General features: G+C 42.0%; 1 long non-coding RNA gene across 1 annotated transcript; it reads left to right on the top strand.

Annotated features, from left to right (window-relative positions):
* Nucleotides 1-33,815: 33,815 nt before the first annotated feature.
* Nucleotides 33,816-56,628, top strand: LOC129200337 (uncharacterized). The gene is made up of 3 exons (XR_008574863.1): nucleotides 33,816-33,953; nucleotides 51,233-51,319; nucleotides 56,525-56,628. It is a non-coding gene; the product is annotated as an uncharacterized LOC129200337 (long non-coding RNA).
* Nucleotides 56,629-69,901: the final 13,273 nt, after the last annotated feature.

The raw sequence follows: 69,901 nt of genomic DNA, 5'->3' as shown, positions 1-69,901 counted from the left end.
CAGTGTTGTGAGGGCTGAATGCTGGCAAAAAACATGGGTTTGTAAAACTAATGTATCCATTGCACTAAGCAATTCTTTCTTCCCGATCATGCCTGGCATGGAGCAGGTAATGAGCAGGCTGTGCCTCAGTGAGAATGTGCAGGCAGTCAAACATTTCCTCAGTCCAGGCTCTGATCTTGGATCGATATGAACCAGTTCAGTCCAGAATCTAAATGATTGGGTTGGTGTGGCGCTGTGCCCAAGCAAGTATGTTTTATCTCCCAGCAGCACCATGATACTGCAATCACACAGCTCGCCAGCCAGGGCTGCTCCCACCTACCTGTTTTAGAATTGTCAGCAGAGCAAATGCCCGACCTGTCTGCTCTCCTCGGAGAGCATGTATCTTTTCTGCTAATGTGGGTGCATGGTCACAGGCAGGCTTAGAAACAAAAAGTAGCAAAGTGCACTTACCTGTCCGTCCTTGAGGACATTAAAACAATTGTTTGGCCTCATTTCCAGTCATCTTTGAAATGTCTTTGCTAATACCTGGGCATCTGTGTATGGCTGTAGTGTAAATTCTCTTCCCTCTTCCCTCTTCCCTCTTCCCTCTTCCCTCTTCCCTCTTCCCTCTTCCCTCTTCCCTCTTCCCTCTTCCCTCTTCCCTCTTTCCTCTTCCCTCTTCCCTCTTCCCTCTTCCCTCTTCCCTCTTCCCTCTTCCCTCTTCCCTCTTCCCTCTTCCCTCTTCCCTCTTCCCTCTTCCCTCTTCCCTCTTCCCTCTTCCCTCTTCCTCAGGCATTTAATGCCATTGATTTAAAAAAAAAAAAAAACAACCTGACAAAGCCATTTAAAAGCCCCAGAACACACTGACAAACAGTGGGATTCGGGGTGTGCTACTGTTTTTAACAAGGAGATCTGAGCTCCTTAATCATCAAGTGTATACCCAAACAGGTTCCCACTGAAGGGTGCCCTGAATGTCCTGGCAGAGCTGCACTGAGATGCTCTGAACAGTGGACTCTGCCTAATATGAAACATACCTAGGTTTTTCATGAAAAGTGAAGAACATGAGTAAGCATTAAAACAGCCACAAAAATCAGGGAATGTTGTACCTCACCCCCTTACTCCAACAGTATGTTCCCTGCTGGGTAAAGCACCAGATGAATCCATTATTTGCTGTTAAGGGAGTCAGTTGTCTGAGAAAAATCTCTATCAGGACTGGTTGAAAACTTTCTGTGCCCTGAGCCCTCCCTCCAGCTCTTATTGCTGGCACTGGACTTCAGCAGACACTAGTATTTTGAGGCTAGAAGGGATGCTAGTGTTGTAGTGCCGTTATTTTTGCACACCCATGCAATATATGGCTAGTTGAGTCACAGCCTGCATGGATACACTAACATGAGAGGATCCTCAGGTCTGCAATGGTACGATGCTGCAGAGAGGAGTTAACCAGAATCAGGTTATTTCAGTCTTAAACAGTTTTACTCCTCCCCTTACCCCCCAGTTTTTAATTTTGTTTCTATTGTTTTATGTTTTCTTTCAGCTAAGCTGCTTTGGTTCATACAGCCATGCTAAAGAAGTGTGTGAGTGATGGGGCAATCTTGCTGGGCAGTGGCAAGGCTTGAGTCACACTAGAGTCATCAAATAAAGTGCACAAATAGTGAGATCTCCTCTTCAGCTGTGTGTGCAGTATTAATTCATGACTTGCAGTCCCAGAAAATCAAACAGGTTGCTGTCAGGAAGTTGTCCAGGATCAAGGGTGTCTTAGACAAGTCTTGCACCAAGTAACACTGGAATAAATCCAAGGCCTGAGCCTGGGCCTCCCTTTGCAGAGGGGAGTTTCTTTGTGCTTCAGCTGTATATAGAAAGTGCTTGTGTGAGGGAGGCAATGAGTTCTTATTCCATCCTGAGCTGGGGAAGAGAGGAGAGAGTAATATAACTAGTCTTTGCATCCAGAATAGTGGAAAAAGTCTGTGTTACAGTTGCAAATCATGTTTCTCTGACGATCGCTGAAAGGTAATAAATCATTCACAGACTTATTAGAGCAGCTGCCTGCAGCACCCCATCTCTGTGGATGTAGCTGAGCAAATCTTTATAAAATCAGGTTTTGAAAAGTGGCAATTATTCCTAGCTACCATAGTACTTGGTTTCAATACTGTCACGTCATAGCTGCTATCTGGGGTTTTTAGCCAGTCTTTTAAAGAAGTCCTTTCTTTTCCATTTCAAATGGATGTTTTTCATTAAATGCTTTCATCACTTTTTTTTTTTCTCTCCACAGATCAAAAGACAGATATCTGTTTCTTTGGACACCACATATTCTTCAATTTATATTCAACAGAATACTTTCACACATTTTTAATAGAGTAGGCAGAAAAGTTTTTCTTGGTTTTATGACGTTTTGAGGTGAAAAGTCAGTGCGAGGCATTTTCATAATATGAAAATAAAAAAAAAATCTGACTAGGTTTGAAACACTTTGCCTTAATTCTGTTCTCTCTCTCATTTCTAACGTTTCTTTTTCTTTTAAACAAAAAGAGATTTGAAAGCAGAAAGGAAGCAGAGTTTATCAAAAATATGAAGAGAAACTGTTTCTACAGCTTCATAACTTAAAGCTCAAATGAGAAATTCCTCAAAACTGACTTTTGCTGTGATTAGTTTTGTTAAAAATAAATCAACGTCTTCCAATAAAAACTATTAAAAAGATTCATCCCAGCAAAAGTACCACAGCTTGTGCCTGTGCATGGTCCCCTGTTTTCCAAGGGGACTCATTCCATACATGTTTCAGATGCGGTTTTCTGTGGATAGGAAAAGCTGGGGCACACCCTAACTGGTGAAACACGTGATCTGTTCGTTGCCATCTAATTTAAAAGGCTATTCAGCCCCAATGTATTGGTGGGATTTTTCAAGGGCTGTGGTGTCTACCCGTGTAGCAGTGTGTGCCTGATGCTGGAAGGGCCAGTGTAGCCCTCGGTGAGTGTGAAGAGGCACATAGCAGCATTAAATTAACTGAAGGGAGAAAAGCGCTTATCTTTACCTAGATGTCATTTGAAATTTCTAACGTGTTGCAAAATGTGAATTACTCTTTGCATTTACTGAAAAGTTAAAAATTATTGCTATTACAAAGCCAACACAGGCTAAGAGCCGTGATTGATACAATTATTACTTCTTCTATCTCCCTTCCAGATGTAGGACGTATTCCTATTAAGCTGCAGCAATCCCCATTAATGTGAAACTTCATCTTGCATCAGAAAAATGGGATTTTTCAAAAACATTCAGAGCCTGTCTAAACTGCTTCTGTTGAAGTTCTGCCAATGCCATGTGCATCAGAAAATTAACTTGAGTGTTTTATACTTTGGGCATCTTGGCTGAGTATGAAATGAGAAAAGAAAACAAGAAGCAATGAGCTGCCCACCCAAATGACTTCAGCAGAAACCTTTAGTATATTTGTCAGAGCAATGTCTTTTGGAAACCTGTGACAGATACTAATTTTTTATTTAAACAGGACAGAAGAAACTTTAAGCTCCCAAACCTTATGGCTCTGGGGAAAATGTAATTATTGTTTGTATTACAATTTTGTAAATTGGTCATTCTTAGGGCTTCTGTGAGGAGTTGCCCTCTTGACTTCTCAGGGCTGGTAATTACTGTGTCTGGAGAGAGAGGATGAAGAAGTCAGGTAAGCTCCTGCCTGCAATGAGGTGGAGAGCTGTGGGGCGAGGACTGAGATGCAAAATTAGGAAAATTGAAAATGGATGAAGCTTAGTTAAGTGGAGACGCTTGCATGCTGAAAATCTTAACTATATTTAAAAAAACCAAACCTAAACCAGCCTACAATAAACCTAACAACTGTATGATGGCTCTTGACCAAAGATGGCTTTTTAATGGTAGTCTAGATCGTAAAAGTTTTTTGATTTTTTTTTTTACTTCAAATGAGCGCGAACAGAGATTGCCTCCCTTGCCACACATACAAGGAAATTCAGGCCTTGCTGAATAAGGGAGAGTGCAAGAGCTATGAAACCACAAGTTGGAAGTGCTTCTCTGTATTATCTATCTATTTAATAAAAAAATCACTGTTGTAGAAGATAAGTAAATCTACCTGTGTGGAAACTAAACCAGGTTACAAACATTATTTTGAGGCTGTTTAGGTACAGCTCATGTGGATAGCTGTCCTATTTCAAGTTAGAAAAGTATGAAAGGATCAGCATTTACCTAAACAAGAGCTTAATGTGCAACCCTAATACTGGTTGCATTTCTTGCCTCCAGAAAGTAGTGAACCTCTGGGTGGTTTTACTTCTAAAGGTTCTATGTATGGGTTGACATAAAAGTTTGTATTGTGCAAGTGGAGGTTTATTCAAGAATAGGCTATATGGCTCTGCCATTATACTCCAGCTATCTGTGGGACCAGGAGGACTGGTTTTGTTTGTGTAACAAGGAGATGAATCTCATTGCTGTTTGAGTGTAAGTGCTAGACGCTCTGCCACAAGTAGTGAATGCTCACCTGTCTAGGCAGCTTACGGACCACTAACCACATGAACTAAGTATTCTTTAGAGCCATCTCTCTGCTGACAGCTTATATTCAACACTTAAGAGAGATTAAATCATGGAGCTGTATTTACAGAGAAAAAACCCTCTGCCTCATCTTCTGAAGCTATTTCATTGGGTAAGTCTTTCCTTTTTTCCCGTCAGAATTTTGTTGCAGACACTGTATTTCTGGTTTTGGGCTTTAACGTTCTGAGAGTTAATATGCATCTTAAAGCAACCCTGTTTCTCTCTCTGTTTCTCTCTGTCTTTCTGGTAGTCTCAGATAACAAATGCACAGAGTATCATTCTGTGCCATATCACCACGCTTCTATTGCTGAGAGCTCGTTTTTTGTTTGATTTCTGGTTTCTGTGGTTACCATCTAGTGGGGAAAACCACGGGAGGAACATGAATAACATACAGTGATGTTAGAAAAGCTATTAATAGTGATTATACAGTTTATGCTTTTTGTGCATTGAAAGTACCTGAAGCATCAGTTTCCTCAAATGTCCAACACAAATTTAGATATTTTATTCCCCTAATTTTTTTTTTTTTTTTTATCTTAATGTTTGTCAGCTTTTTCCTCCTATACTCTGGAAGGGGTCCAATGCTGCCTACACCTTTCCTCATTGTCACACTGAGTACTACATCCTGCTGCAGTGTCCCCACCTATAAAATGGGGAGAATGACCCCACCATATATCTTTAAAGTCATAGGAAAAAACCCAACATGTATGAGCTGAGCTGAGAGTTGCATTAAGATGATGATGGACGATACTCAGAAATTAATAAAAAGTAACAGCAGAGATGAAAAAAAGGAAATGATTGGAGGGTGTCTTGCGATAGGAGCTTTTTTAGAGTGCCATGAAATGAGTGGAGGACTTCAGTGTGGTCTGCCTTTATTAATTTTGCGGGTTGGGCAGTGCTGAGGAAAAGTGATTGCATGATAGATATTTGTCATGACATCAGTGGGGAAAGGTTAAGAGCAATTAAGCTGCTCTTAAGAAGGCAATTATGAGAAATAAAGAAATTGAAATTGCTAGAATTAGAGCTTTTTTATTCCAAATAAGAGGGAACTGTACAGTGATTAATCTGTTTTATCTAAATTAGGCAAACTGATAAAAATGCAAGTTAATAAGCTTGTCACATACACGTTGTAGTTTCATCTTTCATGCCAGGTAGGAATGAAAAATGAATCTACATTTAGCATCCTTTTAGGTGAACCTGCTGTAATTTACTGAAATTGTATTTTTCAGTGCCTCAGATATTCATTTGACATGAAGATCCTTCAGCTTTCCTTGCCTGGCTGTTTGGGGTTTTTTTTGTTTTGTTTTGTTTTTTTTCCATAAGTAAGTCTATATTGATTTCCTGTTTGGCTTATTATTAGCGATAAGTTGTTCTAATAAATACTTGGGCCTTATGCATAGCAACGAGCATAGAGTAAACAACAGACTTTGCATCAGTTAAATATCACAAGACTCTGTAAATAGTAAGCAGTGTGATTCCACATGTTGTGCATATCCCTTTTTTACATTGTTTTTTCACTGTGTGGAGATGTGTCCACTTTGGCCACTCAGAGACAAATCAGGGGTGTCATCCAAATTCTGCAAACAATGCAAATGTCCGTTTACTAACTAGATATTTACTGTCTTTGCTACAGTAAGTCCTGTTCATCTGTGTACTCATGAAGAAGTCCAAGGTGATATCCTGGATCTGTGTAAATCAGTTGGACTTTCACAGCTATCTTAAGAAGCGTTTCTAGACAGCAGCAGCGTGGGGAGCTTAAGAAGTCCAACTGCCTTGAAAACACAATTGAAGTTGGCACCTAGACTATACGTTGTTGTAGCTTAGAGCACATCTCAGTCACAGAAGGCCATGTATCTGTCTTTCCTTGGAGAACAGACATGAAAAAAGGCATAGAAAACAGAACAACAATTTTCTGTTATTTTTTTCCCTCAGAGCACTTACATAATTTGTGGTCACGGTCTACAGCAGACAGATCAGATCCACAAAAAACCAATGAAGCTGACTTGTTTGTTTTAGGAAAGTACTGAATGGGAAATGTTGATTTCATTTGTATTAATTACAGTTTTGCCACTGTCTCCAAGGCAGACAGATATCTATCAAGCTTGGTTTGTAGCAACATTTAAGCTGTGTTTAATTCCTTTGTATGTATGTAATCTAGGCACCAGCTGACAGTTTCCATTAGCACCGTTGCGGCCATAAAGTATGTGAGTTACAATAAGTAGAGAGGTAGGGAAGACTAGGAAGAACACTTAGGGGAAAGATCTATGAAACCTGCGTTGGCTGGACGCCCATGTGAAGATCTTTAGGATCAGATTCACTAGTGCTCCAACTCTTTTTGTGTTGTTCCAGCTAGGCAGCTATAAAACCATCAGAAATAACTTTACAGCTACTTTGTATGAATATAGGAGACAAAAATTCTTGACTCTAACCTTTAGCCATTATAGTGGGGGTTTTTTATTTCAATTACAGGAAAATCAGGAGAATGACATTTCCTTATTGCCCAGGGGCTTAGGGAGGCCAAAAGTAATTCTACCAAATGTCGTGTATGTGCTTCAGGTATGAGCAAAACATGGCCACAACTGGGTCCCTCTGTGTCCTCTCTTTGCTGGGAAACAAACAGCTGTGCAAACCTAAAGCGCCGGCAAGTTCGCTGTAGCATGAATAACTAAAATTAAAGAGCTTCTCCTTCTCCAGCTCTGTGCATATGTTGTCCTGGCACCATGTAAGATGAGGCAGGAGGATGTTAGTAGTTTCTTGAGTGAGTCCAGTGAGAGGATTTGCGGAGCCATGGCAGCGCAGTGCAGTAACAGCATGGAATGCAGGAGCTGTAGCTAACTGAGTCCAGGGCCTGTGCAAGTTATATGTGCCTCTTAGCAGGAAATGTTCCCATACCTGAGCAGAACCAACACTATTTAAGGAAACATCCAAAAATTTGATAGGTTTATCTGTGAATGAAGGCATTTCTTCATCTGTTCAGGGTCCCAAGCTCACTGCTGTGCCAGCTGGTCAGTGCCTTGCAAAGTCTGGCCATGTTCTCCTTGTTGCATACCTATGCTAGGATGTTTGCTTCTGCTTGCTCCAACTTTAATGCATAATGCAGCCCGTAGGATGATTACTGTATAAAGCCCTGGTTTTAAATAAAGGGCTTGCACACTATCACATAAACCATAGGAGCCAACAGCATGTGTTTCCTCAACCAAAAGTCCCACTGGTGGAGGCTAGGAGAGTACCACTTGAAAGGTGGTAATTCATATTTGCTTGCCCTGACCACTTCCTCCTCCCAAGGCATCTGATTTAGGCTGCAGTTGGAGGCAGGGAAGTGAGGCAGATGGCCAGTCTTTGGTTCTCGAGGAAGCAGATAGAGTGGTTGCAAGTAGTGCTTGGCTTTTTATTCCTAGAGGGCTTGACTCAGATGACGTTTGCTGAGCACACACAAGGATAGACTCCACAGCTCAGGGAAAGTGTGAGAGTGTGTAACTCCATTGTGTGTCACCCCCTGGAGGTATTGGCCACAAAGCTTGGATTTTCCAAATGACTTTAGTCTGCACAGCTCTGAGCAGCCAGGTTTACATCTTAGCTGGTGTAATCCCATGTAAATATATTGATAGATGTGCCTGGCAGTGAGGTCTTAGTCCATATAAAACCACACAGAGCCACTGATACTATTCACAGCTATGCGCTTTTATACAAGGCCAGGACATGCCCTACTATGGAAGAAGCCTCCAGTGTCTGACATCAGCTTTTGTGTGTTTGTATCACTGCTCGCTGGTGACATGCTGCACTTGGGCTGTCCACCGTATCTGAGATGGCAGGAGGCAGCCAGGAGGTGTGTGTAACTCTGGCCAAGTATTCAGTTTGGCAGGGGTTCTCAACTGACGTCAGATGATGCTTTTGCAATGAGCATGTGTATGGCTTTCATTGCAGCTTGCCTCAGCTGCATGTGCTCTCTTGGTACTCTACAGTGGTCGTTTAACTCTCCACTAATTGTTGAAAAACAGCTGGCCCAAACTGTCTTAGCTAAGGGAAGATTAGGTAGAGGGAAGACTTCATTTAAAAAACAAAACCAAAAAACCAGCCCCCAAAATCTAGAAAAGCAGTTGGGAAAGGGTGGAACCTAAACTTTTCTTTAGCAATCTAAACATTCATTTAAAAGCCTAAAACCTTATGAGCCCACAAGATATGATTAGATTTATTTTTTCAGAAACAGTCTATTTACATATTGCTCTGCAGTATTTTGAGAGGTATCCTTGGTGCATTCTGGCCTTCTAGAAACCAGAACCAGTACAAAATTCCTCCAAAGGAACACCATAGAATAGAATGCCTTACCTCTCATGCAATGAAATACTAAACAAATGCATTTTAGAAAGGTTTGAATGCCAGATTCTTGTTCACTCTGTAGTTACCTTCAGGAGGGAAGGAAAGGGCAAACATCTCTCATGTTCAAGGAGACTTGTGTTTATGCTTAGCTGAAACTTTGCAGTTCCTCCTGTTGGGAAATCTCAATGGCATAATCAAGAATATGCAAACACAATTCAATTTGTTTTTTGTTTTTTTTTTAAAGCAGGGGTATGTAAGCTGAGAATTTAAGGAGTAGATGAGCTCATCATATTACTGCAGAGGAAGCTTGGAGAATAAGAGAAACTGTGTGAATGAAAGGCAAGAAAATAAGCTGCTGTCCATTTTTTTAATGTCTTGCAGCACAGCCCTCTGCTTGATGGGTTGGGTTTCCACTGTCTTCACTCAGTCTTATGCAATGCAAGGAAGTGCACTGTTTTCACCATCTTTACCCAGCTCAAGAAGGATTCAGTGTGTATCAGTCATTATATTATTTACTTATTAGTGTTTTCAGGTTTACTACATGAGGTCAAGGGAAGCAGGAGTAACAGTGCTAATCACCAAGCTCCCAGTCCTGCTATGATAACTTTTGTCATTTGCATGTAATTGACATTTATCATGGTATTTTAAAAGATCATATTAATCAGCAAGGAAGATTTGTGGTGTTTTTCACTATCATTACTATCAACATGTAGAAATAATTATTTTTGATATTTGAGGTAGATCTTTTTCTTGGCAGATCAATAAGGCAAAAGGCAACACTTCATTGATTAATAGTTTTTCTCCCTCTCTCTGCTTCCTTACTAGCTTAGAAACTTACAGAAACACTTTGCTACAGATTGTTGTGTTTACTGTGATTTCTTTTCTTTAGCTTCCTAATTTGATCAGAAAACTGAGCTGAAAAATAACAGTCACTTGATATGTAATACTACAGCTGGGTTCCTAACCCAGGCGGATGTCTGCTACTACTGTTACTTCACCAAATTACTTTATCTCTTACTGTGCTTTAATTCACGAAGTAGTATTCCCTTTTGTACGTGTAGGTTTCTAAGTTCAGGAAATTTCTATCTATCCACATATTTTTATTCTTTGTTGTATAATTCTCTCTTTCACTTCTGCTAGTTGCTCCCTTCTCAGTTTTCATTATTTAATATCTTCAGATGTTAGAGAGGAGAAAGGAAGCATCTGGCCCCACCAGCATGTCACATATGGAACAGTGTTTTGGGGATTCTTTTCCTTGTTGAATCTTTCCATGCTTAAACAACAGTTTTGTCTAGGGGATCTCTCCTACAATGTTGTTGAATTGTAGGCTGCTCATTCAGTTGAAACCATCTAACCAATTAACATTGTTGTGATGTAAATAATGTGTAAATATAATCACATTTTACAAACGGGGAAATAAAGCATCTGCCCACACAGACAAACAGCAACAAATGCAAACCAAGCTCTGCTCAGTAATACTAGAACAGAAGCTGTTAAATTCCTTGAGGTATTGAAAACTTCATAGGAGATGCATCTGCTTTTTTGGATGCTCAGCCCTGCCAATACAAATGTTGGAAACTTAAGGGAAAAGATCTTTACACTTCCGCTAATGAGAAACTGTGAGGGGTTTACCAAGAGGTAAGAGTCTACTATTAAGCAGTAACAAACTCTGTGCTGAGAGGCAGTGATTTATTACATTCAAATGGTGCTACAGCTGGTAAGCCTGAAGAGGCATATCGGTATGTAGTTACCAGTGTCTGAGCCATTCTCTTCCCCCTCTTTGGTACTGGGTGTTAGCGATTGTGTAACTGTTATCTGTTGTTTCACAAATGTGGTATTTCAATGGTGCAGTTCCTGCTCTTGGGTCTGCTTCTGCAAGGCTTTTTTTTGTGACTGAATTTGAAATTTTATTTTTCAGTGCAGAGTGGTCAGACATTTTTCATACATTTATCAAAAGGAAAATGTCTCCAAATTAGCCATGAAAGTCAAGAGGAAAAAATGCTTTCCAGCATAGCAAATGGCTTCTAAGTTCACAAGAAGAAAGAGTTCTCAGCCCTTTCAAGCTTAACAAAACCAGGGCTCAGTGCTGTCTGCAAAATTTGCTCTAAAAGCTGTGTCGCTGTGTTGCTCTGCCAAGTGACATATTACTGTGGCTATACAGCTACCGTGGTGCCATGATAACTTGGGTATGTTTACTTTCACAATGGCACTGTGGACACATCCAATAAGTTTATCGTAGTCGTAACACTCTCTTTTAGACGCTAAATTGATTCAGTTTTCTCTGTTTCACATTATAAAGCGTATTCTCTGGGATCTGGAGACCTTTTCTTATTTCTGAAACTTTCCCAAGGTTGCAGCAGCATGAACGCTAGAGCTATTGCCTATGCACAGGGAATAACTCCCTATTGCAATTTGACAATCGTCTACTTATACAAGGGAATTAATGATGAGAAGAGGTTAATGAGGAGAAAAGGTGGAAAGGCTTTTCATAACTGCTTTTTACATTGTTGCAAAAGTTTAAAAAGGGGGAAAAAGTTTTTAATTCTCCTGACTTAAAAAAAAATGCTATATTTTAAGGAAGATGAGTATTACTGTGAAATTTTTCATTTCTTTGAAAGTTTAATTATTCTTGAATGCCTTGATGGTAAGTCTTCAGTCAGCTCTGACTATTGATCAAATGGCTGAAAGCCAAGAGTTATTTACTACCCAAGTGTTACTTAGGCCATAGCACATAATCAAGGGCATTATCCCAATTATACAGTGATTATTTTGGAAGAAGAATGTGCCATTTGAATCCATAAATAATGCACTTCACCATCTTAACGTTGTGAAGGGGGGCACTGGCTCTGAGTAACTGCAGACTTCTGAGAAATTGCTTTGGGGAGATTTTCAAAGATGCCATCAGGGAGGCGGGCATCTGGCTCCTGGAAGTCAGATGACAAATGGATATCATTTGAACTTAAGCATACCTGATGCCTGTTTACTTCTGGATTGCTGCTTTTTGCTGAGGACCACCGTTGCCACATGGTCTTTCATGTACTCTGCAGCAAAATGGGGACCTGGAGTCCCCTGCTGCTTGGACTTTCTCTATATTCTTGGTGAAGGACACCAACAGCTTGTCTCTTGGCAGATTCATGTCTGTTTGCACATCCGTGCACACTAACGGTGTTGCAGGAAAGGAAGTTTTCCTGGGGCTGCTGTCCTCCTTGCTCAAAGCTCCAGTGTAATGCTGGAGATGCCAGTTAACCCCGTGGATAGTTACACCATGTTCTCACAGACAGACCTAAGAGTTTCGTGTTGCACCTTCCACCTCTGAAGGTGGTTATTCGCCCTGCTCGTACCCCTGGCTTTGTCCTCCAAATGATTCACCAGTATCAGCTCTTGTGTTTGTGCGGGTGTAAAAACGGATGGAATCAGTCCACCAGGCCAGTGGATGATTCACCTGGCAATGCTGAAGGAGAAAAAGCACAGCTTCTTCCAGATGAACTTGTTGATTTTGTGCACCCTGCAGCTGCAACATCAGTAGGCTTAATATAAGCAAAGAGGAGAGAGATGCAGGATCACTTTGATCCATTACATTGGATCAAATGCAAATCTTGAGTGTGCATAATGAAAGTCTAATACAAGACACCTACGGTAAAAAATCTGCAGTAATTCTCAATAATCTTGTTTGTGGTTGGGGCTAGTACATGGGATGTATAAAATACTGTAAAAATGCCACCTAATATCTAAAATCAGACCTTGCTTATCTGATGCAGAGCAATGCTATAGTAATGCACGGAGTGCTCATAGGGAAACTTTTTAGTGTTGTATTCAATTTAGGATCTGCAATGATGCTAAATAATTTAGGCTCTGAGTCTATAGGTGTTTAGTGAGAAAAGTATCCAGTAACGATGGGGTGCAGGATCTTCAATAAAATAGTGTAAGATCATGTTTTAAAAGGCTCTGTCTTAATGCACAGGAATATGAATTACATTGGCATTTCTTGAATTTTTTGCTGAGCTTTAGTACTTGCTGTGTATTACTTTGATTCTATTTGAGTAAGTTCTCTGCTGGAACATTTAGTTGCCTATATCCTAGGTGCACTTTCAGCGTTCCTGAATATAAAAGTAGAGGTAGCGTTCAAGTTGAATACTTCACATATGGACTTCAAGATGCAGATTTTTGACTTATTTATATAAGTAAATGCCTCTTCTTGTCATGGTACTCTGCTGTCTTCCCTCCAGTTGGGATTTCCATAAAGGAAAAAAAAATCCTATCTATTTACCTCTGTTAAGATGTACAAAGCTGACATTTGACCAGTAGCATTAGAACAGACAAAAGCCATCCCTGTAAACACCACCTCACTTCTTTGTCTTGGCTTTTTCAACTTAGGAAGTCAATGGCAAGGTCAAATAGGAGAAATGGGAGAATGCTTCCTAGCAGGAATCTCTGAGCAGGATTTCAATTAGAAAGGTCAGATTCATGTCTTACCCATCTTTCTTGACTGCTCTGGGTCAAGTGACAGGAACATACTGCCATAACCTAGATCCTAACTGTGATCATCCTGTTATCTTTTGTGAAGATACTCTAGTTGTGTATTTGTGTAACTGAGTAAGGGAGACCATGCAAGCTTTGACAAGACAAATGAAAGCCAACAGAAATTACATGTGGAGTATATAGACTGGAAGATTGTTTCTAAGGCTAATGTGCCATATAAAAATATTTTCTATAAGACACTGACAACATAAAGAGGTCAGCTGAAATCCATGAAGACAAGGGACGTATAAAAGTCAGACCTTCATCCCAGATAATTTTTTAGAGATTCTTCTGTATTAGGAACAAGACTTATTCCTTATGTTCCTAGTTTAAGAGGTTTTATTAAATAAAACTTCTTTAGGTCATAAGCTCCTTAGTTGTAGTGTAGTCTTTTCCTGGCATGTCCAAAGTAGCATACACAGTATTTTTTGAATGCAAATACAGGATGCACATTCTGCTTTGTTTCTCAGACAGTGCTTTATAGTGAAGCACTGAAAGCTCAGTGAAGTTTTGTTTTTACTTTTCAATAACTGAAATCACAAAAGACTAGCAAAAACCTCTACCAGTGACACTATATGGGAAATAAATGTTGCACCTGTTGTAATTTTTAGAAACAATGTACATTGTTTGCAAATTCTTGTCTGCATTTGTTTTCTATTTATCAAACAAACTTTGGTTTTGATGAGATCCAAACAAAAACAAGAGAAAGTGTAGTTTGTGTAGATTAAGATAAAGCTTTTCTGTTTATGGACACAGAGAAAAAAAATCAAATGTTAGAGCCCATGCAAGACCTGATTTTCAGAAGTCTCAAACGTCCCCCAACCCCAGTGTGAGCAGGAGCAGAGTCATAACTGCTTTACCAGAGTAAAGACACTTTATTTTCCCATGTATTCAAAAGTTACAAAGAAAGTTTAGGCATTCTTTGGAAAAAGAGAGACAAATGCTGTGTTGACTTACCATACCACACCTGTTCGTTGCTCATGTAACAGGCAACTCTATGTATATTGCATTCGTAGGCTGAGTTATTACCTATTTCTAACTAAAATATTCATAGAGTGTCTCTGAACAGCTTCAGAAGTCATCCATTATAGATTCAGGTCGTGGTTTGCAGTCTGTATTCACACTTGGCTTGCTGCACAGCAGCAAAACCTCTGCTTTACAGCTCAAGAGAGTAAACCCAGATGCTGCAAACACAGGAGGAAGGTGAGGCTGAGAGTCCATCCCCTGCAGAAAAGTCTGAGTCTTTCCTCTTTTCCTGTGCTTTTCCCTCCAGCCTGTACTGGAGGGAAACAATGAAGTCTTCTGGGGCAGGAAAGTGCAAAAAGGAAAAAAGTGGAAAAAACAAGAAGAAAACCAACTGCTATCAGACAATAACAAATAACAATAATAAAGAGGATACAGAACAGCCTACCTCTGTGTTCACAATTAGGCAGAGAATATTGACCTGTGCGGACCTTTGGTTTGATACATTTTACCTGCTTTCAAGTTCTTACCCCTGAGTCTGGAGGTGGGCAGAATGAAACTACATTTATGCAAAAATTTGCCCTCTAAGGAAAGTCTTATGCTAACTTCTGGAGACGAGAGTTCGGTCATGCCTCAAAGTGAGAGAAGTTACATTTCTTTCTAGACAAAATGCATGATTTCACTGATCATTTCCTCTTTTGCAATTATTAACGATTTTTTTAAAAGTGTGTATTTTAAGAGTAAATCGAATAAATAATACAGGAGGTAAATGAGGGCTGTCCCTGTGTTCTCCAGCATGGAAGGACTGGGCAGGAGGAGAGAGTACAGCCATGCTTTACTGCAGATAACCATTGCTGCTTCTCCTTCCTGCAGTGTCACTTGCTCAACCCATCACAGAACTCTTCTTCTTTTTTTTTTTTTTTTCTTTTAAATGACAAAAAATCAAAGCCAACTGCTGTGTTCTGTGGAGCAATTGTTATTTGTGTGCAGCGCTCTGCCTTAGGCGACCTCTCATGACATTTGACGTCAATCAGTTTCAATTGCACTTTCAAATAGGTTTATCATCTAGGGGGACATGAGCTTGTTTTGTGATGAATTATTATTGCAAAAATTCACTCCTGGCTGCCAATCTGCAGAGGGTCCTCTTCAACTGCTCCAAAGCCAGGATCCCTCTGCTCTCTGGGTTATTGTGATGAGGTTTGTGTGTACTGCATCCCTCTGACAGAAAAAACAGGTTTGTGCTCACAAGCCTGGCAGGGAAGGAAAACAGCCTGTGGAAAGAAACTTGAGCCCATGATGCATTGTTTGTATCCATTCTCCAGTGACAAAGTTCTTTTTTTTTCTCATACTACAGTATATCGTAGCAGTATGTTCTCACCCTAAATAGTGCCATAAACAAAACATCAAAACATAACACATTCTGCAAAAGAAATGGATTTTCTGCCAACTGCCTATTTGCAAGCTTAATGGGTGTGCAAAACCTCTACTTAAATTTGGGTGATACTGGGAAGTGAGTTTCTAAATTACGTGTATTTAAGTGTTTTTATTTTTTCTTTAAATTCTTACAGAATGTAACAAAAAGAGTAAATAACGATGAAACACATCAAAACACCATGATGCTAACTCAATATTCATGATGTCAGCATTTTGCCTTGAGATGAATATCAAAGCTGGTCTCCCATGTTCTGATTTAAGCTAAAACCAAACAGCAATATTTCAAACTCATTCACACAGGAAAACTCCTGTCTCCATGTAGCAGCAGATTTCCAACTGTATTGAAACATTAGAATAAGCTAAATGGTTTCCTTTGCTTGAAATGGCTAATAAGGTTCCAGTAAATGTACAGTGGGCACTGCTTTGAATAAAATCATTAGGGGACTACTGCCAATGCAGCTATGCAGATTTTGCTGTACGGTTGAGTAGGACTGAAGACTACCTCCCGAGGGAGCACTTTACAGACCAAGGTATCCTGAGGGTACCTCTGTTTTGGATGAATGCTAATGGGGGACAGGACCTTCCAGCTGGTCCCAGCGCCGCTTCTTCAGATTCTGCTTGTTGGTTACCCGAACTCTGGGGCTTCTCCTTTGCTCACAGTTTGAGAAATGAAAGGCTGAGTGAGTTTTGAGGTTAATGTTCTCTGAAGGTGATGGGAGAGCTGCTGGACATAGGTAGCATGAGTCAAGTTTCTGCTTTTCCAGTATGTTTTGTGCATCTCATGCCTCAGGGCTGATAATCCTGTACTGTTTGAGCGCCCTGAATTCACGGAAAGACTTTTTAAAGTGTGTTTTGCAAGAGGCTTATTGGATAGAAATCGTTAAAGAGAAATGAAGGATGCTTTTTCTGATCCTACACCGAATTTATCACCTTTGCTTTTTGTAACATCAAGTACACTGCCTATCTGTACCCACAAATGCTGGCATCAGGTACCTTTTAAATTGCTTGGTGTATTGATTGAGTCAGTGGGTCAGAGAGAACAAATGAGAGGTGGTTTCTGCCTGACTTTCAGCAGAAGTATTTTGGAGGAATTCTCTATAAAGTTTCCCAATTCCCCAGGTTTGCCTGGTACTATATTTAATTATCTGTTATTTGAAAAAAACATAAAAAATGGATTTTAGACGTCTATTCCTCCAAAGGAAAGCTAATCATTCTCGATTGCTTCTCTTTGGGCACCAGTATTTTCAACTCATAAATAAACAAGAAACAAATAAACTTCAGCTGAGACATCTGAAACACTAATCTTGTAGACAAGTGATCATTCCTGAGACCACAAAGCATCTGTATTGTAGTTATCTGTTATCATTTATCTACAGTAGCAGCTAAAAGCCTCAACTGAGATTAAAAGCAAAGTTCTCGGCTAACACCCTGTGAGAGGCAGCTACTGTCCCAAGAGATTTATTATTTAAACAGAGATGGATAAATAACACAGCAAATGTGCAAGGAGCCTGTGGGGAACATGGAAATATTTCCCATGTAGAAATTTGACCCTCTATAGAGCTGAGTGCTCCTTGGGAAGAGCTTTGATTTCCAGCAAGAGTCAAGAGCAACCATCATATGTCATGATGCTGCTTAGGAGTCACATGGCCCTGATGTTATTCTGCAGAAAACAGGAGTTTGAGTGTTGACTCCATAAATATCTCCCTCCTCTACAAGATAGCCTGCTGCTATCACTTTATTATTTTTTCACTTCTAGTCCCACCGATCTAAAACCTATATAAAGTGCTTTTCTGCTCAGGGACTCTAATTAGCTTTTAAGTGCTAGCACTTGAAAGATGACTAATGTTTTTCACACTCATATGGGATATCAGCTGGGTTCTGTCACACAGCTGCTGGGAACATGTTGCAATTTAGGAGCAGGAGATACTCATTTTGATTTTTATCATACCAGAAAAATCTAAGATTTAATTAATTGGAAGTGAGTGAGAGAAGCATCAGTGAATAATAGTGACTGAGAAAAGTCCAGCATTTGAATCCTACGCATAGGCTATAAATGCTCATTTGCTTTTACCCTATGTTTGTAAGCCGCTTAATACCTGCAAAAGGTTATAGGTCAAGCAAGAAAAAATAGATTCTCCTTGTGCTGGGAATGCACTACAGAAAGCTGTGAGCAAGGGGACGGACTTACAATGCGTGTGAAGAAACATCTTTGAGGTGTGACTTACTTCACAGAGGGTGCAATTCAAGGGGTACCAGTGTTTTCAACAGAATTTCTAATACTGTGAGTCACCCGTTGTACTTGTAGATGGGTCTTGAAAGTACCTGTGCTGTGATAACTTCAGAGGTGAGAGTGGCTTCTTAAATTATAGCTGGAGGAGGGACAGATGTACAAACTGTGCAGTTGCTGCACGTCCCTCATCCATCACCATCTTGCAGCTTGCACAATGTAAGCTTTTGTAGCCCATTTCAATGCAGTCTAGAACAGAATAGCATCATTTATCGCTTCTTAGTCTCAAAGTGGATTATAAGCCCTCATACTGTCACTTACTGCAGCTCAGTAGCTTCTTAACTGCACAATGATCTGATTGCATAGAAAGGCTTCTCCTGTCTGTAAATTGCATGCTAACCTGTCCAGATGTACCTGTAGCATCACAGATGTGATTTTCAAGAGGATCTTAAAAAAACGCATTTGCGAAAGGCAGGAAGTCAGGGCGTGTGGTACCCATGTTGGAGCGAGTGCTGGAGTCAGATGCAGCCAGCTAGGGAGTAGTCTGAATGAAGAGAGTCACTGCAGTGACCTTGAGGTCGATGCCAAGAGCCATTTCCAAGATCCAATGTGACAGGAAGGTCTTGAACATACTTGACCCACACCAGAAAGCAGACCCTAGTAGTAGGAAAGCCCTGTGAGGTCTGTGAACTCTTATGAGGGTAGATTTAGATTAGATATGAGGAAGAAATTCTTTACTGTGAGGGTGGTGAGGCACTGGAACAGGCTGCCCAGAGAAGCTATGGATGCCCCATCCCTGGCAGCGTTCAAGGCCAGGTTGGATGGGGCTTTGGGCAACCTGGTCTAGTGGAGGGTGCCCCTGTGCATGGCAGGGGGGTTGGAACTAGATGACCTTTGAGGTCCCTTCCAACCCAAACCATTCTGTGATTCTATGGTTGCAGTAATCAAAGACTTCATAAAAGATGCTCAGCCTTCTGCAGACCCTACTAGTAGTAGGACCAGACTTTACCCCAACTGTGCAACTCCACCGTGGCTCATACACCGAGTGGGATGGACACAGTGTCACCTCCCGTTTCATATCCCCCATGAAGTCAGATGAGCATCTTATACTCTGCACCTTCTTTCCAGTCCTGGCCTCCAAGCTTGACTTGTGATCCTGTGTTGGGTTGCTGGGTAGGAGAGACGTTACACAAGCTGATGGTTTGAAACCATTGCAACTCCATGGTCAAAGACATCCTCCTGGAAGTTGAAGACCTTGTGAAAGGTACATGTGCTTATATGGCTTTATTGTGAAATTCCTATTCATACTGGTCTTGGTGTTGGCAGTTTCTTTGAAAGTCAGTATTGTGGATTTTAGCAAAAGCTGAAGAAGATGTTTTTCTCTTCCAGCATGAATGGTACTTTTCAAATGGTAATGACCAATGTAAACTGTTGCGTTCACCTACTGCTGGATGGCAAAATCAACATGAAGAAGTAATAAGGCAGCTGGGACCAGATGAGATAATAGTAAAGCTGGAATGAAAGGCATAAATCTAAAAGGTATAGGAGGATAATTTTTTTTTCTCAAAAGAAATATGTGGAAACTGGAGAAGAAAAAATAGATATGGCCAAAGTTTTCATATTGAGTGAGAATTAATGTGAACCACTGACTAGACTTGAAATGACTGTCTTTTACTAGGTTTTATAAATGCTTCAAATTTGGGTTTTTTTCCTGTTATTGCTTTGCCTTTTGTTAGCAAGGACAGTGAACTACAGGACATTGAACTAAAGTCTCTTCACATGAGATAACAAGTTTACTCATTCAGTTTCAAATTTGATATAGTGTGGAAAAATATTTGTGCTCACCTTGTCAGATATAGTTGATATGTATTGCTGAACTCTCTTTTGCTACATACTTTTCTGGCTAGAGCCCGGTCCCTGCTGACCAACACATCCTGTTTTAAAAAGGTCCTGACTATGCATGGCAAATGCCTGAACCTTGTGGATCACTCCTTGACTAGCAGGAACAAAAAGTCCATTTCTGTGTTTTCAAATTCACATCTACAAAAATGTCTAGGTGCAGACAGTGTAATCCATTATATTAATGACTCTACTTGATGGAGAGAAAAGGTTCACCTTCTTAGCACGATGATAGCATGATGATTTTCTGATCTGGCTCTTTGCATAGTTTTGCGTAGCCCTGCTATATCTGCAAGGTTATAAACTGTCACCAGGGTTTAGGTTCACATCTCTGAGTTTGTCTCTCAAACTCGCTTTGATCCTTTTCCTTCAGCAGAATCCAAATAAGTTAATTGATCATCTGGCTTGTTTCTTACGTGAAAAACTGCTTGCCCGTGTGAAGTGATCTATCATTTTGTTACCCCGTGGTGATCTCACAAGAGGATTAGAGCCAGACATTTCTCATCCATTTATATTTAATTAGAAATAGCCATTAGTAAGTTTGGGAGTTTCAATAATTGTGTGTTTCCTGCTTGCATTTATTTTTCCTTATCATTGCTTTCCTGTAACTCTTACATTAACCAGTAATGATGCAGTAATTGATTGTGAGGTTGTAAATAGGTGGTCAACTGGTGAGTGCTTTTGATTCAATATAGGAACAGCAAGGACTCTGATAACTGAGAAACACTGCATAATACCAAATTTTTTTATGTTTACTCATACTGAATTACACACTTTTGTTTAGGTACTTCAAACGACCTTAATAACTATATTGGAATAAAATATGTCTCCTGAATGCCAGTTAGTGTCAGAATCCCAGGCTAGCAGCTTACCCAAGACATTTGCACTTTCTGAAAAGTTCATTAAAACATCAAAATCAATTCTCATAAATTTTAGAATAGTGCATTTTTATTTCAATAAATGCTAAGCACCACAAAAGGGTAAGTTGCTGTTAGTAGTTACTCTAAATCAGATTGGCTTGGATACCCTTCAAAAAACAACTTGCACTCATTTTAAAATAGTGTGATAATGAATTGCATTAATTGTTAATGTTCACTTTCAGTATCATTACAGAACAAACACATCCTAAATCCTTCCCCACAGGACAACCAATTGGCAGTATGTGCTGAGAAGAGAAATGCAAGAAGCCTGAGTATAATTATGTGTTTGTAATGGCTCAAACCCCATTACTTAGGAGAATGTTTTTTCTCATGTGCACAAACTCTTGCAGCTCGGTGACAGAAGTCCCTGGCAGATTTACATGAGCTGCTCACTTTGCATCAGCAGGATTGACTTCAGCAGGATTTGTACAGAGCAAGTGGCAGGGCCAAAATGACTTAAGTATCAGCTGTCATGTTCTGATACCATCCAGATAACCCATTTGCCTTTTTAAAAACTGCATAAAGTTTTTATCAAAAGATTATGACATGAAGCAAAGCAACAATTAAAATATACACCCCAAAACTGCATACCATGGGAAGTTTAAATTGTAAGTGGTGCTTATTTTCATTCATGGCAGGTTTTATACTGCCTGGGGGTTATTCTATGTGTAACGAGTTTATTCTTTCTTCTGTCTCTGTACTGTACTTGGGGGTCCACAGTGTTGGTGGTCTTCATGAGATGAAAATTAACTTCCAGGCTTTAAAGGACCTTTCTTTTCTTGGTGGTTAAGTGTCCATTGATTGTTAAGTGATTGGTTGATTTATTAAGCGTTCATTGTTTATTAGCTCCAACCACATCCATGAGGGCTATCCACACACACAGTCTAAGCACAAACAGTTTAGGAGCAGAAAAGTGTGGTTTGATGATTCAGTTATAGGATCAGGATTCAGGTTCTAGGAGATATTACTGCATCTTCTTATGCTTTAATTTTTCACTTCAAAGGGTCTTAGGAGTCTTTCACTTGATGGTTTATGCTTACAAATAATGTTGATAACTGTTTCCAGGACTAGATGAAGTAGAGCTTTCCATTCTAAATCTGTTTGGAAGTGCTGGAATTCACTTGATCAAAATCAAGAACAGTAAAAACATTTTCTGTTTTTGCAAATTTTAAAATTTCTAAAGGAAAAACTTAAAACAGTTTATACCTGTCAAAATCTTTTGCAGTACCTCAGATAAGATCCTTGTACTGTTTGTACTCCATTTGTACCCTGACTGTTTGAATTTGTACTGGTCATCAAAATAAAAAGCCTGGGGAAAGCAGTGAAATGTGAATGTGAGAGGTTTCTAAAAGCAACTCTTACCATGAAACTTCCAGATACAACTTGCAGAGGAGTTCTCTGTAAATCAAAGGTCGCTTATTTGGGAGGGCAGATAGGTAAGGGAAAAGACTGAGTGACATTTGGAAAAGGCAGGGAAGTTGCAGTAGTGAAACAGAGGATGAAGAAAAACAAAAACAAATGAAAAGGTGAAAAGTTTAAGCTTCTGAGAGAAAGCCAAAGGATTTCAGTCCCTTTGATTAGATGGCAGGGGAGAGCCATACAAAGTAAGTAAATAAGGAGGGAGACAGGCAGAAAGTATTGTAAAGTCTCTTCCTTATGGAGGAAATACAAGGCAAATTCACCTGCTGGTGAGTGCCAGCTGCCCTGATAGGGGAGGACAGGCAAATTAGAAAACTACCATAGCAGACCAGGGCCACAGGCTGCTCTGGAGGGTTAGCCCTCACATTCCCTCAATTTGAAGCTGGTACGTTTTCCAGAATGGAATTAAATATTTGCAAGGCAGGACAATATAATCTTTATTTCATTTGGTTGTTTCTTATAATTTATTGGCTTCTATTAACACATATAAAACCTCTCTTCCCCTGCCTGAAGAGCAAATACCCTGAAACCATAGCAATCAGTGACACAGCAAGACAGGCATGTCTCTGCTGATCGTTAACAGAGTCATGCTGGTGCCTAATTGCTTGTCATGGTTCATACGCTCATTTGCAGGCTGCCTGAGGAATCACAGACGGGGACACCAGCTACCAGATTCTTGGGGTGTTCAAATCTTGCTGCACATTGTAATAGCAGATGCTGGTGTAGGTTACACCTTATTAAGGGAGTCTCATCAAAGTAGTCGTACAGGAGACAGGATATCTGTCCCAAACAAAAGCAGTTTGTGGGTAGGTGCGTATAAAATCCCTTCAGTCTTTTGCAGCTGCGTTACACCACCTGAAGGCCCTGCACATTCTTGATCTGGATAATTATCTGTACTCATTAGGTTAAATTTAGAGTAGGGTATGCATCGGCTGAAAGAAATGAGGGACATTCAATAGATGATGCACTAGAACGCTGCTGAGCTTGTGAGTGCGCTGGCTTATACATGTAACTCAAAGGCATTTCTGTTTACTTTTGGAAAAATGACACCTGGGAGACTAATGACCAAAGGAGGCAGACTCAGCAATACACAGTGAACACTCTTGCTCCAATGTGTACCATGATCAGATTTCAGTTAGGCTGCAACTAACCAGATATCATAAAGGCTTTTAGCAAAGCTGAGTAACACGGAAGCGCTGCAGTGTCAGCAGCACAGTTATATTAGCAAAGGGAAGGTCAGTAAGAGCTGCAGGTGTTCAGCATCTCTCTGGGTCTGGCTTAGGTGCAGCTGTGGAACAAACAGTCCAGATTCACCCAAGGTCTTACTCTTTTTCCAGCATCAGCAGCCGTGTCGCATCTTGCCAAAATGCACATGCGCACCTAATGCACAAGATACTTTGCTATTCAGAATGATCAGAAAGATTACAAGAGATGACTGGAGCTGATCATTATTCAAATACTGGCTTGGTAGAAAACAGTTTATTTTCTACTTTGGCTGAGTACTATGGAGCCTCGATATGCCAAGTCCCTACTTCTGTTACAATCTGAACTCACTGTGATCATAAACCTACATCTACACTGAAACAGCAAAAATACTAACTCCGAGGTCTTATGACTGTGCCTCCATTTACCCTCCAAACAGAGATTTTACACCTCCTCATAAATTTTAGGACTTTGCTTGTGAGGTGCAAGTGATAGACTTAGGGCATGCCATGTTCTTAAAATTTGGAAGTTCAAGTTCCTCAGCCAAGAGGCAGGAAATTACCTGTAAATGATCCCTGACTGCTGTGAAAGCAAACAAAAAGGAGTCAGCTCTAACCATTTCCTTCGCGACAGGTTTGCAAGGAGCAATATGCCTGCAAGCTGATAGTATTGCTTTTCAGCAATAAGGCATAAAATCTCATTTTCTCCAAGGATTAGTTGGCATTCAGATATTTTACAGGAACGTGGACAGCACTGAACTTTTTGGACCAATGAATCCTTGATTCTTTCATGCAGAGTGCAATGAACTTAAGGGTGCTCTTCCCTTCCCCCATTGAATGGGTATCCCAAGCATGAGGGAAACCATTTCTTTTGAAACCTCACCACAAGGAGCAGGGCTAGATCTGATTAGAGCTTTAAAAAGTATGTTACCTTGAGATGTTATCTGTCCAGGTCATTGGTGTACTCATGCATCTTTACTGTGGGGAAAGGAAAAGAAGTAGCTGTTAATAATGCTTCTTACACAAGAAATCTGTGCCTATGTCAATCTGAAGGGGCCGTCTTGCAGAAGGATATGTTTTGAAGAAAGGTTTGGCTGTTCACAAAACAGAGAGTTCAGAGCTCAGTGATAAAAGGAAGTTGCCCATATGGAGGCTGTAGTTTCCCGGCCTCGCTGGTACAACCTTTAACTGAGCCATGTAGTTCCCATGTCCCCTCCATGTAGACCATGCCAGGTCCCATCTCCACAGCTCTCTTGCCTAAGCCAAGTCCATGCACTTTTTGGGGTGATTTCTCCCGATTGTGCAGTCATCCTTCTTATTCTCTAGAGAGAACATGAAGTTTTTCTAACTAAGCCTGTGTCTTGTGACCTCCCAGGAAGGTGATCTCCCTGCTATCAAAGCTGGGTTGTTTCAGCTCATCTTTGCCTGTGAGATTAAGGTTGTAATTTATTTCAAAAGTGAATATCGCCAATGTTTGTGCGTTATCTTGAAATATCCAAAATGCTTTTTCTGGGGCAAAGAAACTTGTTCTGAAGCACATTGTAAAAGCAACTCTGAGAAGTAGAGCTCGGCCATTTTAAGCTCAGCAGCATGCTGATGTGTTAACCTTATTTTCAGGGAAAATTTTCTGCATCTAACAATATTGAGAGCTAGGAGGGCAGACATGCAGCTAAGTAAATTTCTCCAGAAGCCTAAGTTTAAAAAATATGTATATATGCGTGTGCATGTGTACACATGTACTGAAGATGACTATAAAAACCGCTTAAAATCATCATTACTTTCCCAGGAAAACCGTATAGGTTACACTGCAGCTCTGGCAAGGGCATCCTGTACTCCTTTCAGCCATACTATATGGAAACAAACAAACCAGGACCAAAAACCTAGCCACAAAACATGGAAGATCCATTGCTCCAAAATTAGATGTCTGTTAGTGCTATCCTCCAAGGTAGAGGAGAGGCCATATTTCCCTTTCTAGAGAAGTCTGAATATATTGATTCAAATTGCCTGGAAAAACCTCCAGGCCCTCAAGAAATGCTAATACTTGTCTTAATGTTTTCAACACCTTTAATTAATGACATGATACAACTGAGGTGTGACTCAGCGACAAATTTACTGGAGGACAGGGGAAATATCACAAAATACCTGTCCTCATAGTTTTCTGCCAGCTCTTGGTCTTTGTGGTAGACAGAATAACATACCATTGCCCAGAAAGCCCATTTTTGACCTTATTTGCTCTCATGGTCAAACCACTCACAGCCTGGCTCTCTCGAGAACATTGATAATGCTTTTCCTGTTGACAGCAGCTGAGGACAGGAGCAGAACAAAATATGAAGCATGTTCATTAAAGCACAGGACACAGAGTGACGGCTAAATAAGTGTCTCAATTCGGCCTGCAAAATTCAGAGAACAACTCCTGCAGTAAGCTAGTGCCCATGTTAAAACTTCAGCTTTGGGATGGGTCTGTTTGGGATAGGCACTGCATCTATATCTGATCTGTCCCACTGGATGACCCAGCTGCCCTCTCCTCAGGGCTTTTTCTCCAGAAGGACCTGTGGGAGAGCTCCAGTTTGTCTGCCAGGTCCTAATGGCATTAAGCCTGCAGCCTCACAATTCACGGTAAGGAATTCACTTGGAAATAAGAAATTGCAAATTCATTTCCTTCCTCATTATGAAAAATAGAATTTCAATTGGCTTTCTTCCCTCTCTCTCCTTGGATGGCTGCAGCAACTGAAAATGTTCTGCCTTAGAAATAACATCTTCCAGCAGATCAGATGATACTGCCAAGCAATTATCAAAAAAGAGTCCTTGGCATAGTTATGAGAGCTTAACTGCACCACTAGCAAGGCAAACTCCTGTGCCTTCTGGTCTGCCTTTGGTACCTTGTGCCACATCTTTTGATCATGGCTCAGCCAGTGCAGCTATGAATTTATCTCTGAAGCGTCGGTCAGACATTGTGTCTGGCACCAACAGGTTGATCCGAGTCTGTTTAGTTCACAGAAGGGAAATGAAAGTGTAGGGTTGCTGGGAAAGATATGGCTGATACACCAAAGTAAAGGAATAAAAAGGAGCTTCAGTTCAGGGCGGGAGACTGGGGAAATTGAACTGAGCCAAAGACACAGGGAGAAACACTGGGAGGGAGTATGCTGAGGGGAAGATGGTGATGAGAGCAAGAGAAGGGGTGAGAGGGTGAAGAGATTTTGAAATCTTCAGATTTATCTCTGCACAGGTAAAGCCTGTAATATGGCTGTCTTATTTTCAGCATGGTTTTCCTCCAATATTTTGCCGTGCATTTAATATTCTGGAACATGGCAGCCACAAGGTGTCACTTGTGCCAGGGCTGAAACACAAATTAAAATAAAAGGCAATTCACTGAATGGTCAAGGTTACAGTGGCCATTTCCTTGTGATCACTGCTTCGCATTGAATTAGTCCTCAACAAGTTTTAAGGTCATTCTCAGCTATGATGAGCATATATTTGAGGAGGTTCGATAAAACAGTGACTTGCTTTTGCAGGACCTGAGGCACCCTGTTTCAGAGTAAGGCTCATTGTGAAACGTGATTCCCTCTGAAACAACTTCAGAGCAGCTGTGCTGGTGCAAACCCGTGATTCAAGGTCAGCATTGTCACCAGCAGCAGCCATTAAGCAGCTATGTAGAACAGAGTGACTAGAAGGCTCATGTAAATGAAACTGTCCCCTAATTCTCTTCCAGCCTATGGCGACTTTGGTTTGGGTTTTTTATGCAATTATTTGGCTGCTTAAGATTTCCCAGTACATCTCTGCCTTTCAAGCTCTTGTCCAGTCACAATTAAAAGACTTTTGATATTATAAAGCAATGTGAGAAATAAGAGGACAAGACCATTAGTGCAAAGCTTCTAATAAGAACAGCCAGAAACAGAAATCCATGACTAAATCTAGGTTATGCTTTGGTGGAGGGCTACTTGGGTCATTTCACAAAGGTTTGCTGAGCAGGGAGGAGTGCAGCAGTTCCATATTTGTGAAGGCAGTCAGGTGCTTCACATCTGGATGCTGCAACTGCACTGCAGCCAATTGCCAAGAGCTTCAGAGGATACTAAAAAAAGCCCCTAGTCTTCCCACAGGAATACAGGACCTGGTGAGATGCTTTTCCTTTTCCCCCTTTTCATGCTTAGTTTTAGGAGCAGACACTCCAGCAAACTTAATACTTGCTTTCTCTCCTGTGCCCAGTGACCTTTATGTAGGTGTAAGAAGTTTCTTAAGGGAGAGAAAACCAAAAAAGTGATCCTCTGTGTTAAATCCTACCCTCCAAGCTGGTTTCAGCAGGCTGTCGTACCTGAGAAAAGCTGATAAGCCTTATCAAGAGTGGGCTGTGGTTGTACGTCAAATGGACCCACGTGTTTCTCAGCAGTTATTAACCACTGATGTTCTACTAATTTCCAAGAATTTTACTGGCTGGAGATGTGAGAATTAAAATGACTCTTGTGTTATTACTGCATTTACTGAATGGTCCCTTGCCTTGTGGTTAAAACTAAGGATATAAAAATGAGACCTATGAGATGGAAAATTGCTGATGGCTGAATTGGAATTTGCAAAGGAGAAGGTGAACTTTTATTTTATTTTAAATTATGATGCATTTTCTTGGCCCTTTCTTTGAGCAGGTTGCTTTGACACACTGAACCAAAACATGTTAATCTTTTGGGCTCAGAAGTAGCAAGTATTTCAAGTCTATTTCTGCAATAAGGTGTTGAGAAGGTTCCTAAATAGCTTATGGGAGATGACATATGCTTGAGGGAGTGAAGACAGTGACTTTTTGTGCTTTATTACAAGGGTTATCTTGCTTTATCCTGCTCTGCAGCCTTAGGGATCAACTTTAAAAGCTCAGGGATGTTGCTGTGAATCACACAAGTTTCTTTGATGTATCTCTAGGCATCTGTCGACTTTGGAAATCTACTCAGCACATTAGACCTGTTGATTTAGCACACAAATCCTTCTAATCATGATGAATTCTTTGTTGAAATCAATAAGCCTTTTGTCTTAGAAGGCACTAACAGAGCCTGTCCTGATGGCTTCTCATAAGTTCCTCTCTGTGCTTCAGTACACCCTATAAAAGCAAAACAGAACAGCAAATGACTCCTATGTATTTCTTATTAGCTGGTGTATGAACTAACATCTGATTTTTCCACTGTCTTTTTACAACAACAAATGCAATCTGTTCATGCTGTGCATCTTTACAGAAGCCATTCCAGCATAAGGTATCATATTTAGCCAAGAGTAGACGTGAAAATACTCCTGCTAACAGCTACCACCTTCTAGAAACAACAGACCACAGTTGCTGATCCTGTTCATTTGAAATGGGTGAAAATTGATCCAGTGTTCACTAAGATTTGGCCAATTCACAGGGAAAGAGAAAGCAAGAGTCTGGCATTATCCTCTGTCTTTCAGACCCACAGGCATAGTTTATATCAAAGAAACATCAGTCTTTATTATTATTTAGCACTTGCATTAGCAAAATGCTTAATATCTGTGTCTACAGAATAGGACCCATGGCACTGAATACAATGGCAGTCTTCCTCACAAGAGGTTTACTGAGTTTCAAAAAGGCCAGTGGATACAGATCTCTAGGAAGTACTGGGATAATGGGGGGGGGGGGGGGGGGGGGGGGAGGCATATAACAGACTTCAGACACCCAAAGCCAAGCATGTGGAGCTCCTTTTCAATTGCTTTGGAAATGAATTTCCCAAAGCTGTAATTTCAAGCCTTCTGACTGCTTCATGCATCCTCTGCAACACACATTTTAATGTATCCCAATAAAATAGGAAGTTTTAATTCTTTCTTTTTGCACCTGCTTATTAAAATATGAATGGCTGGTTCGTGTAAGCATTTTGAAAAACTACCAGTTTACCTCATTATGAGCGACTAAGCTATATCCAGACTGTTTGAAGTGTTACTTTCCCATCATGTAAAAATTTCCTGTGGGACCCCTTTTGCAAGGGCAGCTGTTTCAAGCATGACAGTCACTTTTGTCTGTGCAGGATGGATTCATGTGAGGTATGTTACGTGTACTGAATGGTGACAGTAATTTTGTTGACAATAGAGAAGTGAAAGCTTCAAAGAAAAACATTAGTGACAAATGTGCTAGAAATACAAAATACCAGCTGACTGGTCCTCACTGGAGGCAAACCTTTTTTTTAAATTAAAAGGTCTTTCTCTGTAGGTGGTCTGTTTATCTGTCGTAATTTGACAGTATATGAAAAAGATACCTGAATTTATCTTCCAGATGATAATTGCCCTGGCATTTAATCTCTGCATCATCTTCTCAATCTTTCCAACACTTTATTGTTCTTCTGTTCTCAGGCAGGTTCTACATCTCCCAAATGAAGTGGTATTTTCCCTCACACAGGCAGTCTCCCACTGGCTGTTGCCAAGAGAAAATACCTGCTTGTATGGGGAGGTATGCACAGGAAGGAATAATACAGCAGACAAGTAATGGGGCTTGCAAGGCATGTTGCAAACTTTCCTTCCAGTACCTGGGGACTCTCCAGCACACTTCCCACACCAGGTAAAAAAATCATCTTTCTTTGCAGCTTGCTTTGATTCCTGGGGAGGTGTTTCTGTGTAATGAGTGTCACAGAAACAGACACAGAGGTCTCAGAGGGCACTGGGAATACCTGATGCCAACCCTGGCCACCTCCTGGCCTCCAGCCCATTTGTCTTCAGGTCCTCCCATATTAAACTCTCTGTAAGGGAGCAGGGGGTTGCAGGCACAGCTCTGGGACACCCAACAGCTTTGGGAGGGTGCCCATCACCTCCCAGGGTCTTGATCGTGCCAGATCCTCTCTAGTTCTCAACAATGATGTGTCTGATCAGGCACTGAAGGGGATTAGGTTGCCCCTAACCACCAAAAAATACAAAACTTGCAAAAGAAAATGTTTGGCACCAGACACCAAAAAGGTTAATTGTCATGGCTTTAGACTGTAAGCATAAAAAAAAATAATAAAAAAATCTATGCTACTACCTTCAGAGCACAAGGATAATTTGGTGGTGAATAGTGTCAGTAACTGAGGATCTAAGCACACAGGGTAATGTGCTGTCATTGACCTGTGTAGGATTTACCCCATGAGACATTTTCTTACACTTCATTATTTTGCCATTCCTAAGTCAACACATTTCTCCTCTCACTGCCCCCCAAAACTTACAACATGGAAATTTTGCCAAGATTGTTTTTGAACTTTTTGCAATCAGTAGGATTCTGGCTTTCAAGTTCAATATATATTTTATTCAGACCTCAAATTCTCTCTGCAGAAGCCCTGCAGAAGGACTTCCATTTCATTTGTTGTCTTACATTGGATTACATTTTGAAAAATGTTTGGTGCTGGCAGTTGGGGTTTGACATTGAGAACTGCTCAGCTGTTGTGTCAGCTTTTTAGTAATGTAGCAAAATTTACAGTAGTGCTTAGCTTAAGCATCTGCAAATGTACTTCCCTCATTTTTTTCATAGGAGCAATCATGCTGCTCTGGGGCTTGACAATCTGGATCCTTTATGAAATGCCTCGGTTGGTGAGGCTGGATGATGAACCCCCAAAAGCTAGCCCAAACCATGCTGTGACTTCAGTTTTGCTTTTTAAAGCAAGCAAAATTAGCAGGATTGCTCTGGGAAATGCTGTTCTTTCAAAGATGTAGGTAGGTGTGGTGGGTTGAGCCTGGCTGGGGGCCAGGTGCCCACCAGAGCCGCTCTCTCACTCCCCTCATTCACTAAACAGGGGAGAAAAGGCATAACGAAATGCTTGCAGGTTGAGATAAGGACAGGGAGAGATCACTCACTAATTATCGGCACGAGCAAAACAGACCAAACTTAGAGAGGGAATTCATCTAATTTATTACTAGGCAAAACAGAGTAGAGGAATGAGAAAATAAAATCAACTCTTAAAACACTTGCCCCCACCCCTCCCATCTTCCCGGGCTCAACTTCACTCCCGGCTTCAACCTTCCCCCCCCTCAGCGGCACAGGGGGACGGGGAGTGGGGGTTACGGTCAGTTCATCTCACGGTGTTTCTGCCGCTTCTTCATCCTCAGGGGGAGGACTCCTCTCATCGTTCCCCTGCTCCAGCATGGAGTCCCTCTCACGGGGTGCAGACCTTCAGGAGCAAACTGCTCCAGCGTGGGGTCCCCCACGGGGCCACAAGTCCTGCCAGCAAACCTGCCCTGGCGTGGGCTCCCCTCTTCACGGGTCCACCGGTCCGGCCAGGAACTTGCTCCAGCGTGGGCTTCCCACGGGCCGCAGCCTCCTTCAGGTGCCTCCACCTGCTCCGGCGTGGGGTCCTCCACGGGCTGCAGGTGGAGTCGCTACACCCCCTCATCCTTCCTCCATGGGCTGCAGGGGGACAGCCTGCTTCACCATGGCCTTCACCACGGGCTGCAGGGGGATCTCTGCTCCGGCGCCTGGAGCTCCTCCTCCCCCTCCATCTGCACTGACCTTGGTGTCTGCAGAGTTTCTTACATCTTCTCACTCCTCTCTCCGGCTGCAAAAGCTCTCTCTCTCTAAGTGTTTTTCTACTTCTTAAATATGTTATCAGAGAGGCGCTGATTGGCTTGGCCTTGGCCAGCGGCGGGCCCGTCTTGGAGCCGGCTGGCATTGGCTCTGTCAGACACAGGGGGAGCTTCTAGCAGCTTCTCACAGAAGCCACCCCTGTAGCCCCCCCGCTACCAAAACCTTGCCACGCAAACCCAACACATTCCACCCCTCGCCTCTGTGAATCACATATTTAAGAATTATTAAAACATATTCAACAGAAAAACTACACACACACTAATCACATCAACAAGGAAAAAGAAAAAGAATTCCCCCCACCAGAATCAAAGCAACACTATCACAACACTAAACAAGAGTAGACAATACACACAGAATCCACCTCTCGTCCCTTCACCTCTATTTCACTCTCAATCTACGTTCAGTCAATGTTTTGCTCGTTACCTCTTCCAATTACTGTCCTTATCTCGATTTTCTCGTGCCCCACGTTGGGCGCCAAAAAGACTGTGGTGGGTTGAGCCTGGCTGGGGGCCAGGTGCCCACCAGAGCCGCTCTCTCACTCCCCTCATTCACTAAACAGGGGAGAAAAGGCATAACGAAATGCTTGCAGGTTGAGATAAGGACAGGGAGAGATCACTCACTAATTATCGGCACGAGCAAAACAGACCAAACTTAGAGAGGGAATTCATCTAATTTATTACTAGGCAAAACAGAGTAGAGGAATGAGAAAATAAAATCAACTCTTAAAACACTTGCCCCCACCCCTCCCATCTTCCCGGGCTCAACTTCACTCCCGGCTTCAACCTTCCCCCCCTCAGCGGCACAGGGGGACGGGGAGTGGGGGTTACGGTCAGTTCATCTCACGGTGTTTCTGCCGCTTCTTCATCCTCAGGGGGAGGACTCCTCTCATCGTTCCCCTGCTCCAGCATGGAGTCCCTCTCACGGGGTGCAGACCTTCAGGAGCAAACTGCTCCAGCGTGGGGTCCCCCACGGGGCCACAAGTCCTGCCAGCAAACCTGCCCTGGCGTGGGCTCCCCTCTTCACGGGTCCACCGGTCCGGCCAGGAACTTGCTCCAGCGTGGGCTTCCCACGGGCCGCAGCCTCCTTCAGGTGCCTCCACCTGCTCCGGCGTGGGGTCCTCCACGGGCTGCAGGTGGAGTCGCTACACCCCCTCATCCTTCCTCCATGGGCTGCAGGGGGACAGCCTGCTTCACCATGGCCTTCACCACGGGCTGCAGGGGGATCTCTGCTCCGGCGCCTGGAGCTCCTCCTCCCCCTCCATCTGCACTGACCTTGGTGTCTGCAGAGTTTCTTACATCTTCTCACTCCTCTCTCCGGCTGCAAAAGCTCTCTCTCTCTAAGTGTTTTTCTACTTCTTAAATATGTTATCAGAGAGGCGCTGATTGGCTTGGCCTTGGCCAGCGGCGGGCCCGTCTTGGAGCCGGCTGGCATTGGCTCTGTCAGACACAGGGGGAGCTTCTAGCAGCTTCTCACAGAAGCCACCCCTGTAGCCCCCCCGCTACCAAAACCTTGCCACGCAAACCCAACACAGTAGGCTATTAATATTTAGGAAAATTTTAAAAAATTATCAATGTCTGTTTATACTGTTAGGTGCATAAATAGTTCTGTAACATCATAAAACCTGTCTATTCTCAGATGCTTAAATCATTTTGGAATCTAACAGAAATGCACTTTTGAACCTTTACCCTGAAGTCTAATTAAAAGTTATTGGAATTCCTACTCCTAAATGATTTTAGAAAGATGGAAGTCCTGAAAAATATTATTCCTGCAATTCTTTTAAATACTTCTACTTGTCACCAATTGCACATTTCCTTCTGTATTGCCAAAGTCTTTCATTAGATTATTGAGATGTTTAAATTTATCTTTTTCTTTAGAAGAGATCCAGGGATATTGGATTCTGCATTTTGTCGGAGCCTGTTAGCAAACAGCTGTAGATACTTCTCACATCTGTCATGACAGGATGGAGAGATCTTCACGTCTCAGGACTATCTCAGTAGATTTATGTCCTGGAAATTTTTAAGGTAAGAGTGATATGAGCATATTTGATACTGATGGGCTTTTATTTCTCTGCAAATGTATCCTGACTCCTGTTTGCTGCTCTTAAAAATGACTGGTTTTACAGCTTATGTGCACCAGGTTTAGCTTAGGGCAGTTCTCCACAGTGCGTAAGATGTGAAGATTTAGATGTGTGAGATGTTTATGTATATGATGCACAGAAGGGAACCAGGGATCTCCACAGCTTGGGCAGCATCTGCTGACTTTTCTCATGCCAGCAAAGATATGAGAATTGGAAAGGAAATGAACACAATGGGGACATGGAGAAGGACATGGAGAAAATTAATTGGAAGCCCTGTCTCTCTCTCTCCCCCCTATTTCTACTGCAAAGAAATGCTTATGGGGAAGACTTTTGTCCCATATGTGATGGAGGAGGTGTACACAGGAACTGCTCATTCTGCTCATAGTTCTTATCCCATTTCTTAGCAATTCTACCAGGAGTAGCCCTGCATGCAAGCAGTGAGCTATCAATTTCCTGCTGTAAAACAAAAAAAAGAGTCTTAAGAATAAATTTCGTGTTGAGCAAGCCAGTTACTCATCTGTTGGTGGATTTTTCCTCCTGACTAGCTTCACTGCAGCCTTTGGTCTCTCTTTGCTGGTTTTCTCCAGCTTTTCCCATAGTGATAGGTAACTGCTCCCTGTCTGCAATGCTGCAGGGAAGCAAACCCCAGCCCAGGGCAGTGGAACGCTGTCCCTGATTTCAGCCTCACCAGGAAGTTTCAGTCCCGAAATAGTTTACATGAAACTAGAGTCTACTTGGGAAGTTCATCCTTTCAGTCAGAGTGGGATGGGACCATTGCCTTGGATTGCAGCAGTACCTCAGTGAGGAGCAGCTGGGCTGCAACGGCTTAAATTTTCAGAGGTGCACACCACTCTCACTGGCTGGAAGGGTATGTGAACTCAGAAGTTAATGGCCGGGCAGGTACATACGGGAGCTCAGCTTATTCCCACAATTTTTAAAGTTGCTCCACTCCCTGCAAAAAGCATCTCAGAAGCCACAAGGTAGAAATGTTAAAGTTGACAGCACAATTCTATTAAAATCAATGCCAGAATTTCCGCTGACTTCCCCTGCTCCAGCCAGAGTCCATGCTGAAGATTTTGACTGCAGTCTGTTGCACACTGATACATTCAATACAGCTTTGTACTGCTCAACTTCGGTGTTCAGGAAATGTGTATCTGCTGATTGCAAAAGATGAACAGATTAAACTATTAGAGAAACTCCAGAAAGCCTGGGTTGCTGTTGGAACCTTGCTGTATTTTTATAACATTGAGTTATCTCATCTCACTTCTTTTAAAAATCTGAACTTTGACTAATTTTCCTCAAAAAATCTAGTTTTCAGAAACATATGTAGTTGACTGAAAATGTTTAACATTGCTTTCACTGAGGGTATAGAGAAAGAGAAACTTTTTGAAGGCAGAAAATATTAACAGACAAGGCAAATTGAGGTGAAAGTAGAGTGGCATGGCCATGCAAGAAGAGAGCCCAGCCCACAATCTCAGCTTTCTTTCCTTCCATTTAAAGGATTTTAGTCTACCAGCAAGATCCAACAGAAGTTCATCACAATATGTTTCCACCCTAAAATGCTCCCCAATGTATCCCTCCTCCAAAAAGCAAGGGAAGTCAAAACATGGATTGAGGCTTGTGGATCAGCTTCCTAATGAGAAGGATGAGGTGCTCACATTGGGAACTCTTCTGCTATTGCTACTTGGAAGTATTGCTATACTTCTGAATGGGCCTCTGAGCTCCTGACTGACAAAATATATTATCTGTCATACTCTGAATTTTTTTTTACTGCGAGGAACAGTGATGCTTTATTATGGCCAGCACGGGGTAGCAGCAGTCAGAGTGTCTGTTAATTGAAAGGCATATATGCTGACCAGACACTGATCCTGCACTGGGTTATTAGCACATAGTCCGTAGTGACCATCTTCTGGATCACAACATACCCCTGTGAAAGAGGCTCAGCAGCATCCCATCTCCAAACACACAGCCCAGCTTGCTGGTGTAGTGGTACTTCTCCCAGGAGGTGGCTCAGAGAAAACAACCCCTAAAGCATATTATACTGCACATTATGGATCGGTTGGAATAAAAAACGCTCGAGGCAGGGTAGTGCAAGGGTGGCTCATCTTCTGGAAACACCTGGTTGAACCCAGCAGCTGCGGTGCAGTGGCACTTACTGAATGCCAGCAGCTTTAATGGGAAGCTAGTTCAATTAACACCGCTGCAACCAGCAGAATAGCGGACAGCTACTCTGCATGGAAGGGAAGGGGAGGAGTGAATTAGACTCAGACGATGGTAATTAGCAGAAAGGCATTTTGTCTGCCCAGCAGAAAAGCTCTTTATTACAGATAAAGTCCCAGCATGGCCCTGTCAGGGCAACCTGTCTCTCGAAATGTTGGAAGGGGGGAAGCAAGCTGCTCTGTTGCATTGATGAATGTGCTGCAGTGTTGGTAGGTAAACAGTATGTTTGTTTTTCATTTTCACAAAATATATTCTCCAGGATGCAGTTATGAGAAATTCACCTTGGAGCTCTAACATGAGTTTATTGGGATAAAAGGTATCCCTTAGTCCTGGGTTATAAGCAAAAGAAATATGAAACATGTATGGGAGATTGTTTTAGCCTTTGGTAAAACAGATAAAACATGGATTTTGAGTACTAGAACTTAGCTTTCTAAACCAACATTTCTTTTGGGATCTTTTAAAATGTTGCTGAAATTATCCAGGTTTAATTTCATCTTATGTGGCATTACAAATAATAAGTTGATGAATAGAATGAAACTTATTGATCCTACCTGTTAAAATTACAGAGTTGGTTTCCCTTCAGTTTTGTTAGAAGAAGAAGGAAGCCTTATTCCTAATCTCTCAAAATATTTTGCAAAGCTTCCAGTCATTGACTCCTGCTTATGAATAGGTAAAACATGAATGCTGCTGGACAAGATGCTGCCGTGCTGAATTCATGGCAAATTTTAGTAATAGAAATGCGGTGTTGTCAGACCATCACTGTAACTGGTGCATCTGCAGTCACACAGCAAGCTGAAAGCAAGATCCTGATCTCAGGCATCCCAGTTATCAGCTTTTTCCTCAACCAATCTTTTCCATGAAGTCATTTCCCTGGCCCTAAAAATGCCTTTGATTATCGGTTGCCTGGATTTGAACCAGATGAGGCCATTTTTCATCTGAGTAATTTTAGCCTGTATTCAAAGTGTTTGCTATTAATACTATAAATCAAGATAGCACAGTGTTCAAGGAGTGGCACATTTCTTAGAATTCAAATATAGTATCACTCTGACTGTGATTTAATGAGAAGAGCTCCGGGCTGCAGTCTCACTCATGGGCGGCACAAGGTCCAGCTCTTGTGGCAGGAGTTGCACCCCCCAGTCAGACCTCAGCTGCGTGCAGACCTCACCAGCTCACTGTCTTTTTCTGCAAGACAATTTTCTCTTAGTTGGTGTTACCCTACATCAACTTTGCTCCCTGCTTTGTAGAAAGAAGGATCAAAAAACCCCAAAATCAACTAGGTGTCTTCTCTTCAAACCTCACCTCACTGGTGCCTTACTTTTATGCTTGGGAAATTCCATTATTTTCAGGATGGGTTTACATCCTTGAAGGGAGAATCAGACTCTGAAGTCTGCCAGTCTTGTATCTCATGGCAGAAAGTGGTTTGGATATAATACTGAGGATGAATTCACCTTCAGTTATCTCCACAGAAGCACTGTTATTTACTCTTTTGTAATGGTAGAGCAACAACATTTAACAGATGTTGTTCCTTACTATTAATCAGCAAAATCACTTAGCACCAGCTTCAACATGCTGCTTATTTTCTGTCTTCACCACTGGGAGGAAGTAGCACAGGAATGAAACTCCACAGAACTGGTTCTTGTGTTTAAAGCCGTGATTGCAGTGAATGGCTGGTTGGGTGCAGGATGGGTCACCGCAGGTGCTTCGTGCTCCTGCATGCTGTTTTTGCTGCTGGCAGTTCTGTTCTTTGTCAGCAGGAGGTGTTGCCCAAGAAATATTTATCCACCAGAATGTTCCTACCACCTGCCTGTCTGTGATTCGGTTACAAAAGGCATTTGCATCTTTTGAGGACTGCAAAGGCATGAAATACCTGTGTCCAGAAGAGGAAGTGGAGGTGAAGTATCCCCTCTGTATGTCCCAAGTGTGATGAGATCTGGTGCATAGAGGGCATAACACTCCCTTCATACTAGATTTCATTACATTGTTTTTTCTCCGTGGAAATTAAAAATCCTCTATCCATGCCTTCTTGCTCTTCTTTTCCCATCCCTCCTTTCTGAAAAGGTAGGCTAGTTTGGATGTACTCAGAGTTAAACACAGACATAAACTCCACGTTCCTTTTGATGTAGCACTGACGAAGTGGAGGTGAATTAAGTTCAAAGCAGTAACCAGAAACTACTGCATGTTTCTGGGCATTTTTAAGTTTTGGGGTTTTTTTGAGTAAAATATACTCTGTAGAAATGTGCCAGTATAATTGGCTGACTCCTGAGTCAAAGTGACAATATTTCTGTGGTTCTGAGAATATAGCATTGAAAAAAACCCTGTTAATTTGAACATTCATCATGTGATTTGTTATTGTACGTTAAACATTCTTATCTTTAAAATAATGGCCCAGCTGTTATCAGCCATAAGATTCCCACTTCTCCATTTAGTTTGAAGATTGGGATATTACTGAGGTTCTCCCAGGGTGACACTGAACACTTAGAGGACTATTCGCAGTGGACAATATTTCTGTTTTGTTTCTGTCAGAAAAACCATGCCTTTTCATTTCCGGGCAGTATTTCAGTATTCATTAAGTAGTAAAGACTAATAGTGCAATCCTTAATTACTCAGTCCAGAACTGAAGGGAGAACAGAGAAGTTAAGGATGATGTTTTAATAGCGATTCTCTATTTTAACAATTTTTGCTGTTGATGCTACGCGGAGCTTAAGACCGGGTACTCCAAATGGGGGGGAAAGATGAGGGAAGGAGTGAGGAGATAAGGAAAGGAAGAGGTAGCTGAAATAATGGGAAAATGTTTCTGCATTTCCTCCAAGCTAGTGGCACCAGCCTCAACTCAAACCACAACTAGGCTGTATAGACACCATGAAGTCTGGTATGCTGATAAATCAGGCCTGCTGCAAAGATGGATCATGTTGGAGACAGACCACCCCATCCCAAGGGGGCGTGGGTCTGGGGCTGAGCTGAGGACCACAGAGGTACCCAGGGCAGCAGTGGTTAGCCTTGCCTGACTGCTTCTGATTGCAGGTAGGAAAGGAAGGGAACCCTGAGCTGGATTTCCTGCTGCGGCAAACAGAGCAAAACCATACTGGAGCCAAGCCCAGAGGAGAGGATGGAAGGCAACAGCTGGGATTTGAGGAATGGGGGCTATAGGAGCTGGTTTGGATCAGTGCCTGCTGCATCCACTTTTAGTAGCCTCAGTTACAAGGAGGATGTTTGTGGGGGTCCCCTTGTCTCCAAAACCTCCTGCCCACATGTCTTCATTGCCAGCCTTATCACAGCACTTACAAAACTGCAAATTATTATAATTTCAATGTAAAAATCCTGTAATTTGACATGGTCTCACTATAAGTTACCATGTTTGCTTTTCAGGGTCTCGGCCTCCTGCCACTTGCCTTGCAAAAATTTATCAGTGGGGATTTCATTCCTGACTGACTAGTGAGGGAAACACTGGTCACGGTGTAAAGCCACCCACCTGAAAGTGCATGCAGAATTATTTTCTCCCCTTCAGCACTAACAGGAGACATTGATTTCTCTGAGATCAGTGTTCCTTGTTCACTTAATGTAGTGCTTAGGGACCTCTGCTGAGCTTACAACTTGAGCATTGTACAAACATTGCAGAAGATGGCTTATTTACTATTTTTATTAATGTAAACTTTATAAGGCAGAAGATACATATTTTTTTAATCCATCATGGTGTTAAAGTGCTTTTTGTAATATGATAGCATGCGTGCCAGAAATGAACAGTGCTGGGCACTGCTTCTCCCTGCCAGCTCCAGCCAGTTCAGTGGTAGAGCAGGAGCTGCTAACCCGGGTAGAAGATGGCTCCCAATGGCTGGCTGTTCCTTTTACATTTGTTCTCTTAAAGCAGTTATGAGAAATTGCCATGCAAAAATGCAGCTTGAGTTACTCTGCCTGCAGGCGAGGGTCAGTCCCTGTCTAAGGCTCACTGTCTATCGTGGTGTGCACAGCATGTGTCACTTCTCAAGTGTTTAAGCACACAGTGCTCTAGGAAAAGTCACCATCTGTGATCTTCAAGGTGTCAGGAACAGGGTGCACAGAGGGGGGGGTGTCAAATATGGTAGCATTCAGAGCAAGATGTTTAAGTCAGATAAAAGACGAGGCTTCTTAAATCAAGGGATCTACTAGACACAAAATGCTACTTTTGTGCTGCTGCCATTCTCCTTATTCAGCTAAAGAATATTGGGTGTTTGTCAATTGTTTCTCCTTCACCTATTTATATAAAACATGACATTAAGCCCAGATGAGTGTTCCCTTCCCACTACTTCTCCTCCCTCACAGCAGGGGACATTTAAAGACAGGTTTATATAAAACACCTGCTGCAAAAAGCAGCATATTGGCATGATGCACCCACCCTGTCATGGAATAGCATCCCTGCAAATGCAACTTCTGCCTTTGAGAAGCAAGATGCTGCAGTTGCTGAGATACGGGAATAAGTCAGGCTTAGGTACCACCTAAGGCTCAGCATTGCATAGTTGGGAAGATCAATGGGAAATGTAAGAGTTGTAGTCTCTTGTAAGCTAAATAGGAATCCTGTTTTCTTATAAAAATAAAAGCAGTTTTGCTTCCCAAATTCTACAGGACTCTGGGTGTCAACAAGTAGCTGCCACTTTTAAGTGGAGGCCTGGTTTGAGTCCAGAGATTGCCTGGGTCCAAGCAGTCACTGATGCCACCTGGAGCTCTGGAGAGGTATTTTTCTGAGTTAGCCTGGCCAAATACAAATAAAGATCATAGACCTGCCTCCCAGACTCAGCTTTAAGGCAAACCCCAAAAACCCCACGAGCCTCTCACCACTGGAGCACAGCCTGCTTCTCCCTTACACAAGGCTCAGCTCACAGCCCTTTACCACTGAGTCTCTGCCACCAGTCCATTCCTCTGCCAGCGGCCTCACAGGCTTCCTGGAGCACAGCTGTAGGAGCCCTGAGCTGACTAACAGCTTTGTTACCCTAAGCAGCCCCACCTGCAGGCTCTATTTGAGCTCAGCCCCAGGCACCTAGAACCTTCTCTGAGCTGAGCTGTGCAGTTGCTGCTCCAGCCTTGTCTCCTAGATGGACCTCAGCCAAGCTAATGGTGTAAGTCGCTTTTCTTTTTGTTCCGGGGGCAGAACTTCTTTTTCTTTTTTTCAGGATTACTGCCTTTCAACACAAAGGTGATCTTCTGCCTGGTACTAACTCACCTGTGATAGCAGTAAAGCTTTGCAAAGCCTTGGGCTTGAGCCTAGCAGATGGGGAAGAGGGGAGCTTGTTTTTGTTGATAAATGTTTAATAAGGTGCATCAAAGAAAATTGCATAAATTAGCTGCTTGTGAATTGTGAGCTGTTATCTTGGTAACATATCTGGAATCCTGTGGTAGTGCATGTGTTGTATTGTTATCCACATAATTGCCTTGCGATCCAGTGCATGGTGCAGCAAACAGCTCAGCGTCGACAGCGCAAGATTTTATTACTGATTCACTGATACGCCCTGATTAGTCTAATTTCATTGAAGGAATCTGCACTAACTTTAATTAAGGGAAATTGGACAGACTGTGTAGCTTCCAGAGGTTCTTTTGTGTGTATGGTGTGTGAGGGGGGAGGTGTTGATGATCTGTGGTTTTTGTGTGGGTGGCAGAGCAGATTTCTCTCTATGTTGTCTCCGTGTACCCATCTGCAACATAGAGACCCTGGTCCCAAATCACAGTTGAGGTGAAGCTTAGGTCATTTGCAAATTACTTTTATGGGTGAATGTGCAGCATATAATTATATCTGAACCAAACATACTCTCTTCTTCCTAAATAAATTAATACAATATATGTATGGTCTGCCAGAGCTGAAAGGTTCAGCATCTGGGGATCTGAAAGTGCTGATGTGCAGTGCTTGGAGAAAGGAATTTATACGAGGTATTTACAAAACTAAAACTCACAGCTTTTTAACAACACAGAAAAGACAGGGCATGAGGAACAAAGGCAGAACAAGGAGCAAGGCAACATGCTGAGAAGAACTTAAGTTCACTCGTAGGACTCTGGTGTGCCAATTATTCCTTGACACAAAGCCTCCTGTGCTTTTTCTTGATCAGTGTCCATAATTATGGACTAACCTACCTTGTTCAGACCTGTAACTCTATTCCTCTTCTCCTCCGTGTCTGGCAGGGGTCTGATTTCTGAGCATGAGAGGACTATGGTTGACCATACTGGGCTGAGCACATGCAGAGTGGGGTTGAAATACTGTAGTTATTAACTATGGATTTAATCATACTGCAGCTCTGTTGTTACAAGGTTCTCGGGCAATGGCTAAATTCAAGGAAACTAAAAGGAAGCTGGTTTTCTTAGCTGATTTATTGGTAATGCAATTCTAATTACCACATACACTCACTACTCTCCCTTCTCTCACTCCCTCCCAGAGCTGATTTAAAGATGAAGCTAATGGTGCAACAATGACTTTCTGGTTTACTACTTAATGCTGTAGTTTAAGACAGCTTCAGTATTTTCTGAGCTGCATTTTCATGTCAATATGAAGACTCAAATGAAGTAGTCTGCACATGGCAATACAAAAGAGGTACAGAGCCTAATGTGAAAATTTTTCCAAAAAAATTTCCAAAAAAATTTCCCCCAAAAATGTTTTTAGAGAAACTGAAAATTTACCAATGGAGATGTGCTTTTTCCCTGTGGCAGTGGAGCATGGGCTGTGCGTGCCTGCTGCCCTGGCAGGAGCAGCAGACAAACCCACAGAATAAAGGTAGCACCTGGTAAGTGGCACCTGAACAAGGAAAGGTGGGGAGGAAGGTGGCCTTCCCGCTGAGGCACTCAATTATGGACCCTAGTGCAGAATTTAAAAACAAATACATCTCCAAAAAACCCAACCCCTCAAAAAAAACCCACGTAGGATTAGTCAAAGGGATTAATTTTTTCTTTCCCTTATCTTTACTTGAAAGAAATGACCTTGCAGCCACACTTTATGTAGTGGGCAGCATTTGAGAGATGTCTGAATGGTTCAAGATGGTGCTGTAGCAACATTAACGAATGATGTGAAAATTGGGTTAAGCTAAAAGCAGAACTAAACGTGACTCTGTGCTTACAAATGCTTCATGCAGACATGAATGCAAACAAGGACAGACCTCTCTGCGGAGGCCACACAACTGTAATAGGAGCAGTGCTGTCAGGATAAAAAAATTGTGATCTCTGACAATTGACTAATAGAAAGTGACATCTGCTAAGTGAAGAGCCAAGCCCTTTGCTGGTGCCAGTCGGCCATGCAACTAGTGAATTGCCTCTGCTGGCTGCTCTGCTTTGCTGTACCAACGATGGGACTCATGTCCAGAAGCATTAAGCCAAAGAACACAAATCCAGTCAGACAGCATCAGTGAAGCCATCATAAAACATGAATAAGGCTGCTCTGGTCCAGCACAAACCCAGAAACGCCTCATTAAAGAATATTTTTGTTTGTCAGTGGCACTGCTGGGGCAAAGCTTTGTTGCATACCTTAGAGATGAATATGAAGCATGAGGTGCTTTAGGCTGTATGTAAAACTTTGTCTCCCACATGGTGTTGGCTTTTATGCGTCAGCGAGCAATGCACAGTTATTAGCTGGGTGAGAGAGCAATGACACATGTTAATGAACTTCACTGGCAGACACAAGACTTAAAGCAGCCCCATATCCAACAGTGGAAATGTGTAATTTCAGACCTGCAGGTCTCTTCCAGGAAAACGTGATGAGCAGGAGCCCAACCCGTTGGACCTAGAGACTGTCTTATGTGGGCATGCCTTTGAGCAGCTGCACTTGAACTTCAGCGCAGGGTCATCACCACGCGTTTGCCCAAATATTGCTTCTTACTATGTATGTGCATATCTGCGCGATGGGTGACTTTTGAGTGTTAATAATTCACTCTCCACCCAACTCTCTCTAAAGAGCAAATTGCTGCAAGGCTTCCTACTGAGTTCTTAACAGTAGAAGAAACAGGCTGTTTAAATGAAAGTAATTTAAAATACCGAGCTTTGGAAACCATTAGTATTTATAGTTCTGTTGTAACAGCACTGGCCTGCAGTTCCCACCGCTGTCTTTGAGAAACACCTAACTACAAATAAGCAAATCTACCACTAGCTATTTATTCAAAAGTGAAGGCTTGTGACTGTTAATATTACCATGATAAACATGAAATGGGCATTCAACAAAGAGAGACTTTACAAAAGGAGATAGGGAGGGGTGAAAGCAAACGCTTCCCACAACTCTCGTCTCCATCAAATAATTGATTAAACAAAAGGGAAAAAAATGTCAAAGGCACTCTGAATTCAATGCTTAAATAATTTTGGACATCAGGAATGGGCTTAGTAACTGCATGCAGTGAGTGTGATGTTTAAGCTGAGCAGAGGCAGAGATGGGTGGTGTGGAAATACATAAGAGAACAGGAGCCTGGATGTTCAGCAGTGGATGGACATCTGCTCTTAAGCTTCTGGATCAGTAATTAGCAACTCAGATTTTCTGAAGTGTTGAGCCTGACAGCTCCAGCTGGCTTCTGTTGTAATTATTCAGAGTTCAGTGTTCAAGATCGATGCCTTGGAAATATTTTTTTCAGTCTAGCCCTGCATTTAGAAATCTAAGTGTTGTCAGCAGTTTGCTAAAGGCTACCTGACTGGCAGAACTTGCAGGCTGATCCTGAAAACACAGTATTGCTTTTAAAAGCTGGAGTTAGGGATGGTGTGCTAAGGCATACAGATACCTGCATGGAAATAGGCTTTAGTATGAGGGATTCCTGTGCTGCTCTGCCATGTGTCATTCAAGAAGGCTGCTCCAAGGGGCTTTAGCTACTTCTCTTCATTATCTGCTCCTCACAAGAAGCTTTCAGCTTCAGTGCTCTTACTCTGGCTCCCATAGAGGAGAGAGACAGATAAACCATAAGGTTGGTAGGCAGAGATGCCATAGTATAAATCTTTAGAGAAAGTATTAAAAGGAATGAACTGTGGTCAGTTTTTGATAGACTCTTTTTGAGAGAGACTTTTTTTGAGAAAGGTTGATGTCATAGATACTGGCAATACTTTGGCAGAAGAGAAAGAGGAGCCAGTGACTGGTTTGTCATCTTTTGGTCATTTATTAGTCTTTTATGTATTCCAGACAGAAAACTCAAATATGGTGAATATCTTAATGGAAAAGGGAAGGTGCTGAAAGGTAAACCAGAGATTGATAATTTATTACAGAATATACTTACTACATTTTGACTGGTAATATCTCTGTTGTTAAAGTTGCTAATTATTTCCTTCTATAATACTTCAGTTGGATTTACTTAGTTTGGTTGAAGTTTATAAGAATTTGGGGTGAAATTTGCAGTGTGGAGCTCTGAGCTAAAAATTTGAGCAAAAAATTTCTAAGTTTGAAGCCAATATTTTTACTGAACTTTTTGAATCTCTTTTTTTGCCTTACACAAAATGAAAAGCCTTCAAAGATTACAGGCCTTCTGTTGTTGGAAAGCCTCAACTCTGAGATAGCTGAGTTGAAAGCTCATGGAGTCCTTGAGCACTTCAGGATCTATTGATGAACAGGTTATTACTGAGACTGGCTGAGAAGGTATTCATCCAACTTAGCTTTTCCTCTGTGTATAGAAATAAAGCTATAATGAATTGTAATGCAATTATGAATAGCTCATGGGTACCTGGCTGGTGGCGCTGTTAATCAAATTGGAGGTGCAGAGCACTTGACTGCAACCCAGGGTAATTTGTTATGCAAGGCAGAGATTGAAATAGTTATTCTTCTGGTGTCTCTGGTGGTTGTCTCCTCTAGTGCATGATGAGGAATGGAATTCTTAATATTAACTCACAAAGTTTTGAAACAAAAGTCATGGCACGTCAATGACACAGCATGAAACTGCACATTTATTTCTAAATTCTTACTGATACCAAGTATCCCCTAATATCTCCTTCACATTGTTCTCTCAATTTGGACAGCGAAATAAACTTGTTGCAGCCCTTCAGAGACTTATATTAAGATACCAAAGGCCAGTTATGTTTTTCAGAATGATGCAGTTACCTGTGCTTCAGATCTTAAAACTGGAATTCAGTTAACAATTCTGTTGTTCTAGCCTAGGCACTGTAGGAGCTCATGGGTTTTGTAGAAAGACGATTAATGGTAGTGAAAGCAATTAATTATGAAATGGCATTATGGAATACATGCAATTCCAAGTGAATTGTGTCTCAGTTATTTGAGCTTCTTAATGAACCACAACTTTAATGATCACTGTCAACAGATCTTGTAGGTGTAAGAAGAAAACTTACAAACAAAAAGAAGAAATCTAACTAAATTCATCTAGAAGGAAAGACGAAGTAACAAGCAGTAACCTCAAAAAGTTTAAACTTTTGGCAAAGTTGTAAGACAGGTAAAAGCAAGGTCCTTTTATATGAAATGTTAAACACCTTTGATAGGAAGTGGTTGTACCTGAGCTACTTATAACTGAATTTGAGTGAATTATTTTTTGCAGTAGCTCATGAAATATTCACATTGGCTGACACAAGAGCTTTCTCAGATGTATTAGTGAATGGCTGAAAGACTCAGCAAAGGATGGCAAGTGTCAGACCTGAGCTAAAACATCTCTATGGAAAATGGTAATAGCTCTTGTCCTTTTTAACACCTTCCCTAGCCAACAGGACGAGAAAGTACGGAGTGTGGTGAAAATGCCTGGGGATCCTATGGTGCACCTACCACTACAAATAGAAAAGTTAATTCAAAAGGAGGTGAAGGCTTGCAGAAGATGAGATGCTCCAGCCTGGAAAGGAGTGGAGAATCTCACCTTGCGGAGGAGGCGGGTGGAAACAGAGGGAAAGGAGTATGAACTGGGAACTTGCAGAAAACAATAGGTGCGCATTTACAGATTTTATTATTGGGCAGGAAGGAGCTGGGGATATTAAGAGAAGCAAATCTGTTTCTTTTTCATAAATATAAAAGCATGCAAATGAAGTACACAAAAATGCCTTGCAGCAGACAAAAGAGCAGGAGGGAACAGACAACTGTTTCAGCAGTAGCTTTGTGCATGGATCACAAATGGTCATGAGCATCTCTCCACACAGCAGTTACCCTGCAACAACACAACAGTTTCTGGCTATTTATATATATTTATATTTAATTACCAGGAAAATACTGACAGGCTAGAGGATATTCTGGGAAGAGGAATAATTACTTTGAGAGGGCTGAGGGCAAAACTGACCTAAGCTGGGGGCCTGGAAGGAAGGAGGGGAGGGAGGTGGATGCCCAAACCCAGATCAGGCCACTCTAGATCAGAACATTCTCTTTAGATCCAGTCAGTATTTTCTTCAAATGTCAAATTACTTGCAGCTTTTCAGTACCTTCCTACTTGCTTCTCTGTCATTGCTGCATCTGTTTGAAAGTGTCTTGAAGATGAAGTAATTTCCTGGAGGAATTCCTGTATGTGTTTTCCCCTGGCAGTTCATCATTTTTATCTGCTATATTCATTGTCAGGAGGAAGATGTGTTGGGGTTTTTTTATTATTTTTTTTTACATATATGGAGCAATTTAAACTACTCTTTCTCATTTTTCTTTTTGCAGGTTTAGTTATTAACTAGCTCCTGCTGATTTCTGGTGTTTAACCTTTCTAGAAACTTGACTTTATTTGTTTCTCTTTTTACAATCATCCAGATACTTAGGTTTTTTCAGAGAATTTGTTCTGAATTCCTCTCTCAATATTTACTTGACTGAAAGGATGCAACAGAACTGACTACTGCATTTCAAGTCCCACTTTCTGCATCAAAAGAAAGCAGAATATTCTGCTAATTCCCTCTACTACTTGGGGAAAAAAAGGAACCAAAGACCAAACATGAGTTGTGTGGAGTATATCCTAGTGTAATGACACAACTGTTCAGATGTTCATTCATCAAAATGCAGACATCCATTACATGAGATGCATGTCAAGCCATGCAATAAGCTGCTTGTATTTCATGGGAATGCTTGAATGTCCTGCCCATGTTACAGGTATCTTCCCTAGAGAGGGCACAGAGATCACGTTATTCCTTTTCCATACAGAAATCCTTTTCACATACGGAAAATGTTATTGGTTCCCTCTCACTGCTCTGAACATCTAACAGCCATGCATCGTGTCCCCATCTGATGTTTATCTTTCTTACAAACTGGAGGGTATTGCTGACTCCCTGTTATTATCATCAATCCTTTTCTGCAGAACTGTCAGCCATGTAATTGCTCCTTGTCCTAAATAGGCCTAGAAAAGTATATACAAAATGCACATTCGGAATGAGAACTTTGAGGAGATTCATCGCTGCAGAACAATCCAGTGGAGTCATCGTTAAGGGGAAATGGAAGGCCTAACAGCGAGGCTAAGAAACACTCAGCAAACCTAATTAACCAGGGAGCATGTTTGATGAAATGACATTCCTAGGTAAATAGTTACATTAAAAACGAATTTTAAAAAAAGCAGCAATAACAGGATACATCGTCACAGGAGAAAATCAAAGCTGCAGTCATCTGCATTGTTAGATGATACCAACTGGAAGTAAGGAAACAGGAATAAAGGCTCAGTTGATAATGGAACGTGTACTTGGAATGAATCAAGATAGGCGTGAAAATATTGGGGACAAATGATGTTTCTGAGAAACCTACATATATTTGCCGTGTTAATGAAGTTTGGAGTCATGGTAAGACTTTTCTGCTTCATGAGAGTTTGCTTGCAGTGGCTTTTCTAATTGCAAAGTGTTCAACCTTTTCAGCAAACAGACATGGGAGGAAAAATGAAACCTCTCTGATGTCTGCTTGCTGACAGCAGTGGGGATCCAGATTATACTAGTCCAAGAGGACCAAGCTATGTCTTTGCCAAACCTTAGACCAAGTAGGAAAGAGCATTCTCTTAAAAGAATAGAATATATAAGCAAACCCATTGATTTTTACCCCTAAAAATTAATGTAGGTGACTTTACTCATGTCTACTGAACCACTGATACTGGCATAACTTTACTGCACAAAGTTAGTATGTCTGATGCAATCAGTGCCCTTTGTCTTTAGCTGAAAAAGGAGGGGAGAAAACTTCTGACTTCTGAAAGAAATCATCATGTGAGATCCCCTCTGATATCTGCAGGAGAAAAGGAAGGATGAAGCGAGGCGTTTATTGGCTTGCAATTCCTAATTTATGGGGCTAAAGGCTGCTTATTGTTGGCAGAGTTATTACTTGTTTTCAACCAATTTAGTTTGTTGTGAATTGGGGTTTGTGCTTGGGAAGGAAAGGCATCATTATATTAGTGATAGTAATGGTGAGGAAGAAACAATTGAATGTTTCATGGAAAAGCTGTGACACAGTTTCTTCTGTAAAAGAGCTACCTGAGGAGGATTTTATGTGTGCCCTGGAAGGCAAGCTCCAGATCTACCCTCCATTGCAGATCTGGGTTTTCTTTCCTCCTTTTCCAGACTGTGAGGGTGTGAGCAGGCTTGAAAAACACAGCTCCAAAAAGTATCCTTACCTTCGTTTCACCTGATGCAGCAAAGCACCAAAATTATACTACCTGAAGAATAGAGATAGTTCTTTGATGCCAAAGAGAGATGTCAATGAAGAGATACTTGTGGTATCAGAGAAATGCTGCCAAAAGAGGGAAGGCTTAAACACAGGTATAGTTTTCTTTTAACAGAAAGCAACAAGAAGTATTTTCTCAATGGGGGACCAGGAGGCGGAAACAGAAAAATAAGCTCAAATAACTTGTGCCTAAAGCCTTGAGGGCAACACAACAGCCTGACAATTGATTAAAAGCAAACAAAATTCAATAGCTTTCAGAGCTATTTACCAGCTAGGGCCAGGTGGACTCGAGTGAATGTTGTCCTGCAGTTGATAAGGACTGAAAAGCGGAAGAGATCTTTTTGGGATGCATGTTTAGCACCGCAAATCCCTCTGACCTTTGAAGACCTGCTTTTCCTCCTACCTACTCTGAGATGCTTTTTCCCTCCATTTTGCAAGGGTACGTAGAAAGGTGTGAGTGCACCTGCTTCATTTAGGCTATCTGGTGGAGGACAGTATATGACAAGTAACAGGGAAAGCAATAAACAAGCACAACAACATAAACTGGGCAGACTAGTGATAAAGGACACAGTATCCAAGGCTAAACTCTTTTGCCACTAGTTGATGGGCCAATTAAACTACTAAGAGGGAAGAAAGATGAATAGGAGCACTGTGGGATACTCAAGGGGAAACTAGGATTATGCAGAAATTTTTAAAGAAATCTTCCTGACTTATCTATGCTTAAATCATAAATATGTCATCATGAACAACACTTAGCCATAAAAGGGTATGTTTGATCAAAGATGCCTTGTAAGTGCTTGTGCCATCAATAACACCATATATTTGTAGGAGTTACTATGCATTTACACCCAGAGTGACTGTGGCCGACCCATTGATTTGACTGAGCTCCGCTTCAGAAGCGGCTAATAAATCAAGAGAAAGGGAATAGGATCTGCTGGTGTGGGCGTGCTGCTCGTTTCAAGTGCGTCAGGCTATGGCCTCTGCAGTGAGGGAACAGAAAAAGATTGCAATTACCTGAAACACGGTGCTGTTTTGTGCATGCTGGAAAGGTGAAGGGAATAGCAAAACCTGGCAATTGCTGCAGTGGATTGAATGCTGAACAGTTTTGCTTTTCACAAGAACAGGGGAAGGTTGGAGGGACAGGTCACTCCCCAATGACAGCAGGATGTGACTGCCCCAGATTTAGCTCTTCCTGCCTGATGCAGCCCTCCAATGCTGTATCACTGTGCTTTGGGCCCCAGTGTGTGCAAAACACAGCTTGGTCTTGTGCTGTAAAATACCACTGGGGTGGCTTTTGATACGTGCAGGGTACTTTGGATACTTTGAACTGGAAAAACATATTAAAAATTATGTCTCACGGGCCATTTTAGGCTGCAGGCTAACAGGGTACCAACTCTTCTACAAAGTGTAGGGAAATAGCTGCAAGATATGAAAGATTACTCATATTGATGTATAAATATTATTTTACATGCACAAGGATAATATTCCCTTTGTCTTTACAGAAAATCACCAGCTAAACCTTGGCACACCTTGAGATTACCTTGCTCTCTGGTGGAGAACAGGAAACCTCACTCCTGGTAAAGGCAGTGGTAAGTTTTGCATATACACTTTTTTTCTTTTGTTCTCCCCCCCCCCCCCCCCACCTTTTCTCAATTTTTGGTCTTAAAGACCCTGTGCTGGAATTGCTGCTGGTGTTGGTGAAACTGCTCCATGTTAACACTGCGCTTTGGCTTTGACCTTAGGCAATTCTAACAGAAAACAGCCCTGTGGCTAATAAAGTGATCTGCAGAGTGTATTTATGCATTATTTAAACAAAAAGCAGGACTGTAAGCTGCCTATTTTTCCTTCTGAAGAGCCGGCCCAAGCAAGGTAAGCTGGGTAGCTGTCACCTATGCTGTGATGACCTGAAGTGTCAAGCGGGAACACAGCTTTGTGCAATGTTCACACAGATTATTTCTTCCAGGAACCAGGGGTACTAGCAGCTACGCTTTTACTGCCAAAACACAGCCCCTGATCTCTTTCCTTATTTTACCCCTTGCAGGGTAAAATATTACTGCATTCTGCTGAACCCGAGAGAGCAAACTGGGACAGCGTGTATGAAATCTCTGTGTATGTTCAGGCACAATTTTGCCATTCTGGAGTTATATTTGTTTACATTATCTGACATTACCTTGCAGCAAGCTGGACATAAATTGAGAATTAAGCATAGCTGTGGGCAACTAGCTTTTTGTGCACAATTGCAGTAATAATTTAGAGTAATTTCTTTTGCTATTTTGTTATGTCAGTTTTTTAACATTTGTAAGCCGTTTAAAATGAAAAGGCACATACAGGGGAGTTTGTTATAAACATGCCTCAAGATGCCATTTAGAATAATTGTGATGCTCCAGCCCTGCACAAACCTTTCACAGGGAGGAGATAAATACCTTTTATTAAAACAGGAGATGTCCACAGTGGAGACCAGCACTATATGACTGCAGGAAGCAACATAAACATCACTTCTTTCAAAATTCACTCCTTTTGGTGAACACACAGCCTCCACCTCGGCATAATTTTTCTTGAAGTGCTGGGTACTGAACTAAAGAAAAGCCATTTAAGGGAAACTGTCAATTATATAGGAAAACCAGAGTTCATTACTTAATGACTCAGTGCTTTGATACCGTAGGGGATGCTTGAAGATCAGGAAGTGAGTGGGAAATAAGTGGTCTCTGAGTTTACTGGGACACGTGCTTCTTTCTTTTCAGTGCCCTGTGAGGAAGTAACTGGCTATAGTGTATAGTGGGATTTTGTCGTCTTACAGGCTTTGGTTCGGCCCTTCATTTTAGCACTCAAATCTGAAATCCACTCTCAGAACTACAAGACCTTTACATAAGTGAGACATGATAGAGGAACATCTCAGCCACTAGAGTTTAATCTGTGTTACAAGCTCATCTAGATACAAAGCTAAGGGAAAATTTTTATTCCAGTTTTTTGGTTTTGCAAAACTTAATAGTGCCAGCAACATGGGAGGTGGGTCACAGAAAATGCCAATGAAACTTCCATTATTATCTGTTCTGTGATTTCTCTGCGTGTTATGGAAAATTGGTCTTGAGTCTTCACGTTCTTCTAGATTCCAGGTAGAGTGGGGAAAAAATGCTTTGCAATGGTAGAAGGGGTAAGATCGTGAAACGGAGCAGTTCAGTTCAATCTGGTTTCTGTTAGATTTGGAACTTTCAATGAAACCATTAAATAAATTACACAAGACACTGAAAGGAAAATGGTACGTCAGCACCTGATTCCTAGTGATTTGTGAGAGAGTAAAAAACTTACCAATGCTCATAAATTGTGTCCTTTCTGAATATGGTAGCCATACTCTTATATAAATTATTTTGCAGCAAGGAGTAATTTTTTACAAATGGCTTGTACATGCAAAACCAATAGTAATATTGAGAGTAATAAAGGAGTGGAATTCAGAAAATTGGGTTATAGTTTGTGGGTCAGGCTTGGCAAATAGGGAAGTTACTGCATTGCAGTGTATGTGGCAATAGCAAGGCTGATCAAAGTAATTGCAGCTAAAATACATGTGGAATGTTGTGGACAAAAGCAGCTAGTCCAGCCCTGAGCTAGAGGAGATTGATTTTCAGAAAGAAAAAGATAGGGTCAAACCAGAAATTGTGTGGTCTTAGAACAAAGAGCACATGGATGAGGTGGAGGGGAATATACTAAAAATAAGTGATGACAAGAGGATAAATTGGTCCAGACACCTCAAGACATCTGAGAACATATAACTTGGGCACAGGCTGTTCAGATGTGAAGCAGGCGCTGGAAGATAAGGGAAACACAGATAACAAGCGACATGAAGCATTCCCCTCCCCGGCTCCCAAGGACAACAGGGTACAACAGTGACAGTCGGGACCAGGAGTCAGCGAGAGGAGCAGCACTGGCATCGGCAAATGCTGGCACTGCCAGGCCAGATCCTTCCCCAGGGAGGTGTAACCAGCAGTGGCCACGGCCGAGCAGTAAAACAGGGGAAGAGCTGTACCATGTACCTGAGAGCCACCAGAAGATATAAAGGCTGCTTTTCCCCATTAACTTCCTCAAATCCGTTTTCTCTCCACAGCAATGAGAATTCATATTTTCCTGGCAGATCCTTGCTAATTCCTTGACTCAGCCTGCCAAGCATCAGAGGGAATTTGTGATGTTGTGGAGAAAATGGGAATTAATCCTGAAATACATCTCATCACGGGGTACATGGTGTCCTTTCTTCCAACTGGCACTGGGGATCTCTCTGCCCCTCATACACCTCCTTTAAGTCACACAGGTGACTGTATAGTAACGACCACTTCGTATATTTGTATTAGGGGGTCGCAAAATAATACCATGTTTGGAGGATATGGCAGTGACCCCACAGTAATTCTGCATGACCAGACTTGGAGAATTTGCCTTGAGTGTTTAGGAAATCTCTAAATGCTGATGCAATGAGTTCAGAGTGAATTATAACTGGTTTCCTTTTGATAGGTACTAGACTCTGGTTGATTCTAGCATGGTTCAAGGTGCAGTTATTTCACATGCTTCAAGAAGTCAGACTGTTAAAAGCACTAACCTGAGACCAAAGCTTTGCTCCATAAACAATACTTGGCATTCAGGCAGAATCAGTACAGGAGGCTAGTGAGCAATCCTGCAGTGAACGCTGAGTGACATTTTTCATGCTTTGGAAAGCAAAAGCCATGGCGTTAGGAGCATTACTTCATGTGAGGGGGCCTCGAAGTTCATCTTGTCTGCTTTGCTTCAAGGGTTGCTAGTGGCAAGTGCAGACAGGACAGCATTGCTTTTCTGAAACAGGGCCTCCCCTTGCCAGAGATCTTGGCATTGCTTCGCTGTTCTTCCAGTACAGTCTATGTCATATATTTAATCCAACCTGTAGGGTCCTGACATTTTGGGTTTTTTTCACCACCATCTCCAAAGGACCAAGGATCACAGTCTTGTTCTTGAAAAAAATCGGTGCTGATTCCTCTTGCATTAATTCAAGAGGTAACTGGTCCCTCACCAGCTGCAAACAGCCATAAATTGACCCTAGGATTTATTTGCATAATGATCTGATCCATTTTGTGCTGAAAAGTTGGTACCGGCCTTTTTGGATGATAATGGCCTGTGTGAGCCTTTCTGTGCACCTTATTAGCTTTATAAAGACATGCAGCAGATGATGCTCTGTGTTTGTGTTTGTAGTCTCAAGCTCGATGGTTTGTTATGACAGAAGTAGTTTGTGTTTTAACATATTGGGCATTTTTTATGTTCTGGAAGATTTATGATTAGCAAGTAGTCACAGAGCAACTCATGGTTTAGTCTAATCAGGGAAAGAAGTAATTATTTTTCTCAACAGTGGAGCAGTGATTTGAGTGTGTTTTCACAGTGTGAGAGGCACCTTGATAAGCCCAATTAGAGAAATACTTGTATTCTAATAGTCTACATTTGTTCACATCTCTGATCTTGTAAGGAAGGCTGCCCTCTTTTTTTATTTTATTATTATTTTCTTAAAGAAACAGTCTTTGTCTTTTCATGTGTCTTGGGGATCTCAAAAAGGAAAGAAAAGTGTAGTGCTTCTCTCGGCTGAGAGGTTTTTTCCTGATTCTCAGTTCATTTCGGAAGCTTGATCCAGCTGACAACTGCCCCAGATTGCTGCCCTGCTTATTGCTGTTGGTATTTAGATGTAATCAAGACTGGAGGCTTGATGACAGCCAAAGGTACCAGCAAGGAAATCTCCAATGACTCAGGCCCCAGCAGCACTGGCATGGGGCAGAATGGAGGAGAAGCAGCAGATCACTTAAAAGGCTAATTAGGGCCATGCCCTTGAAGAGGCATTTCTAGCACCGCTCTGAAGCTAGAGGCAGATGAAGGTATGCATTTCACATTACAAGTGCTACTACTAAGTTTTCCAACAAGCACTTTCTTTGCAAAGTACAGTGGCTTTAAAGTGCATTTTAGTGAGAGAGATGGTGAGGTGTTTAAATAGATGATTCATAACAGGCTATACTAAGACTCACAAAAAAAAAAAAAAAAAAATCAAAGTGGCCATTTATTTGTGAGATGAGCAGACAGCAATCACCAGAGAGGGTAATGAAGCACCTCCTCGCCATGCTGGCTCTTTCCCATCCTGCCTCCAAATACCTGCACGGCTCAGAAGAGCGTGCAATGATACATTTGAGGAGTGACCCTTGCTCCGCATTGCAGGAAGGCGATGGGTAGCCTTGCAGACCAGTGCAGAGCAGCTGAGGGTGGGAGGTACAAAGGTGAAATCCCACATTCAGGTCTGCTTCTGCAGTGCCACCTTTGTGAGGACCTGTGAACTCGCAGGGTGGTCTTTCTCATTTCGTGTCTCTGTGTGTATGCTTGGGAGTTCCTAAAAAGCTACATGCCAGTGATTCAGCTGCCAGAAAGATCTTATAACCCATTGGGAGGAAGGAGCAGCCAGAGAGCCTGAGAAACACTCGATGTCTCTTCAAATACCTAGAAACCAGTCAGGCAAAGGCTGTCATTGTTCCCCCAAAACCGAAAATAGTCACCCCAAGCCCTTCATGGCTGCTCCCGGCAGGGACCAGTCAGAAATGGGCTGGGAATAAACAGGATTGTCATTCTTAACGTAAGTACTGTAAATGTCAGTGATTAATGCGTCACCCATGGCCAATTTCACCCTGGTGTAGGCAATTAGAGATGAACAAGAGATTTTGTAAATGGCTTTATAAAGTGGAAAACCTTGGATTTATGGACATAGCTGATGTTTTTCCTAATATGCATCAACTAATTTCTTTCTTTATTTGTAGCCTGCATGTCCTCTAACCAGTCTTACACCATAGCAACAATAACAAGCTGATTGCTGTACCATTGCAACCAACGTGGATGGCAATGAAGAGATGTATTGTTGCTTCAACAATAGCAGAGGTTTCATTTCTAAAAAACATTATTTATGTCTTTTACTCCAGTCACAGATATTGTCTCTTTGTTTTCTGAACTTCTAGTGAGGAATAACTAACAAAGTGCTTGATAATGTTTTCTGTTTAATAAGATTCCTGGCAAGAAGGGCTGAAAAGCAATATGAACAGAAAGGGAAATAATTATGTTGTTTAAGCTCTTGTTTACTCACAATTCCTTAGTTTATCCTTCTGCATGTATGGCATGCTATAACATTTCCCCTTTCATTTTCAATGAAAAGAAATCACGGAAAGAGTAGAAGAAAACACTACCCATGTGCCTGGTGTGGTTTTCTTTAAACTTTTCTTGGTTTGATCAGTTTTGTTGCAATTCATGAATTCTCAGTTTCCTGTCCACAAGGTACAAACATCTGGGTTGTTTACTTCTCCCTCTCTCTGTTTCAGTCTATTGCTACACTGCCTTTGACAGCTCTGAGAGGCTGAGTGATTGTCCAGAAAGACAGAGCAGGTTTTAAAAATTGCTTTTTGAATTAGAAGCTGTCTGGTTCACTCTCATAACGATGCACTGAAGACGTGATCCAGTAGAAATCAGGCCTGCTCAGTACCTTTCATTATATATTTGCTACTAGAGAGAAATGAAGCATCTTACCTAGTTTTATTAACTTCCAGAAACTTAAGACAGGATTTTAGCAGTTCTCTGCTAAATATTCAAGGCGGGGGGGGGGCGGGGGGGAGAAAAATCAATGGCATGTGTTTAAAATTGTCAGTCTTCTCTGTGCTGAGCATGTGTAATGCTTCATTTCATTTTGGGGCTATGTATTCAGCTCCAGCATCAGGATGAGACATTGCTGAGAAGGCGCAGCTGACAGTAGCTCCCTAAAGTGAGCAAACATCCCCCTATATGGATGCTGTAAGGAAAAACATCGTCATTTGCCAGTTGTTTGGGTTCAGACTGTGGTCTCCCAGGCAGGAAAAAGCCAGAACAGCTGCTGGCATCAGGGGCAAGGAAGGGATGCTGTGTGCGCTGCTGCTGCTGGGGAGGGAAGGGGCCAGTGTCTGGCCTCCATCTCACTCCTTTTTTTGGGCAGGAAGGGCTCATCAGCTCTGAAGGCTAGTTTAACCTGGGTGGCAGGTGACTGTGGTAGCTGTAAGGACTAGAGACAGCTTTTGAGATTTGCATGTGTGCTGGAATATGCATGGCTTGTGGTCCCACTCCTCTTCCTCTGCGAAGGTGGCTGAAGGCAATGTCTGTCCTTAACAAGATCCTTACCCTGAGCCACCTCTGGGGCAGGAGAGGAGTGGGGATTCAAGCTGTTGTCCTCCCCTCTCCCCAGTCTGCTGGAGGCTCCTTGTCCTGTTTGCCAAGCCAGACCTCCCACCACCATCACTGCTGAGATGCAACCAGCTCTACATCACCATTAGTAGCACTCCCTAAACAGCCAGATGGGCAAATGCAAATGGCTGTTGTATACCAGCCCCCCATTCAAGTTTATCCTTTGACCCCTTTTCAGGCTCTTCCCCAATTCTGCTACTCAGGGTATTTTTTCCAGCAGAGATAGTACATCTCCTCTGGCTCCTGTTTTCCTTTTTCTATCTGTTACAGGAATTCAGATTATTGCCTACAGGGCTCAAATGGAGTCCAGATTCAGTTCAACTACATTTTCTTGGGTTTTTATTCCCCCCCCCAGGAAATCAAACAAACACCCTATCAGAAAATAGAGCTTCCTACTCTGTTTTTCCTGGGTGGAAGGAAAGGCCATATGGTTTATGAAGCACGCTGTGTCTTTTCTTTCCTTGTATTATGAACTCTTCAGGGAGAAAACTATCTTTATTTTCTCTCTTCTACACTGTGAAGTGTATTACTGGCCCCATCAAAGTTATGTATCAATTACAATGTTTTTCCCCCCAAAAGGGAAATAGGAAAAACCTTAAGCTCGCATGGGAAAATTTGGGTTGGAATATTTTGTTCCCAAGAGCTATTCTGAAAAATGAGATTTGTTCAGATAGGTTGTTTTTTGTTCTGAAGTACCAAGAAAATAGTCACAGTTCAGTTTTATGAATCAAAGGATAACAAACAAACGTTATTTCTACAAAGACAAAATTGATACGTCAATTTTCAGCAGTTTCAGGATGAAAACTTGCAGACATATCAGAGTATCTAAAAAATGTTCTGTTCTTCCAAATAAGCAATATTATTAAATAATGAGGTATATGGATAGGGGCCATCCTGTGCCCCCAGCCAGGAGATGTTGGATGCTGGAAGGAGCACTATCTACAATTAGCTCAAACTTTTTCTTGCTTTTTCCAGTTCCACTTTTTCCCAGGAGTCTGAGGTCTAAACCAACTGTCATCTTCCAGAGATCTCATTTCTTTTTGATATATTGTCCTTTGCTGCTTTGTGCATTATTCAGCAAGAGAAACAAAACCCCAAGTGGTTAGATTAAAAAGAAAGTAGAAAATGAAAAATGAAATCCTGAGAATTTACCCTGTTTTCAGAGTGGTGTTTCTTCTGGTTGATAGCCAAAATTGGAGGGGGGAGGAAATCTTTCAACTTGGTAGAGCCTGTATGCCTAACACTGCAATTGGGAAACTTAGTTGCTTACAGTACAGATTTGCCTGTACAAAACAGACCAAAAATTTGCTGCCATTTCTATTTTGTTTATGATTGCTACAGAAAACTGGTGACGTTGTTTTCTTTAATCTGATTCCTTATCTCACGCCCAGCTTTCTGAAGAGCACAGCCTAACATCAGGTATGTGCAGTAGATCTTCTGCTGATCTGATTTCATGGTGGGAGCTTAGCAAAGAATCTGGTCCAGGTCTGCTCTTACTTTGGAGCATTTATTAGGAAGAAATTCTTTACTGTGAGGGTGGTGAGGCACTGGCACAGGTTGTCCAGAGAGGTTGTGGAAGCCCCATCCCTGGAAGCGTTCAAGGCCAGGCTGGATGGGGCTTTGGGCAACCTGGTCTAGTGGAGGGTGTCCCTGCCCATGGCAGGAGGGTTGGAACTAGATGATCTTTGAGGTCCCTTCCAACCCAAACCATTTTATGATTTGAGCTGGTTTTGGAGGTTGTGTGTCCTGAGTAATGCAGCAGATGCACACCTTTACAGAACCACATTCACCACCATAAGGGGACTGATCTCGAACCCAGCAGGGTTTGGTCCCCTTGAGCAGAAGCAACGGCTTGTTGCAGCACATCTATTTCAGTAAGGACAAAACCCAGCTTGTTTCATACTGCAGAGCACCAATCACTGGTGTTGCTTATGTCAGAAACTGGTGCATATGGTACTCAATCTCCAACCACAGCCTACTCCTGCTGTAGGACTACAGCCCTCTGGTGGTACTTAATCACATTTTTTGTGAAGAGCTGCATAACATTATAGCTAAAACTCACCTTTGAGCCTTGACCTTTATGGATTTGCCTGGAGGGGTAGGAGTTATCTGTGGGGGAAAAGTCCAAGAGCAGGGTGCAAGTCAGCATCCAGCTGTGATGCACTGCATCGAAATCACCCACCAGAGAGTGATTTCTAAAGCAAATACATAGATTGCTTGCAGGGGCACTTACAAAGTATGGATCTCACAGGATTGGGAGAGACCTCAGAAATCATTGCCAGGGCTCTGTGGGCACTAAGGACCCTCCCGGTAGTGTCTTGGCAGTCGACAGTAAACTCTTGTCCTTCCTAAGCTAGGATGAACAAAATATCCCTCAGTCCTGGACAATGTTTGCTTAGCCTGATCTTTAAAGTGCTTCAGTGACTGAGATTTTGCAATCTTATACTTCCTGTTCTTCATTAGGGTAAAAGTTAGACTAATTTCTTCATAACTCATTCATGTCTTACATTGCACAGTTTAAACTCGCTATTTCTTGTCCTATGGACATGGAAAAGAAAAAAAAACGCACCATTTTTCAATGTGCTGGACTTTCATATTTGAATATATGTCCCTTTGAGTCTTCCTTAAAGCTAATCAGCACAAATTCATTTTATTTTCCTCATCGGTCATATTCACAAAGAAATTGTGCTTTGAACGCCTTCACAGCAGCTCTTTTCAGCCATATGGCATGATGTACTCGGATGCGGCTTTTGAGTGTCAGTTCTCAAAATGAAGAATAATCTGAATTTCCATCTAATGAGGCCTTGCCGTGACATGCTCATGACTCATTTCGTTAGCATCTCCTGCTCTGAAGTTTTGTTATGGACTACAGGAACAGGAAACTCTGGGCTTATAGCATCAAGTTCTGAATAAGCAAAATAACTTGAAAAGACAGCAACAGTGAACAGAGTGCTTCAGCTGGACTGTACTGGTAGAGCCCCACTGTTGTTTGTCATCAGTTCATAGCAGCTGAATAGACAGACCAACAAGTTGTCATATTATGACTGAGCTTGGAGGATTAATTTGAAAAACCTGAGCAGGCTGCTTGTGGGGATCTGTCTCGACCCACCAATGTCAGAAAGGTTTTCCCTGTGAGTGAAGGAGCAGAGCTGGAAATCCCCCAGGTAAGGAGGGCACGGGGGCCGCGAGGTTGCCCTGCAGCCATGGCCAGCACAAGCTCAGCTACCAACCTGGCAGACCACCACTAAGGCTGGGCCTTAGCAGAAAGGTAAAGTTTCATTTGGATTGGTTTTTTTCATTTGCTTTGATTTAGCATGAGAACTTAATGTTGGCTTAGCTGAGCAGTAAGGAGTGCAAGCAGGTTGGTGGCACTGCCCAAATATACTCATATTGTGTATAAGGGTATAGCCAAGATAGGCTGCAAACGAGTTTATAGCAATACAAGCAATTAGAGAACCAACAAACCACCCACTGTACCAGGGATTTATTGAGCTGTGCAGTGGTAGGTAAACACCTGTTCCGGGGCAATAGTGATGTATCACATAGTGCATTTTAAACTGCAAAGAGCCAGCCTTCAGATTTTGTTCTTGGAAGAACAAGTCACTCGTATTATGGAGACAAAGAGGGAAAGATACAAATTGTTTCTTTATGTTCCTTCTTATTAATACTGCAGGCATTAGATTAAAAAGATTGCATATTTTGTATAGAAGTGGTTTCGTATATATGCTTACTGATTTAAATCTTAAAAGCTTCCAAGCAGCAGTTTTTCAGAAGCTTCATTAATGTGTGTATAGATAACCTTTCAGTCTTTGAGCCATCTCTGAGTAGGAAACAGTTCTTTGTAAGAAATTCACCTTGGTGGTCCATTAGATGAGCCAAATAATTCAGCGCATAACAGGAGCAGATTGATTTTTCTCTGGTGTTTTTGATGCTCTCTGTTTGAAAAGAAGAATAACAGTTGCAGTTTAGGCCAAACTATTTTTTCTTTCAGGCTGTCTCATCCTGGTTTGCTGCATTTGAATGTTCGCAAGCTGTCTGGAGGCCAAGGTGTCTCCTTAAGCCACTTAACTAAAAGTCAGAGCCTCCATCATAAAAAGTCACTAACACAGAGCACAGAGCCTGAGTCATGTAAGCTTGCTTTGGCCCCAGTAAAGCAGTATCTAGAGCAAATCAACAGAGGCAACAGCCGAAGGTGAGATCTCATGGAGTCAGGAATCTCACCTTAGAGCAATGCATGTAATAGCAAAACATGCTATAGCATACAGAAATACATGTTATAGCAAACCCAGATCTTCCTAGTAGAAAGCATGGGATAAATTTTAATAATAACAATTGGCACTGCAAGGGTTCCCCCGCAGACTGCTCTGTTTAGGGATGTGGTGGGTCACGAAGAGGCCTCTACAGAAATTTTCATTTTATTACCTAAGGAGTTAAGGTGTGTGGTCAGCATGGAGTCAGGGCTGCTTCCAGCCCCAGAGAGAGGGATGGGATAGTACTCACATAGGCTATTATTGTACTGAAAGGCTATCTAAAGCCTAAAAAACACTTGCCGTGAAAATACACCGCCCACAATCCAGCAGAATCTACTTTCTGATCTCTTCTGGAAGACTAACTTTGTAAAAAGCTCAGCTACATTGTTTGGCTGGGCAGGCTTGTCCAGCCGAAGAGCTGCAAATGCTGATGTGTTTGTGCAGCATAGAAAGCAGTGGTTTCATGTCCACTGCTATATAAAGATCTCAAATGCTTCTAAAAAGTCTACCCCTGTTTTGCTATTTATGTAGCTCAGAGGCTGTGCGTGGAGCTGCACAATGCATGTGCAAAGCCTACTTTGATTTTCTGAAAGATCATTTGATCTTTCCTTGTTGCACTTCCAAGTAACCTGAAGCAGAACGGGGAAGATGCAGAAAACTTCTAGTGAACTTTTTTTTTCTCCTTTTGATTCAGATTTGATAACACAGAACCCAAACTTTAGAGTCGCCTGAGCACCCAGCTTCTTTCTTTGCCTCTGCACTTGCCATCAGTGAGGCCACTCTCCATTAAGTTTCCAATACGTGTGATTTAAATATTCATATAAGATGTGTGCATTAAAAAATGAGGGTGACTTTTACATTAATTATTAATGGAGATCTCAACATTGGATGGTGTTGGGCTTTTTGGATGGGTGAATAGATGCGGTTCTGTAAGAACAGGCCCAAGAAACAGGATTTTGCAAAGGGAAAGACTGGAGAAAAAGTGCTAGAGGAAATACATCCATCACTTCCAGAGAAATTAAAGCCTCTCAGGGAATGGCAGCACACGAGACTCCATTACGGTGGGAGTGAAGAGAAGGAAGGAAGGATGGTGGATCTCCGTGGGATAATATGGTGTGTCCACCGAGTCATGAAAGGACATGGTACTTAGCTGTCCCCAAGGAAACGCCTCGCACCGGGGCCCTGTTAAGCACGAGTCTTTTAGCACCACTGCTGCTTTACTGCCTCTCATGCCAGGTAGAAGTAACCTGCAGAAAAGGCTGACACGAAGAAGCTTGAAGTGAGAACCAAATGACCAAATCTTGTACTTGGAGCAGGAGCCACACTGAGTTTTATGCGGCATCCCGTCATCCTAAACAATTGCAAAACTGTCAGATAACAAAAATCAAGTTGTGCCAGCCACTCACACCAAAATCCTGGCTCAGCAGAAGGCCTCTGCACACGGCCCTGGGGAAGCCACCATGGGACAAAGCTCACCCCCCAGCACAGCCACGAAAGGCTGTGAGCTCAGCCTGTGAAACTGCAAAGCGCTTGTTTTGTTGTCTGTGGATAATGCTTTAATCCACCGGGCAAAAGCTGGACGTTGCTCTCTTTTATTTTGTCTGTATGCAATTGCAACGCTCAAAAAGAAAAGCCTCTCACCACACCCCCCGCCATACCCGCTGCTCTTCTGAACTGCTGACGCCTGGATAGGCAGCTCCGAGGCGGGGCCATTGGGATTTATTTAGTTCACTGCTGTAGATGATGCCTTTAGTGCCGCAAACTGCCCTGGAGACAAGCCCTAATCATCTGGGGGGTGATTATGTTCAGTTCTTCCTCACCAAACCCCCCAGACATAATTCAGATCCAAACTGGAGAGACAGGCAGGCACGCAAGAGGGGACCCCAGCACCGTACAGCCCCCCCGAAGCCATGTACAGGAGCAGCTTCCTCCGCGAGGTGCGCAAGGAGAAGTATGAGCGGTCGGATGCCTACGATGAACTGCGAGGCTCCCCCGAATTCGACAGTTTGGCCCAAGCCCGGGGCCTGGAGAACCTGCAGGAGCTCAACGAGCGCTTCACCAGCTACATCAACCGGGCGCGTGTGCTGGAGCAGCGCAACACCATCCTACGCAAGCAGCTGGAGACCTTCCAGCGCATGGACGAGCTGGTGGGCTTAGACGAAGCCTTCGCTGGGCAGATCGAGTTCAACCGCCAGCGAATGCGGGAGCTGGCGTCCGACCGAGCCAAGCTGGAGCGGGAGGAGAAGGATGCCCAGCGCATGCTTGATGAGTACCGCAACAAGTAAGGCTAGTGAACGGAGGAAGATAGGTGGTATTGTTTACATAGTTAATCTTTGTAGTAAGGATGGGTTTGGTGTCCCCAGCTGCTTCTTGTGCACGGGTGGTGCCTCTCCATGTGTATCAGACTTGCAGCAAGGGACTGCATGTAAGCCTGTGGTGAAAAGCAAGGTGTCAGGACTTGGGGAGCTCCAGCTCTGCATTTCACAGTCTCACCGCTACTAGATGGGCAATTGCCCTCTCCCTTCTATAGCAGCAGGTCTTTGCTGTGGCACCTGTTGGTTGCTGTTATCATTAGCTTTAGGAGGATTGTACTCTGAGCTGCAAAGAGAGAATAACCCAATTAAAAAACAAATAGGTCAAAGCAAGTCTTGTGTCTGAGCAGTACAGAGTTACATGACCCCAAACGTTCCTGAAATGCATGGGACATCTCTGAGAAACTCTTATTTAGAGGCACTGTGAGGCACCTGGGCCAGTCTGTGCCAGCCACTACAGATGCAGGATGAAAAGAAAGTAAATAATTTTTTGCCTGATATGTGAAATTTGCCTAATTACCCTCCTTTTCTTCTTTGCATCCCACTAATTCCATCTACTAAAGCACAGTTTCCCTTGACTTAACCTCTCTTTAACCTCAGTGGCACCATAAATCAAAGAGCAGGAGCCTTGGGGGCTGAGGCATGCAAGTGCCTCCAGACATGTGTGGTCCCTTCCCTTCAGCAACAGGTAGTGTTGGCCATTTTGCTTAATTAATTACACAACGAGACTTTGTGAGTGTTCACAGGAGAGGTTTGAATCTCTGCTACCCTGAGATTTGAATCAAGAAAACAAGCCAGCTAAAAAAAAAATAAAAAATAAAAAATTAAAAAATAGTATCTCCCAACTCAATGTGGCTGCCACACAGACAATCTGTGGGGGCTGTAAGCTTCGGCACAGCTACCGAAATGCCAAGCCCTGCTCTCTCTTTCTCATCTGACAGCAGATAATAGCTAGGTTCACTGAGACTTACTGCTGGAAATTGTCAGATGTCTTTGACTGTATGCAAGCCAACAGTTGTAACTTAAGGGCGTTGGCTGCTATTTAACCAAATGGCCTTCAGTTTACATCAAGTAGTAAATTTGGGCTTTATTTTTTTTCGTGGAAGCTGCTGAATTTGACCTGAAGACAGTCATGAAAGTTTCTTCAGAGTCTGAAGAAAATTGGTTAGGTTTTGAGTTGCAGGTGTTAAAACAAGGCCAGTGCTCTGATGCTGTGTACTCTGTTTTGTCACCCCATTTCTAGCTCAAAGCCATCCTGATGGGTATGATTTCAGCTACTTAAACTTATAAATAAAGCTCTCTAAACAAAACATGGGAGGGATAATCTTCAGTGCCTTGTTAGGGCCTTGCAATGCTTCTGAAGCTGGAAGCATTCCTGTGCTGAAGACCTGCTCTCCTACCTGGGTCTGCTCTCAGCTGGCAGCAGGCAGTGTGGGTTTCTTGCTTCAGTTTGAAACATGAAGCATCTACTTTTGGCACGCTAGGATGAACAACATTTCTTAAAGTGGAGCATTGTGTACCAATTAATTGACAAATGCCTGTGTCCTTCACTAATGCAAAGAATTTTAGCTCTTACAACCAATTCTTTTAGTCACATTCACAATTTGGAAATAGATTTATATCGATAAGTAAACCTTTTAAAGCTGCATTTATATAAGTAGACCTTTTAAAGCTACATTTAAACACAGTAGGGCCTGGGACTACTGGCTCTGTACAATTAAATGTGCATGAACCATTGAAAAATAGATCTTATGTTAAAATTTATTTTTAAATCCTCTGTAGCCACATTTATAGCTTTTCACATTAACATGAATAATTCAGACTCTGTACCAGTGGAGAATTCTTTCTCATGAAGTTGCAAAAAAAGCATTACTTAGAATTGTTTGGATGCATCTCATAAAGGGACTAATTATGCTAATTTTATTGAGCATCATTATTATAGCAATGTTGCATTTGACTGGGGGAAAGGACTGTATTTCTCTCTCTATGATATTAGATGATGCTGAAACCCAGATTTTTGCACCCTTGACTGAACAGGATTAATTAACTTTGGAAATTAAAAGTCTTGCTAATCGATCCTTTCATTTAAAATTCATTCACTGCTAATCTTGTGGGTTTTGCATGCCATATGATTCCCTGGAATTTGCTAGACATGGAAATTGGCACTGTGTTCTCCAAGCTGCACCATGTGATGATGCTCAGACGTGCTTGACGCCCTTTGGGACTGCAGTGGAGACCCAGTGCCCATGAGAGGAAATGAAAACAAGTAGGAAAACATGATAGGTATGTGGAGCAATAGGGACTCTGTAGCCAGTGACCATTGGCAAAGCTGTCTTCAAGCCCTGTCCGCAGGGGTTGTGTCTGCTGCTGCTGCTTCTCTGTTTGTAAATCAGGAGAGCAGAGCTCTCACAGGACTCATCCTAGCTTTCAGGGTATAAAATATAAGCAGCATAGGCCTGTCTGTCATCCCTGTAGGACCAGCATTTTGCAGTTTGTGCTCTCTTTGGCACCCAAGTTACTGCTGTCTTTATTGAGACAAGGCTAGCGAAGTACCTCAGGGAGTATGAAAAGGAGAAAAGTAGTAGAAAAGTTTAACCTCAGCTTGTGGCAAGCCAAGAGGCTTCATATATTGCTGGAAGAGTTCAGTAGAGTTCAACAGAGAGGCAGCATTTCTCTTAATATTAGAAACACAGGCTTGACACCAAATTGAGTATCTGGCCACTGAGGATCACAAGGATGTATTGTGACTGTTTCCTCTTTGGAGGGGAGCCAGCCCTTGCACTGCAGCAGAGGCCGGGTCTGAATAAAAAGGGCCTTGCCCTGGCCCCATCTTTCAAGAGCAAGCACAGCCTGCCTGTCAGCAGGGGATGGGAAAAGAGATTTACAGTGCTGCTGCAGCTGTGCTTTCCAGGTGGAGAAAGAAGCCTCGCAGTGGGCTTCCTTCCTGCATGTGCGATGGTCTCACCACACCAGTGCCCCGAGCTGTAAGGGGGCTCAAAGGGCTTAACAAATACCTGTAAATCTGTTAGTACCCCAACAGAGAGCTGCTGACCTAAGAGAGGTGAGGTAATGGCTACCTTTAAAGCTCTGATCTGCTTTCTTTGAGCATGTCAGTCCCCTCCACTCCATTTCTTTTCTTTCCCCTATGCAAAAACCAATCAATATCCCTTTTTTTTCCTAAACAGTCCAAAAAAGGTTGTTGCAGCACTAAAGCTGCTTGACTAGGTGAGAAGGACTTTTTAAAAAAACAAAACAAATTAACCTCATGGCTTTTAAGGCCCAGGAAAGGCTGACCAACAACCATCTAAGAAAAGTTTGATCTCTTTTCAACATGTCCAGCTAATTGCACATTGAAATCAGGTTTGAAGCATCACAGGGCTGCAATTCATCAGCCATTGCTCTTACATAGATATATTTCAGCAGGCACAGAGTCATCATGATGTCTCTGAAGCATTTCTAAAAGGTCCTTAGCCCTTTGGTACTGAGCTTCTGGAGTAGATTGGACATCACTTAAAAGCAATCCTCCTTCAAAGGATAATCACACCATACTACCTCTCTCAAGGCTGCCAGGTGGATTTATGGCTGTGTGAGACAGCAGGTATTTGGGTTATTTGTGAGTGAAGAAAAATGTAGCTGAATATGTCAGTCATTGAAAGAATATTTGAGTGAGGACGTAGCAACTAGGCAGATTTGAGCAGGTCTGAATGACCTTAGGGCTGAGGTTTCAACCCTGGCTCTATCAGATAGTTCTATATTACTAGGAGTGTAAATTTAGCCTTTTATTGTAGCTGTATATTTGATTTTCACAAGCTGCCACAATCTGCTTCATTCTTGCTCAGTTGTCAGAAAGTATCTAAGTTAACAAAGTGTTTATTGTCAACTGCACATGAGAATTTTATAAGATAGAAAACTGGTTGGAGGTGAGCTACTTAATAAACAACAGAAACAAAGGCAGTCTCGCTTTTGAGGCTGAATATTCTTGGTTGTACCCTGGAAGTGAACGCGGTGTTAATACAATTTGGCAAAAAGACATTGTTTTAGTTTTGTCACAAAATAGCACTTCATCTGAGGAGGCCTAGCAGTTTGTAGGAGTGATAATGAAATAAAACCTCATAATTTTCACTTGGTTTTTTGGTGTTCATGGTAAGAATTGAAAACAGACCAGTGACCAACCCTGCTAGTATTATGGGATTTCAAAAGAAGGGAAAGTTGGGAAACCAGAGCACCAAGTTGAGTCTATTTCTTTGTTCTGCCAAGTTATTCTTTTGTGGTCCTGGTTAGTTCACAAGTGACCCCCCATTCCTTCAGCTTTCCAAGACATGTTGAAAGAGATGAGAATAACATTGGTTGTTTATCCTTCAGGAGATAGAAAGAAAGAACCAAGGTTGACACAGCAATTATAACTTCATCCTTGATGTGTTCAGTCCGGAACTGACAAGTTCCCTGTTGACTGGAGCAAGTCCCTTAGATGTCACCAGCATACCTGGGCTGAATCGATGATTTCAAAAGACGGACAAGGATTTATGTTCAGTTCTGAATTTCAGCCAGGTTCATGCGTGTGTTGATGTCCATTGCTTGTACTGCAAATGAAAGACGTTCACCACCAGAGTTGACTTGTCACCCACCACGAGGGTTTCTTGTGGAAAGTAAGAAAATGACAGCTTTTTGTATCTCTGTTATTTTAGGGAAAGCAAAGGGATAAAAAGGAATAGACTGTACTTACGTACTTTGGCACTGGCAGCAGATAGAGTTTGATGAACCACTTGTTCAGTACTGATGGCAAAGTTTCATTGCCTTGTACTATAAGATGCTTCCTGGCTGGTTTTTGTTTTTTTGTGGGGTTTTGTTTTGTTTTTTTTAATGGGATCTCATTAAACCATATCTCCAATTAAACATTTTATATATAGTTTATTTAGGGAAGGGAATAAACAGCAATAATGAACAATTAGGAAGTTTTGTACTCTGCAGCTAAAAGGATTTTCTAGAAGATAGTTGTATCTAACGTAGAAATACAGAGCCCTAATTCATAAAGAATATGTGCCATTTCTTTGAATCAAAGATAAACACAATATACCTCCATTGTTCACTCAGTACAGGAGTGTGCACATTATTCACTTGTGGACATTTTATAAATGCATAAGAATAGTTGGCTAAATGCAGTCCTTACTAAGACTCACATATGATTTTAACCAAACTGAAATATGAATTGCTGTTAAGGAGGACACAAAGCTCAATCCATCAAAGAGCATCCTAATACAGCATTATTCATACACAATCAATATGTTAAATTGCAACCTTGTGTTTAATGCTAACATTTAAATAAATCCCTTCGACCTTTTTAAGATTTATCTTCTACTTTAGTGTGAAGCATATA

The sequence above is a fragment of the Grus americana genome, unplaced genomic scaffold (genome assembly GCF_028858705.1).
Source record: "Grus americana isolate bGruAme1 unplaced genomic scaffold, bGruAme1.mat H_55, whole genome shotgun sequence".
Taxonomy (NCBI): domain Eukaryota; kingdom Metazoa; phylum Chordata; class Aves; order Gruiformes; family Gruidae; genus Grus; species Grus americana.
Note: the sequence above shows the minus strand (reverse complement) of the source record. Positions and strands in the feature narration are given on the sequence as shown.